The 72089-nt window shown below is 37.3% G+C and overlaps 1 protein-coding gene across 1 annotated transcript; it reads right to left on the bottom strand.

Annotated features, from left to right (window-relative positions):
* Positions 1-16552: 16552 nt before the first annotated feature.
* LOC123308340 (farnesyl pyrophosphate synthase 1-like) lies at positions 16553-39802 on the bottom strand. The gene is made up of 4 exons (XM_044890953.1): positions 39644-39802; positions 31680-31992; positions 24201-24614; positions 16553-16959 (listed from the first exon to the last, which is right to left on the bottom strand). Exons 1-4 carry the CDS (start codon positions 39724-39726, stop codon positions 16612-16614), a joined length of 1158 nt encoding a protein of 385 aa, XP_044746888.1. The 5' UTR covers positions 39727-39802; the 3' UTR covers positions 16553-16611.
* Between the last annotated feature and the right edge of the window lie 32287 nt (positions 39803-72089).

The following is a 72089-nucleotide window of genomic DNA, read 5'->3' as shown; positions in this document are numbered from 1 at the left end:
TTTTTTTTTGGAAATTCGAGAGTGCAAGTGGCCAAGCCAAAGGTAAGACTACACGCCGTTATTTTTTTAATATTGGGACTTCAGTTTTTCCGTCTCTCATACCCGAGTCTGAGTTCCACCCCTACTGTCATTAAAGTACCCTGCAGGTGCGGACGCCCAGGGGGTACCGAAGACACTTGGGGGTGGCTCACCCTTTCCCGAAATTTCCCGTCTTATCTAGCTCACCCCTACTGTCATTAAAGTACCCTGCAGGTGCGGACGCCCAGGGGGTACCGAAGACACTTTGGGGTGACGTACCCGTATTTCTGTGCTGTCTTTTATCCCCTAACCCGGCTGAAGTCCAATATCTGTCCGTCAAGTGTACGTCTCAGGTTCTGGCTGGCGAACAACTCCGTTAACCCCCGTATACCGTTGAGATCGGATCCAATGTTATTCCGTTAGTTTTTGCCCTGTAATTCTCACCGATTTCGAGTCTCTGAATTTTGTAATAGTGCTAGTTGTGTACCCCTTTTTCGAATCGACAAATAAAAGTTGTATACGTTGATTCTGCCTATCATTGTGCGTCGCTAACATCCTAGACACAAGGGAACCCTGTCTCCGGCTAGTAGCTGCCGGGGTAGGTTTGCTATTCTCCCTTAAAGAATAGCTGGCGCTCGAGTCCGCCGAGGAAAACCCCGTTACAAAAATGGCGCAACGAGCAGGGACCGTTCAGAATCTACCAGGAAACAACTGAGGTGAGAGACATTAGCCGGACAGTGAGTGAATTCCCGAAACAGTGAGTAAAACCTCAGAACAGTGAGTAACTATTCCTTGAACGGAAAACTGTGAAAAATAAACTTGAACCGTGTTTTATTCCCTGCCACTCCATATTGAACTGTTATACTGTGAATTGAATTGGACTATATTTTGAAAATTTTCCTACTGTTGAACCCCGTTGAAAATAATTTGTGATTATTCTTTTCGCCGATTACTGTATTGAGTTGTTGAAAACTGAACTGTTATTCCGCCGTTATATCAGTGAAAATTATTTCCGATTTCTAATTGCATTTTTCTGATTTATTGAATTGAACTGTTTTAATTTCACATTGAAGGTGAGTGAATTTCCGGACTCTGAAAAATTGAAAATTTATTGTCGCAATTGGTAAAATTTAATAGGTGTGATTTACCTATCGGTTCAATAGGGAATCACCTATTACCTGTTGAGGACCTATCTACCTGTTTTCTATTTTCTTTTGACCTGTACTGTTGAAGCCTGCCGATTATTTCTGATTTTTCTGAAGACTGAGGGTCAATTGTTGTGATTTATTTTCTGGCTATTGAACTTTGGAAACTTTTTGGAAATTTGACCTGTGCGTTTTGGTGGTGTTCGGGTTTCAGGAGTTTTTTTTCGGACTATACGAGGTGACTTGCGATTGTGTGCGGTGTTTCTCGAATATTTTCGGACTTTGGTGGGACTGATAGAGGTTTTTTCCGAGTAACGTTGGACTTTAAAAAGTTTTTTTTTCTGTGATACATCGGGACTTGGATTGTTTTTGGTGCGCCGGGACTTAGACTCTTTTCTGATACACCGGGACTTAGACTTAATTTCTGTCTGGAGTGCACCGATATCCACTTCGAACTTGAGTGAATAGGTTGGCTAACGATTAACTTATCGGGTTGGACTTAGAACTTAAACGGATTGTGAAAGACATACCGAGTGTGAAATATTGGTGCGTTCTGAATCGGACTTAGTTGAATATAATATGTCGAACATGGATGTGAACCGGTTACTCAGTGATGAACTTACATTCGAATTACAACTGAGGGGACAATCGATACCCGGTACTGTGATGACTAAACGGAGTCTGCTACGACAAGTGCTTCAGTCTAATGAACCTCTACTACCCCCAACATCATTGAATCCCGCCTCCGAGATTGAGATCTGTCAAAATAAACTAACCGATTTGGTGGAATCCCTTCAGAACTTCAATCATAGTAATGCGGCTAACGAATTTTCGCGAATTTACACCAGATTAATACACATTCAAGGCAGGCTGAACTTTATTGTCACCGCAGACACAGCACAGTTACAATTGATTGAACAAATGAAGGCGACTACAGATAAGGCGTTGGAGACACTGGAGGAGCTGCGTAGGAAGAGTAATCCTGAACAGCCGCAGACATCCAACCGAGGTCAGAGGTCTCTTCTGGATGAGGAGGTGCCCAGTTCACCTGGGATGTCACCGATCCAACCGGAGAGGTTATCAAAGGTTGAGACATCACTTATCGACTTAGGAGATGGTGTCGATCCTCCTGCTGTAGTTAATGTCTCACGTACCGGTACACCTGTAAGAAATCCAACATTAGAACGGGTCATGAATGAGACAAGGCAGACATGTAGAGCATTACTACAACAATTACCAGCGATACCTCTCACACAGTCACAGGACTGTGGGACAACAACACCTGAGGATCCGACACAAAGTAGATGGGTTAATTCCACACGAAGGGTGTCTTTTCCACACTTACCTGCACCGTGGATAAGTTCTGACCGGCCAATTATCACAACACCTGCCAGATCGGAACCGGAGTCTCGATCAACAGTACCAACTGTTCCGGTACACAAATGGAACATCTCCTTTGATGGCACTGGTAGTGTGACCGGATTTCTTGAAGAAGTGGAGAGACTGGCTGAATCCCGTAAAGTGTCCCTGGAACAAGTTTTCGAATCAGTGTATGAATTGCTGAGAAAGGATGCAAGGGATTGGTTCATTCCCCGGAGAGGTACTTTCGAGGACTGGGAGGATTTTAGCAACCAGCTAAAAGAAGCATTTCTGCCAGTTAATTACGAGGAGAATCTGTTGGAGGAAATTAAAAGGCGAACACAAGGCCCTGAAGAAAAGTTGCTTCTATATGTTACCCGGATGCAGAACTTGTTCCAGAAACTCACCTATGCAAAACCATCCGAGGTGGAGCAGATCCGGCTTATCCGACAGAGGTTGATCCCGCCCTTACAGCAAGCCTTGGCCTTCCAGGAGACCAAGACTTATGATGAACTTCTCCGTAAGGGAAAAGTTTTTGAACTGGTCCAGTGGCAGATGAGCCAGTACACCCGGCCACCCTCCAAACCAGGTTTCGTGGAAGAACCTCACCTGACGTACAATTCTCGTCAGCTGAACCGATATCAGGCCAGTTTTTCTATGGATACCAGAGAACAGGTTCGCCAAACAGCTGATCACAGGGAATCAGTCCCGCCGACACAAGCCAACCAAACACGACTTTCTCCGCCGAGGGAAAGCCGTCCAGAGCCACCCAAGTCCAGAGAGTCAATAGCCCAGCGACAGGAATCTCACCGTCCGACTTCTGGAGACAGGTCCGAAGGTCGATCCAGACCTGCAACACCGCCACCCCGCCGTCCAGCCGAAAATAGCCCCGCTGACCGGACGGAACCACCTTCAGGGAGGAGAGTGTCCTTCCAGACACAATGTTTCCGATGTGGTGGATATGGCCACATGCGTCGAGAGTGTCGCAGGCCACCGAAAATCTTCTGTTCTCGATGCCAGAGGGAAAACATTCTCTCACGAGAATGTCCGTGTTCGGGAAACTGAAGGGGAGATTGGAGGCGGAGTCGACCACATCTCCCGGAATCCTGACTCCACTGGCACCGACTACCTGTAATGATAACCGTCCGTTAGTAGAGGTCAGAATAGCCGGCAAATACTTCCGAGCACTGATAGATACCGGAGCGACCAGGAGTTTCTGCAGTCAGGCCGTATCCGATCAGTGTGAAAGTAAAGGAATCACAGGACAAACAATGCACAACAGTTTCGCCGTAATAGCGAACGGACAAACCACCGTCACACCGAAACTGTACACCACCACCGTGCAAATTTCCGATTACACACTGCCTGATTTGAAATTCTTACTGGTACCAAACTTACCGGTTGACATTATTCTGGGGATGGATGTTCTGTCGACTTTCAAGTTTTCCGTAAATCTCAGTACCGCCGAGTGCTTTCTGGAAGGCCGTCTGATCTCGAAACCGATCACTCCCGTCGAAACCACCGCAGAAGTTCACACCGCCGAAGAACACCTGTTGGAGTTGACGGAGTCTCAGAGACAGGAACTGGAGGAATTTCTGCAAGAAGAATTAAAGAAGTTTGAAGACCTATATGGTACAACCGACCTGATTGAACATAAGATCAAACTGAAACCGGGCACCGAACCGATCAAACAACGATACCGACCCCTAAACCCGAAAATGCAGGAGATCTTCAATCAGGAAGTAGACCGTATGCTGGCTGAGGGAGTAGTATTGGTCAGGAAGAAAGACGGAAAATACCGTTTTTGCATCGACTTTCGTGCCGTCAACCAAGTGTCTGTAAAAGATGCATACCCGTTGCCGTACATTTCTGGGATTCTGGACAAACTGCGTAAGGCCAAGTACATCTCCACACTGGATCTGAAACAAGGATACTGGCAGATACCGTTAACAAAGGAAAGCCGTCCGATTACTGCCTTCACAGTTCCAGGAAGGGGATTGTTCCAGTTCACCGTTATGCCGTTTGGTCTTCACGCTAGTCCAGCCACATTCCAGAGATTCTTAGACACCGTTATTGGCCCAGAAATGGAACCGGAGGCGTTCGCTTACCTGGACGATATAGTTGTCCTAGGGGAAACTTTCGAGGAGCACCTGGAGAACTTAAGAGAAGTATTCCGGCGGTTGAGAGAAGCCAATCTTCGTCTCAATCCCGAAAAGTGTGACTTTGTGCGAAAATCCCTAAAATACCTAGGACATGTCGTTACTTCCGAAGGAATCCGTACCGACCCGGATAAAGTTTCCTCTATCGTAGCATTCCCAGCGCCGAAAACTATCCGTGAATTGCGCCGTTTTCTGGGAGTTGCTAGCTGGTACCGCCGTTTTATAGAGAACTTTTCCGATGTCGTTGCACCGTTAACTCACCTGTTAAAGAAGAAACCACGTTGGAAGTGGGGTGAGGAACAACAAAAAGCGTTCGACCTCCTGAAACAAAAACTGACCGAATCACCTATACTGGCCTGTCCGGATTTCAATCAACCGTTCGTCCTGCAAACAGACGCCAGTGACGTAGGCCTTGGAGGAGCCCTGACCCAAGTTCTTGATGGGGAGGAAAGGGTGATCGCCTATGTCAGCCGTACCTTGAACACCGCCGAAAGAAATTACTCTGTGTCCGAAAAGGAATGTCTCGCCATTGTTTTCTCAATAGAGAAACTGCGACCATACCTGGAAGGATTTCATTTCACCGTAATTTCCGACCACATGAGTCTGAAATGGCTGAATTCCATCAAGTCACCGTCCGGAAGAATTGCTCGATGGGCCGTTTTCCTTCAGCAATTCGACTTTGAAGTCCAATACCGCAAAGGTGCCCTGAACAAAGTCGCCGACAGTCTGTCCCGAAACCCGTTACCGTCGGTAGATTCCGTATGCCTGGCCGACGTCGAAGTTCGCTGCAGTTGGTACAACAAAAAGCTCCAAGAGGTACAAAGAGACCCAGAAGATTTCCCTGACTTCGCCGTTGAGGATGGGAAACTGTATCGTCACTTCTGGGACTCTTCCGACTTTACTGAAGTTGGATCCGGACAACCATGGAAGCTCTGTGTACCCACCGAACAACGACTGGAGGTCCTGAAAGAAAATCACGATTCGGAATTAGCTGGTCACCTGGGAATCTCCAAAACCATCTCTCGGCTAGCCCGGAATTATTACTGGCCAGGGATGTTCAGAGATGTCGCAAAATACGTAAGAAACTGCCCATCCTGTCAAAGGTACAAAGTACCACAACAGAAGACGCCTGGAAAAATGCAACCACATAGAATGACTGATGCACCGTTCCAAGAGGTCTGTACAGATGTGGTTGGACCACTTCCCCGTTCCAAGAAGGGAAATTCTTACGTAGTGGTGATGCAGGACCGTTTCACGAAGTGGGTTGAATGCCGTCCGTTGCGGAAAGCCACCGCCAAAACCGTTTATTCAGCCCTGTATGAACAAGTTATACTCCGATATGGCTGTCCGAAACTGGTGATATCTGATAATGGGGTACAGTATGACAGTAGACTGTTCAAAAACAGTCTCCGAGAGCTAAACATTGCTCACCGTTTCACCCCTCCGTATACACCACAGTGCAACGCCGTAGAACGAGCCAATCGTACGTTGAAAACTATGATAGGTCAGTTCTGTGAAGCCGACCACCGTACTTGGGATGAGAAGTTAGGTGAACTAACTTTCGCCCTGAACACCGCAAAACAAGAATCTACAGGATTCACACCGGCATTCCTGAACTATGGAAGGGAACTAACAGTCCCAAAGGCAATCTACTCGTCAAACACCCAAGACGATGACACCGAGGAGACAAACAGAAGCCCAGAAGAGACTAGAGTAAATCTTACTCACCGTACAGAACAAATCCGTCATCTTCAAGAGGCCTATGAGTTTGTCAATACCAGGTTGTACCGTGCATTTGAGCAGCAAGCTCACCATTACAACCTCCGTCGAAGAGAAGTTCGTTTCCATGTCGGTGATAGAGTTCTGCGCCGTGCTAATCCGCTGTCGTCCGCCGTGGATAGCTTTGCAGCCAAGTTGGCTCCGAAGTTCTCTGGTCCGTATACTGTTGTGAAAGTGATTTCACCCGTTGTTTATGACCTGAAAGATGACAGTGGTAAGAAAATCACCAATATTCATGTAAAAGATTTAAAACCGTTCCATCCGTCTGATCATTAGTAAGTACACCGTATAGCAACCGAAATAAAAATCAACCGTACCGTTATATTATAGCATGCACCAATAATAAATGGGATACATCCGTTCTGTCTGACTCTATTTCACTCCTCCATTACCGTTAAAAATAATATTCATCACTGTAAATAGGTTAATAATGGGGTACTACCGCTGCTTTCACTGAATAAGTGCCCAGGTGAGTGAAATAGAGCCTTATACTTGTATCTCCTTATTAACTGACAGAATGTACATACCTATATTTCCGCGATTCCACCATAATCGATAGATCTAACCTGGTCTGCCAGCGTTGGAAGATTCTGTTCCGTACAGTTTTGTGTGTTCTGTGCAGCTTTTATTACCACCAAACAGGGCCGTCTGACCGTCATTGGGTAGATAAGTGGTATCCCAGAACACCTACAACAGAAAATTCCGTTAATTCACTGGAAAAACAGGAACCGTAACAGTTAATTCAATTTTTCTGTATTATTTGTGAGACCGATAATAACAAGTGAGATACACCCGTCCTGTCTGTCTCTATTTCACCCCTGTGTCACTGTTAATTACAATAACCGAATAGAAAATAGCAATAGAAGGCTGACACCGCTTACACCGATATTACAAACTGGCCTGAACGGTAAGTGAAATAGAACAGTATATTGGTATCTCCTTATTGAAATTACCGACCGTACTTACCGTTTCTTCCGAAATTCCACCGTACACCCTGTTACCCCTCTGCTCCAGGATATCAGTATACTAAATGCTTTTCTCTCATTTTTATGCAACCTACAACTGCTGCTGACTCCAACACCATTGGGGAATTGCACCACCGTCACATGGGGAGCCAACGACGCTGTCTGGTATTCCAAACTACCCTGGTTCGATGATATTGGTAACTGTTAACCCCCATGACATGTGCCCGGAGCCGGCTTTGCGAAGTCCACCCTAAAATGGTTCAGAAATAACACAACGAATGACAAATCGAAATGGTACTCACTTTGAAGATTCCGTCCTGCACTGTTTCCACTATTTTCCGGCATTTCCTTCACCGATGGAAATGGAAATCGAAGTTTGGAACCACCCGGCGAAGTTTGACAATTCAACTTTGGAGGTTAGCTGATAGAACATAGAGCTTCGACAGCACCATTGAAGCGGACATACGTCAACGCGGACCATAGAGTGGGAGCATTGGCCGAATATACGCCACCTGGAGTAGATTAGGTGAACTTGTTTATTGTAAATCCGATCTCAATCGTCTTGCCGTGAATGGTCAAACCGTTAACCGGACTTAGTAGATTTCACCGTGAAAAATTTAATCCCCTATTTCATCGTGGATTCAATTTTTCAACCGGAGACGAGGGGATGTAATGAGAAAATGGGTTTTCCAACCTATTCCCTCATTTTAGAATAATTATTTTAGTTTTCCTTTTTAAATAATTTTGTTTCGAATTAATTTCCGAGAAATCTTTTCGAATTTCCAATTCAGGATTCCGACATCGTTCGGAATTGTAAACATACCGCACCGTTTTTATTCCGTTTTTATTTCCTAAAAACGATGTCGCACCGTATAAAACGTCCTGAATTGGAAGATAACCGAGTTTTTTTTGTCCGCTAGCACAGATAAGTCGAAATTAAGACGTTTTCATCGACGCAAAATTACCGAATTTCGACTGTCGGGCACATCTGATTTCCGCACGCCCCCTGTGGGTATAAAATCAGATGTTCCCCCGCAGGCCACTTCACTTACGTTTTTCACTTAAGATTAACTTGCGAATTGTTTTCAGTTACTAGATTCGAATTACGCTTAACCGCCTTACCTTCCGCCGCCGAGTTTCACTAGAAGATTTCTTTTTTTTTGAGTTTTGGGTCTCACCGCTACGAATACGAATTTTCTTTAAGTTTTTTTTCTCATTGGGTGATTTTTTTTTTTGGAAATTCGAGAGTGCAAGTGGCCAAGCCAAAGGTAAGACTACACGCCGTTATTTTTTTAATATTGGGACTTCAGTTTTTCCGTCTCTCATACCCGAGTCTGAGTTCCACCCCTACTGTCATTAAAGTACCCTGCAGGTGCGGACGCCCAGGGGGTACCGAAGACACTTGGGAGTGGCTCACCCTTTCCCGAAATTTCCCGTCTTATCTAGCTCACCCCTACTGTCATTAAAGTACCCTGCAGGTGCGGACGCCCAGGGGGTACCGAAGACACTTTGGGGTGACGTACCCGTATTTCTGTGCTGTCTTTTATCCCCTAACCCGGCTGAAGTCCAATATCTGTCCGTCAAGTGTACGTCTCAGGTTCTGGCTGGCGAACAACTCCGTTAACCCCCGTATACCGTTGAGATCGGATCCAATGTTATTCCGTTAGTTTTTGCCCTGTAATTCTCACCGATTTCGAGTCTCTGAATTTTGTAATAGTGCTAGTTGTGTACCCCTTTTTCGAATCGACAAATAAAAGTTGTATACGTTGATTCTGCCTATCATTGTGCGTCGCTAACATCCTAGACACAAGGGAACCCTGTCTCCGGCTAGTAGCTGCCGGGGTAGGTTTGCTATTCTCCCTTAAAGAATAGCTGGCGCTCGAGTCCGCCGAGGAAAACCCCGTTACAAACTTTTTTTTGCTTATGCGCAGACATCTTCAGGCATTTTATTCTCCAAATATTGCAAAAAAAAACTACAAAAATAAACGAATAATAACAAATAATAAATAGGTACTGAACAATAAAAAAAATAACGAATATTTAATCGATTGCAAATGACAACTATCGTTTATGTTTGATTGCGAAAAGTTCTAATAGGGTAACAGCACCGGTTGTGGCCACTTTAAGACATTTTCCAAGTTCAAATCATGATCGTACCCTTATTTAAGCATCGCTTTACAATTAAAAATTTGAAAACACTCCTCATGAATATTGTGATTAGATAGTTGCCAAGCAAAATATATTTTGGCGGCGAATTAAATAATTAAAAAATGAAAAGGAGAGCGAGTGCAATTTATCCAGTTGTGGCCACGTTTTCCACCAGTTGTGGCCACACATTGTTTCAGTTGTGGCCAGTCACAGGTGTGGTTAAACTGGCATAATTTGAATACTCACTCCATTCGAAATTGAACAAACATTCACATAAATAACAAAAATTATATTCGAGATTCATGGAAATATAGATATAAATACTATAAAATAATGATTTCCCTTATACAAAAATGAAAAAGTCATCGAATAAAGGCAAAAATATTAATGTTTCTCGAAAAGTTTAATTTCTTGAACAAAACATGCTCCGCGAGTGTTAGCAGCCTTTGATTCTTTAATTTTCGAGAATAAGTCTTCTTTCTCATACCACAGAAGGTCTGGAGGTTCGGACCTTTTCCAGTTTTTTTCCCTTCTAGACATTGCACAGCAATAGTTTTGGTGATCACTGATATTTAGGGCAGGTTTTATAATCAAACCTAAAGTCACTTTAATTTCAAAGCTTTCTTTAACGTCCAGTTTCATAATCAAATTTAAAGTCGCTTAAAGCTTCCTTTAGTGTCATTTTTAGTAGGGTTAAAGCAAGCTTCAAAATTAAAGGTACTTTAGGTTTGATTATGAAACCGGCCGTAACTCTACCAAAAATGACACTAACGGCCGGTTTCACAATCAAACCTAAAGTCGCTTTAATTTTAAAGCTTCCTTACTAAACCCTACTAAAATGACAGTAAGGGAAGCTTTAAGCTTAAATTGACGTTAAATTCGATTATGAAACTGGACGTAAAGGAACCTTTAAGCTTGAAGTGTCTTTAAATTTGATTATGAAACTGGACGTAAATATTTTTGCATGATACAAAATGTTGTCATAACGAACAATTACGAATGTTCCTATTGAAAAAATGTCAGCACACTTGCTCAACCCCTGCTCTGTAGTACTGAAATAACTTTTTGGATGACATTGTTCCTGAAAAATGGAAAATTAAATTGAGTGTTGCATCTTTATCTGTTCAATAAGATAAAAGTATAATCTATCCTTTATTAACTGGTGGCCACAACTGGGTTTTTACGCTCCACTTCTGGCCACCAAGTGGCTACAAGTCGCGAATCAGACTTTTTCGTGACCCAGTTGTGGCCAGCACAATATCATATAGTTAGAATGAAAAATTTTCAATTTTTTATTTGAAATAGGGAAGAATATGATGCATTTAATAACATAAAATATTTTCTACAAGTAACGCAAAAGTATAACTGAAAAAAATCAATGGAGACTTACCATGTGTTTCTTAATCGCACTTAGAAGCGTCCACCTGGTACAGCGTCTTTTCAAGAACTAAACAGAGGAAGCAACGAATTTCGCCATCTCTTTTGAAAAACGAGCTCGCCAATTGGTCAAGGAATAATCAAGAAGGGAATAGAAGGCAAATTTTATAGGCTAAATCAAATAAAATACGTTTCAGTCCAGAAAATGATTTCGTGTGGTTACAACTGGTACCATGGCCACAATCGGTGCCGTTACCCTACTCCTGATGCTTCAACATTCGAAGCTATTTCATCATTTATGTGCAAACTTGCAAGGCCAGTGAGACGATCCTCCGTCATTGTAGTTCTCAAATAGGTTTTGAGTCTTCGGGCGGCAGAAAAAGTTCGCTCAGCAGTAGCTAGTGGTCACTGGTAAGGTGCAAATGATTTGAAACATCACATTTATGTTGGGAAGATCTGAGGAATATTTCATGGCTTCGGCTGGGTGTTCCGGAAATGTTTTAATTTTTTCTTCACTATCCCACATGTACTTCCAAATACGTAACTCGCCCTCTAAAGCACTAAAACAATCTTCTTTGTATTGTTCAGCACCTTCTAAAACAGATTCTTCGTAGTTTTCAGCGAACTTTCCTTGTTTAGGTAGAAGGATCTGAGGTTTTCCAATTTGATTCATTACTGCTTTTGGAAATCTGGTTATTATTTCATTTATGAAAAAAAGCCAAAAACGGGGGAAAAATTGAAATTCGATAGTATTCTTCAGGCGAATTAGAACATTCGATATGTTTCTTTGGAATTGTCAGTTCTGTGCCCATTTCAGAAGCCAAGAATTGAGATTTTTCAAGAGGCTGTATTCTCATGATCCTTGCCTGCACTCCTTGAAACTTCCCACTTATATTCGAGCCTTAATCATAGGCTTGACCTCTACAGTTTGCTATGTCTAGACCGAAGCTATCTAGATTTTCCAATATTGTATTTGCGATATTTTCGCCAGACAAATCTATGACAGCGACGAATCTGAGGAAATCTTCTTTAATTTCGAAATACTTCTTGTCGAAATATCTGATACAAATAGACAACTGCTCTTTCGTTGACATATCAGTTGTTTCATCTGCAATAATTGTGAAAAATTTGGATAGCTGAATCTTTGAAACTAGCTTTTTCGTCATTATATCCCCACAGCATTGAATGATTTCATTTTGGATAGTTTTGCTGATGTACGACGAGTTTTTTCCACACGATTTTATATGTGTCTTCAAATCCTTATCCCCAGCATCAATTCTAAATTTCAGGAGAGCTCTGAAGTTTCCTACTCGATTTGATGCTTTCTAAGGTTCACCCAGTAGTTCACCATCATCTCGATGACCTCGCAGTGGAATATTTTTTATACCACAAAACATAATGGTTTTAATTATTGGTATTAACTTTTTCTTATTTTCTTCTACCACACTCCGTTGAGCGGAATACATATACATATATGTAAATGTATTTTTGGTTTTTCCCCACACATTATTGAATTGAATTGTTGGATAGCCTTCATGATATTTTGATTTATTGTGGCTAGCAAGAGTATTTTTCTCGCTTTTTTGAAAGTTGTCATAGGTTCAAGGACCAACTTTCCAAGCTTTCCATTGCTTTTTCCACCTTCACCACGACCAAAAAGTAGCTTTGCATAGACCACCATTGAATTTTTTTGCTATAGACAAGCCAAGGATATTCCGTCATCCAACTTGCGATCTTCTTTTATTACCTTTGATATTTAATGGAAACTTGAATTCTGACAATGGAATCCAATGATTTGTAAGCCACTCATAACGATCATGATCACTCATTATTGTAGCATTTTTGTTGAGTAAATGACGAAAATCACGAAAAGGGATTTTTATTTTATCCTCATCTGAATAATTTTCTGAATCAAAAACAGTTTCAGCTTGGAAAATGTCATTTAGAGATTTACTAGTCGTTTCTGCTGAGGTAGACGGTTCTAAAATTGTAGGTAGGACTTGTGTTTTGTACTTCACTGTTAATATTCATCTAAAAAGAGAGCTGTATCAATTCAATTCATTCATTTATTCAAAAAGCTGAAACTGAAAAATATACGTCCAAGTTTAGAGATTCATATTTCGCGGTAGAATTATTTGGGCATTTTTTTAAGATTTTTTTTGGAATCTGAAATTTAAATTTTGAAATCACGTGATTCAGAAGAATTATTAACAGTAACGATGAGCTTCGGTATATGAGGTCCGAGAAATTTTGACGAATTGCCTATTAAAGTCCTTAGTACTAGTACTTGGATACTTATCAAATATTAGTGTACAAATAAGTTTCCGCGGTTTTTTATAAAAAATTAGGAATTTATTGTAAAGGAAAAGTACATTACGTTTCATTCAAAGTATTTTCCATCATTTGCCACTACTTTTCCCCATCTTTCTGGCAACATTCGGATACCCCGTCGAAAAAACTCTTCATCTTTTGACGCTATCCACAAATCTACCCAATTTTTGGTGTCTTCATATGATGTGAAGCGCTGCTCAGACAGACCATGTGCCATCGACCGGAACAGGTGATAATCAGAAGGGGCTAAGTCTGGTGAATACGGCGGGTGGGGTAAAACTTCCCAGTTGAGTGTTTCCAAGTATGTTTTTACCGGCGCCGCAACATGTGGACGAGCATTATCGTGTAAAAGAATAATTTTGTCTTGTCTTGAGTAGTAATGGGCGCGTTTTTCCTTAAGTGCCCGACTCAATCTCATCAATTGTGTTCGGTAGAGAGCTCCAGTAATGGTTTCGCTTAGTTTCAGCAATTCATAATACACGACACCAAGCTGATCCCACCAAATACACAGCATGAGTTTTTTTCCATGAATATTCGGCTTAGCTGTCGATGTTGATGGTTCGCCGGGCTTAACCCATGACTTCTCTTCTTTGGATTATCGTAGTGAATCCATTTTTCGTCACCAGTGACTATACGATACAAAAAACTCTTTTTTTTATTCCTGGCAAGCAGCATTTCACTCATGCATAATCGGCGTTCAACGTCTCTCGGCTTTAGTTCATATGGAACCCAATTTCCTTGTTTTGAATCATTCCTAACGATTTTAAACGAAGTGAAATTGCTTGTTGAGTCACTTGTAGAGTAAGTGCAAGTTCTTTTTGCGTTTGGGACGAATCTTCCTCCGATAGTGCTTCTAATTCCATGTCTTCGTACACTTTCGGCCTTCCACTGCGTTCTTTGTCTTTAACGTCAAACTCACCGTTCTTAAACTTTTGAAACCATTCCTGACAACTTCTCTCACTTAAAGCAGCTTCACCATATGCTTCTAGAAGCAATCGATGCGCCTCAGCTGCAGATTTTTTCACATTAAAGAAGTAAATCAAAAGTTCCCGCAAATGATGCTTATTCGGAATAAAACTTGACATTTTTGCACGAAAAAAATTACGTGATGCTGATACGGAATCACTAGTACTTTAAGGTTATGGTGTTGCCAGATGACTAAACTTGGGATATTACGTTTTACATCTGACAATTTCTCCATAACCTTCTGGTGGGGCCATCTTTTGACAAACCGCGGAAACTTATTTGTACACCAATATAATTTTCAGAATTTCCGTTTTTTCAAGCATCATCAAGTCTCCGAATAAGTTTTAAAGCTTTATTATTCACTTTTTTTTCTCGTTTTCTACTCTGTTTTATTGTTTCAGATATTAGTTCGAAATGGGAAAGAGGATAAAGAAATTTTTATATCGATGGAAGAGACCCTTCAGTATTGAAAGCTTATTCTGTAAACAAATTAGACATCACTGCACTACTCACGGGGAGACAGGGTTTTACCCTAGGCTCTTGTATTATACTTCAAATTGTATGGTACCCCGTTACACTAACCTTTGCTCAAACTCATACATATGCTTTATTGTTTGATAATAATAATAGGTCAACCATGATTACGTCGACATATCTGCGTCGAACTACTGGTTGACTTCCGGAAGGTTGTTTCCTGAGACAGAGGGCTTCATGCTTGCCATCCAGGATCAGGTGATTCCAACAAGAAATTACATGAAATATATCGCAAAGGATGCCTCAGTGGCGGACGATAGCTGTCGTTATGGTTGTGCGACACATGAAACTATCCAGTTCATCACCGGGGGGTGTCAGAAGTTCGCGGGCACGGAGTACAAAAATAGACATGATGCTGTTGCCAAGAATTGGCACTGAAACACCAACTTCTAAGTTCGAAAAAGGTTCCTTATTACATGAAATGAAAGAATATTGGGATTTTTGGACTAATTTTCTTTATTGTTCTTCAATACAACGCCGACGTTTCGAAACGACTTGTTTCTTTTTCAAGGCTAAAAATTTAAAAACATTAAAAGTTTTCATTCGAGATCATTCGTACACACAATTACCTAGTATTCTGAACAATATCGTCGATATAAATGGACGATAACCTAAGAACAGTTCCTTATTACAATTACCATCCGGATGCTGTGTTGGAAAATGAACATCACAAGCTCTACTGGGATCGCACGGTTCTGACAGACCGGAAAATAACCCACAATAGACCAGACCTCATATTGCTCAAGAAGGATGAGGACACAGCACTATTCATCGATGTGGCGATTCCAAATAATAACAATCTTCTAGATAGGCACACTGAAAAAATTTCAAAATACAGAGATCTCGAGGAACAAACCAGAAGACAGTGGAAGCTGAAAGATATCAAGACCATCCTTATTGTAATTTCATCTACAGGCCTGATACCGAAGAAACTACTGGAGAACTTGAGGAAACTTCATTTGGACGAAAATATCTATAGAGTCATGCAGAAGGCGGTACTGCTCGGAACGGCGAGAACTGTACGCAAGTACATGAGGAATGCAGAGGAACACCGTCTGCGCCGACAGGAAGTACGGGTGGAGCAGGAATCCAACCTACAGCAGGGAGGCGAGGAGCGACCCGGACCCGACCACCACCACGAGCCCGAAAACCTGGAAAGGGCTCCAACAGAGCTCAATCCTTTTGATATCTGAGATATCTGGGATAAGTGAATTTTCCTCTGGAGAGGAGTGTGAAAGCCGCAAGGCTAAAGTCATAATAATAATGGTGAATTTATTTTCATAATTCATTGTAAAAGTAAAACAAAGAAGAAAACAGGTCAACAAAGAGGAACACCACATCAAAAAGAAAAGTTAGGAACTACGAGGTAGGTGACGTTAGGCACTCATCCTACTTGACGTGAAACACGAAAAATTGTGGTTGGAAAACAGTACTATACTTGAAAGAAAACAATATTTTGTGCTCCATTTCATGAACAAACGTAGTGTAAAAGAGCGATTCAGGCAAATTTCCTGAAAACCAAAATTCGACTGATATACAGCTGATAAATAAAATTTACGTGAATCCCCAGTCTGGATCAACAATAACGACATCTGATGCTAGTGCCAATCACGAGGAATGTACAAACTTGACTTTACAGATAACCACATGCAGGTAGCGCATTCATGCTCTTCATAATCCGGATACTCGATTTTAGGAACCCAGTTTGGGACACTTACCTGCTTACCCTATACTCTGGTATATTATAGATACCGCACCATTGAGGCGAAAATTTCCATTGTATAATTTTTATTAATTACATAAGTTTTACAATGTGTTAAGAAGAGTTAATCAAAGAGGATTTACACCGATGAGTCCAAAACTCTGAACATAAGCCAGCTTCTCAATCAAAGAACGTGTGAATTCGTCTGGTATTTTCCGGATCTCTTCAGAAGCTTTCTCCAAGTACTTTTCTTCCAATTTATAGTACTCCCCTATAAGGTCGAGTTCATCGTATATTTCTTTAACCTTATCTACACATTTCTGATCTTTTTTTCCATAATTTTCCTTCAGTATTTTTTTCTGAGTTCCAGAAGCCTTTTCCAGGGCCATGGCGATTAGGTAGGTACAATTGTTATCTTGGATATCAGTACTATTTTTTCCAGTTATATGCTGCCCATAAACATCGAGAACATCGTTCTAGAAAATTAAAGATATTCAATAGAAGTAATGATGTATTGAACGAGTTCAAGGTTTCTGACGAAATTTTCGATAGTATAGTATTGTAGGTACTATAGGTGTTAATTATGAGAGCATGAACCATACCCACATAGTTTTTCGGTGATGGAAAAAAAAATGATTAAGTAATGAGATAATATGGTGAGTTTATAAAGAGTAACCAATAATTAGTACTGGCGGGAATATCAGAACCACTCCAATATGAGTTGTTATTTTAGTTGTCATCATCGACTTGAGTTATGCGGTACAGATTTATAATGAATTTGCAAGAACAATCATGTCTCTGGGTTCATGGTCACTCTGTAATCAATGGATTCCAGATTCTTACTGGCCCAGAACCTGAGGAATGGATCATTCCAAAAATTCCTTGGAGGTTTTTAAACTGTACTATCCAAGACTATTTGTATCTCAGTAAAAATAAGTTACACCCCCTCACTGGCTTTTCTACAGGGAGGGCATTGATGCCTTAGGGTTGACAATGGGCTCATTAGAAACTGAGGAGTATTCTGTGCATGCTGAAGAGGAAGAACCTCTTCTCTTCACCTGGTTACAAAATGCCTCGCCATTGCAAGCCTGCGCAAGGAATGTCTTGGACGAGAAAATTATAAGACGAATGAGGACTTATGCCGTATGCACCGTTTCATTGAACAAAATTAATTCTTTAACAGCCGTGTGCACAACACTATTAAAATTATTTTCAATCTATGATAAATTTCATATTTAGTATGTACCGCATTTTGATCCCGGATGAAATATTCTCACTACTAGATTAAATTTATCCGTAAAAATGACAGATTATTTTCGGATTGAAATTTAACACAGATAACAGCTCGTTTTATATTTCCATGGATCAGTATTGCATAATGCAAGGCAAATGAATGAACTCCGAGCCACTTGCTCCAGAAGAGGGAAGAGAGAAACTAGACAATTTAATAGAGCTTGGGAATATTTCACGTGTTCAGTCCTGAAAATAATGCTTCTTCTGCTCAGAATCAAATTAGAAATAATTATTCCTCCAATTTATGAGTTATATAAAGGTTAATTAAAGGTCTTATGTGTATGAACTATATGTTTTATCTTTGAACGTATATGTAGTAACTCAATATATAAACAAATATCGAGAAGTCGTCGAACAAAAGTGAAATTATATATTTACCTAACGAACAGTAACATCTAACATAACCAAAAAGAAAATGTTTTCAACAGTAATGAATAACAGAACATATCATTTGTTAATCAAAAATGGATGACATGTAGCATATAAATTTATATCGAAAAAATTAAGATCACCATAACGTGGTGGAACTTGGCTTCCTCAACCTTCATCTTTAACTTCAACAGTTATTATTTTTTTCATGCTCCCTGTTTACATTTTCGAAATATCTTTTGTGCATTTCTGCAATTTCCAGTTTCCTATCCACAAGTTTCGTGTAAGTTGTACATCGAATCTTCTTCTGTAATTCGTTCCTGCAAAATTTTCAATTATTGAAAATTCCAATAAACTATTATTAATATTACGAGGATGTACTGATATCTAGTTAGCCTAGACCAGTTCCATGCATGAAACAAATATTGCGTCACCATAGCAACGAACAATAAGTCATTAGAAGTGTCAGTGTGAAATTTGAGATCAAAAAAGTAAACCAGAGTTACGCAATAAATTAAAAGAAAGAAGATGTCCACCGAAAATGTGAAAATCGAAAAATTGGATTGTCGAGCCATCATCAATAGGGTTGCCACCCCTTAGCTCTGAGAATCCGGGAGAAAAAAAAACAATATGAATGAAACAACCTCTACTTAACATTAATTGCTTTCCGACATAATTCATATTCTCCGTTGAAGATCTTTATAAGCCAACCAAATTGAGTTAACCACTTGTCTTGATACGACGTTGAATATTTTGTCTTTTTTTGTGGCACTCACTTGCAGAATCAGAATCGACAGTTTCACTAGACATTGCGAGTGTATTCAAATAACTTCATAACACGCACTTGTTCACGAATAGCAGCTAACTGCGAATTGAAATTGATATGAAATAAATGACTGCAAATGAAGGGGAGGGGAAGGATGAGGGCGCGTGCATACACGATGGTATGAGACCAATACTATATGCGCAGTCGTGTGATTTTCGATGCTCTGAACAATTTCGTCCGTGCGCATAACGTTAAATTTTTTCGAGAAAGTTGATATTCCGGGAGAATCATGTGTATTTGAAATTCCACCCTGGAGCCGGGAGATTCGAATTCATAGGGCTAAATTCCGGGAGAATCCCGGAATTCTGGGAGAAGTGGGAACCCTAATCATCAAGTAGCTGTATTTAAAAGGTTTAAGACCAGTGGCGGCTCGTGATCTAGTTCACTAGGGGGCTACTTTTGGAACAATAATAAAAATATGAAATTTTAAAACTTACTTAACATATTGTCTAATATTTTATTTTGTATGGTTTTCGAGGTACCATTATTTCAATGATCTTTCAATATAGAAACGAGTTCAGACATGAAGTCAATTAGTTCTCCAAAAAAGCCACGATTTTCGGAGCTGCCTTTTTTATCGTGGCTCCTTAAGGCTAATTCCAGTTTACCGCAAAATTGGATGCAATTTATATTTTTTTTTTAAACATACCTGTTCTTATCTACTTGCTAGTTGTGCTTAATAATATTATGCCGGTAAGCTGAATCTAATTGAGCAGCGATATTAGTCGTACCCAGAAATGCTAATTCTGTCGAACAATTTACATGTTTGGCAGATGGCTCATGCTTCTTAATTTTTTCATTGAGGTGCTTCAAATCTCTGTATCCTGCCCACACGTTATCACTTCCAGCGGAGTTGAATAATAAGCAAGGAAAGCAAAACAACGCCTTCACAGTATCACAGCCACATATCCACTTGTTTTTCTCATACACTTGTCTTGAGAATCGTCTTGTGTAAGAAGTTTTTTGGAGTTTTATCTGCCTGGGTTAAATTTAAAACGGGAGTCGGTCTACCCAGCAGTTTAATACGGCTTTTTTCCGCCAGCGAAAGCCTCGCGAAATCAGTTTTTAAAATATTTTGAACACTATTGTCCGCCATGATTTCAAAACTTAAACAAACGAACACACGCTAGTTTGTCTATGCGATAGCGGCTAGTACAGTGACTTTATACGAGTATACCGTGGTATAAAGTCACTGCAGACTGAAGCGGGTAGGGGCGACTTTTATCGTAACTTTTTTACTCGTTAAAACCAAAGAGGAATCTTCGTTAAAACTTCGTATCTGACCGACACGAAGAGTTGCGGGTGGAGCCGAATGACTGTCCGAATACTCCGAATGCAAGAATTCGCGACTATAGGATTCATCGCCCATGCAGGGAGGGACTGCTAGATTATGATTGAAATAAACAAAACTGAAGGAGTCGCATGAAAGTTATACATTAATAAATTATATAAATAACCGTGGAATGTATATTTACATTAAACATTGTATGGGAAGGTAAATTACATAAAAGGATTGATTTCTTGTATGGGGGGCTGTAGACCTATAACCCTCACAGACCAGCCGTCACTGGTTAGGAGGTGAGCAGATTCACCCTTGGTGATAAATGTCCTTCGTATGCAACCGTGAAAAATTGGACTGCAAGCTTCAAAAGAGGTAAATTTTCCATTGGAGATGATGACCGATCTGGAGACCAGTTTCTGTGTCAGTCTCCGAAAATATCGATGCAGTTCAAGACATGATTCTATCAGACCGTCGAATTGGGCTAAAACGGATATCTGGAGCACTGAATATTTCATACGAACGCGTTCATCATATAGTTCACGTCAATTTGGACATGAGAACAATTGCTGCAGAATGGATCCCCAAATGTTTGAATATTGACCAAAATCGTGCAAGGCGATCTGTGCTCGATTTGAAAACGATGTAGACTTCTTAAACCGAATTGTTACTATGGATGAGACTCGGTTACATTTCTTTGATCCAGAAACGAAGCAACAATCGATGGAATGGCGACACACTGGTTCTCCAAGACCTAAAAAGTTTCGTGTCCAGAAAACTGGTGGAAAAGTTTTTGCTTCAGTTTTTTGGGATTGCCATGGAGTAATCATGATTGATTTTTTGGATAAGGGTAGAACAATAACCGGAGATAACTATTCGACATTACTCACTACTTCACGGGAAAAAATTGAAGAGAAAAGATGCGGGAAGCTATCCAAAGGTGTTTTGTTTTTGCAGGACGACGCCCCTGCACACAAATCTCATGTTGCCCTGCAAAAAATTCGTGATTTTTGGTTTGAATTTGGAACACCCACCTTATTCACCAGATTTCGCTCCATTCAACTGAAGAAAAATGTTAAAGGTCGTAAATTTTCCTCCAACGAGGAGGTAATAAAAGCTGTGGAGGTTTGGTTTGCAGAGCAAGGAGAAATTTTTTTTAAATGTCTAGAGACGTTGCAGGTTTGCTGTAATTAATGTATCCAATTAAGAGGAGAATATGTTGAGAAATAAAATATTTTGCCAATAAATTTTTGTATTAGGCTAAGAATTTTTCAATATATCCTCGTATTATACTAGTATATGTACGCCGATAGTTTCCGATTGGTCTTAAAATAAAACACCCTTACCATAGAAATTTGTTCCGACTGCACATTTGGTTCATATTCGTGAAACTTTCAGGTTCTCCTGATAAGATATTTGGAGTTTCCATTACTTCTTCGGGAGTTTGAGGAATTTCCTCAAAATTATGGATATCAGTCGTCGTCAACACTTGGTTTTCCTAAAATAAAAGGATGTTTCCAAATGCTTGATGCTCTAAAATTCAAACTCCGTTCATGAAATTACTTACTATTGCCAACGACGATGAAGCATCCGAATCAAAGATGTTATTTAAACCTTGCACAGTTTTCTTATTTAAAACCGATAATAACGAGTCATCGAATGACTCTCTTTTTGAGGGTTTTGGAGGACCTCCTCCTGTTCTTGTTGAGTTTATAGGCTCATCTGCAACCAGCTGTCCAGTTTTTATACCATGTTTTTATAGATTGAGGCTCGTCTTTGGGATGCAGTTGAATGAGGACACATTAAGTTCTGCTGCTATTTGCTCCCAGGCTTTATTCTTTTCGACATTGCAGGAAACCTTTGTTTCCTTATTTTCCATTACGTTCTTATATTTTAAAGCTAAATTCACAATTAAATTTTTTCGTTCACTGTGAAATTTGTTGATCTTGTCCTTCTTCTCGAATTTTATACCGTTGCCATTTTTCAAGATTATTTTATCGAAATTCTCCCGACAATGCAAAACTAACAAAGACCAGATCATTGTTTTAATATGTCATAGCACAAAACAATGATATAAGCCTATTAGATTTCATTTCTAGAGATTTTATGACCCAAGAACACCGAAAATCCCTGAACCATACAACTTGGTCACATATACCTGGGACTTCATTAATCCTACATGAAAAATACTCGGCGCACAGATATTAGAATTAATCCTTCAATGAAATCTGAGATTACTTAATTCGGTATTAGTGGACAAGTCGGTGCACACGGCTATTAGAGGATATCCTTAGGTTTAGTATAGATATCAAACTTCTGTAACTGACTTAAATTTTGGTAGTGTCATATACCAATGAATCATAGAATCAAATCATACAGAGCTCATTGCGGAATAGGTTTTTGTTTTAATGAAATATACACTACTAACCCAATGATGCCATATGGCATCATTGGGCTGGAAAGGGTTAATGATTGCAGCAATTCTGTCGGACAGAATATTTTTCCATCGTATATTTCAGTCCATAAATTCACCTTTAATCGATATTGGGATCTTTCCTTATATTGTGCGGATTCTCGATTCTCGCTTTGAGTACAGACTCATCAGTCCAAAGGATATAATTGAAAAAATCGGGATTTTCTATATGTTTCAGCAACATTCGTTGACAAAATTCTACTCGGGCTTGATAGTCTCTTGGTAGTAGTTGTTGAACTCGCTGAATATGGTAGGGGTGATATTTGTGTTTCTTCAGGATTCTATGGGCACTTGATTTTGATATGCCTGTCATGAGCTCTATCATTCTGGTTGATACTGAACAATTAATTTCGAATTTTTCAAAATGGTGTCATTTTCCACGATCGAAGGCCGGCCACTACTTTTACGACTCCCAGGAACTCTTCCTTCGACAATTGCATTATGGGTCCGGAAAAAACTTCGTAATTGGGATGTCGGCGATTGGGGTACCGTTCTGAATAAAGCCTCGATGCTGCTCTAGCATTAAGACGTACTTGTCCATAAATAAGGTGCATGTCGGCGTATTCTCTTGCAGTATACGAAACATTTTCTGTAGACATTTTACCCAGTAAACTGATACGCATTTACTTACACTAGATGAAAATGAACGTTTCCATAGATACCTTAAGTGCCTTAAGTGTGAATCATTGAATCGCATCACATCATATCGATGTTCGACAGTTCTTTAGGCAAAGAAGAAGAAATAAAAAAACTCAGTCAGTGAATTGGAATCTTAATAACATGTTTTGTTGATTGATTATCTTCATCAGGAAGTCCAAAATGAAAGTATTTATGGAAAAGGTAAAAAAATCAGTTTTTCACAGAAATGCTCCATTTTCGATAAACATTCAAATATCTTTTTTCGTGAAGAAGGTTATCACTTGTATTTTACCTTTTCGGAATCCTCACAAAATGGGCAACGTTTCAACGTAATATGCAGAAAAGGTCTAGTGTCTTTTTTTTATACCACGTCAGATAGAATTCGGTACAAAAAAACTTTTCCTTCAGAACATGAATTTTATTTTATTTTTTCAGAATCCCTGTATAATATTTTGTGGTATTTTTCATTGAATGAATTGAAGTAATCATTCAACAATATTTACAGAAAAAAAACTGATTCGAAAAGTATTTAATTGTAGCTTTCGCAAGAGAGAAAGCATTTTGAGTGAAAAAATTCAACATTTTCATAAAACATTAAATATCTCGAAAACTGTGAGACTTTCATATGAACGATTTTTTCACATCAGGTAGAGCACATTCTGATTAACTTTCCGTTTTTGTTTGAAGTGGTCTTTACGGGACAGCCTGTATATTGAGACATAAGCTGATAACCTCTCCCAAAATTATGTCGCAATAGTTCTGTATCGATATGTATAGGTCTTGAAATTGTTAATTATTAAGAAAAATACAAGCTCGGATTTTTGCAACTTCTACTCACCTGAGCTGAATAGATATTCCCCAAGTAATAGAACACTTTTTTCGCCAAGTCATACATCTGCAATTCCTTATTAGCGAACAGTGTTGCTAGCAGAAAAGGATGATTACCGACGTAATATGCTGTCTTAATCTCTGCAATTTCATCACACCTTTCCACCGTGAAGTCTTCGAAATTTGTGGTTTCTAATTCCAGTGCCAGACCAACTGGTGTTATTGGAGTTAGGAAAAGGTCAAATATTTCGTTGAATCTAGGGTGCTGGTTGAAATACTTCCTGACGATTCCATTCAAGCTAGTGAACACCAACATCATATCATTGGCTGTCGCGCTTCCAGCAATTTTATACCAAGTAGCCTGTTTTCGCCTCATATCGTGATCGTCTATAATATCATCCATAATGGTGTATCCAGTATTGAGCTGTGAATTGGACAAACGTGTATAAAAGACAACCGGATTCAATCAATGCGCTGTCTGACATAGGTTCATTGAATATTGCGTATTCGAATTTGATTAAAAAAATACAATTATAGTTTTTCATGGCATACCACTCTCCATCTCGTGATTTCCTGCTTTATATTCGAAAGGTTGAACCTGCAGATCGCTACGTTAGCGTATTTGTTTGAGACCCCGAAATGAATGAAGTTTTACTTTATTTCCCACCACGATTTCGAATTATTAAAATGAAAAACATCATCCTTTTGCTTCATTCACAAGGTGAGGTGGTGTAATTTTTATTTCAGTTGTAGATTTCATGATTTTTTTGATTGTTGTTAACTATAATACAATGTATTATGTATTGTATTATGTAATGTATTGTGTTGTTCGGTTCAAATTTTGTGTAGTAGATGCTATATATAAATAATCTATGTATATATTTTTTAGCCTGAGTAAGAGAATAGAATTCCCGAAACGTTGCGCTGTTGCATATATTGTAGATAAATGTCTTCCTTTTGACTGCTAAACCTTCACCTGTAAAATAATTCTTTTGTTTCAGAAGAATGAAGTCATCAACTCATTTAATTTACAAAAAAGATCATGCAGAGACATTATTTCTTATGAACATACAGTTTTTAACATTCAGTATAAGCGAATGTACCGGGTTTTTCACTACTAATTGATCACCTCTTCCTTCAATTCTATTACAAAAAGACATACAGTGATTGAGATGTCGCTTCGCTTGCACGTAAATGTTCGAGATACTTTCTCAATCCAAAAACGTAGCGAGAGCACGAATTCTGCAACCTATATTTCTCGACAGAATCCAGACATGGATAATAAACTGCCAATCCGTAACTCAGCAGTAGACAACACTAAGGTTTCGCAGAGATACAAGTGCCATGAAAGAACTCCTCAGTAGAAATGAGACATGCTCCCTGAATCTCAGTTGACAATCGAAAAAGATCCCAAGGTTTCTACATCAGGTGGAGGATGGAATTGTATCTATTTTGATTTCAAACTATGCACTGAGCGTTCTTGGAAAAAAAGGTATATAAAAATATCCTTTCCGCCGACCTCTCAATAATACCACTATTTTACGTACACGAAATTAGCCGTTTATGAACCCTTTTATTGGTTAATTGTCTAAATGCGTTATTGTCTTGGGTAATCGAACATAGAAGTATTCAGCAGCTACCCAAATAATTATTTTATTTGTTTGTCGCATTGATTTTCGTGGTGCCTAGCGGGTGAATTGAGAAGACATGAATTGTGAGAGCCTATTAGACGTTTCTGAAGAACTGGATCTGTTTGAAATCTGAAAATTTGGATTATTATATTGTTCGACATTATCTACTGAGCTGAAATATTCTTGAAGCGTCAGCACTTTCAGTTAAAGAGGCAATGAAAATAAATTTTGCAAAAAAAAATTTTTTCTATTTTTTCGTTTCTGATATGATAGAGTATTCAATTTTAAATATATTTCTGTTCAAATCGTTGCATTCGTCCAAATGGTTTTCATAATATTGGGAAAAAACTGAAAAAAAAAAGATATGCCTATGTTCGATATTCCTATTCTAAATATCTTAAGCACAAACCGTTTTCACATTTTTGAAGTCGAAAAATGTGGAAATATTCTACATCTTCTGAATTACGAAAGACTTGCCACAGAGTGTTCCAAATGCTGTGTCAAAAATGGGGATAAAGATTTGCCCATAACTTTCGTTTTTCAAATTAGAATCCTAATTTTTTATGATTGCGTTGGATTTTGCGAAGAAAAATAATGACAGTGTTCTGATACGTCAATGCTCTAAATATAAATAATTCCTGAGTTATTCAGGATTTTCTGAATTTATGTCGTACGTAGAGTAAAATTAATGAAATCTGTTTCATATCAATAAAATTTATGGTCATAGAAGATAAATTTTCTCAATAATCCACAAGTGATAGACCTCTTTTCTGAATTCATTCATTTGAAAAAAACGCAAAATACAGAATTTGAATGAATGGGACAAACATTTCAGATAAGATTTTCGAAATGATGCCAATTTTGTTCTACACATTTATGTATAGAGTCATTCGGGGCAACTGTGCGCACTTTTGCCTTTCAAGCCATACCCTGTTTCAAACGTTGAAACTAGGAAAATTAAAACATATTCATAAGAATTTTCTAATCCATAAAAAAAACATCAAAAAGCAATCAAACAAAAACGTTTTCTTTCCGCAAAAAAAAATTAATAGTGAAAGCCGGAATGCGTTCACATACTCCGTATTGCAAGTAAGTGTGCGCACCCTCACGGGGTAAGTGAACGCAGTGCTTAGTGAACCACACAATCAAAACAAATTACAAAATAATGTCATCAAAAATTAGAGAAATGCTGTTTATTGCGAATACAGAAGCGAATTTTTGCAAGCACTGCATTATTGTTCGTGCTACCATTCCTGGTGAACACAACACTTGATACATTTCCCCGTTGGTGGCTCTTCATATTTTTCTGAACAAATAGGATAATATTGATCGAGTCTTAAACTAGAAAATCAACAATGTCATAATTTATTCCTCACTGAACAAATGCCCATATAATGAAACTATGCGCACACCCATCCACGCACACTTTCCCCAGTTAGCCAAAATTTGAATTAACGTTCTTATAGAGTTGAGCAGCTAAGAAAACCTTAAATTTTTCATTATATATTCAGATTAATATGCGCATGATCGAATGAAATATTGTTTAACACTGAGGGACTCGGAACGTGGACCTGGCAGAATTTGCAGAGATGCTAAAAATTAACAAGAAAACTAGTGAATTTGATTGATTGCAAATAAAACGTTAATGAAACTTATAAGTATAATAAACTTTCTGGTCGTGCCAAAGGCCTACCACCTTAACAGCTAAAGAAATAGTTGATAAGAGCTTTTTATTCTGTTGTATTCTATTGAAGATTTCAATGCATTAAAAATGGATGATACCGGTTTTTTCGAATATTTTTATTAATGTATTCATTCGAACTATTTGTATAATGTTTGAGGATATTTATTCATTCCCATTCCGTGGGTATATGAAATATTTCTATATTTTCTATCTATCTAATCTAGGATAACTCTACAGTTTGTTCTAGAGTTTATAAGTTTAACAAATAAACTCTCTTATTATTATGACTTTAGCTTGCGGCTTTCACACTCCTCTCCAGAGGAAAATTCACTTATCCCAGATATCTCAGATATCAAAAGGATTAAGCTCTGTTGGAGCCCTTTCCAGGTTTTCGGGCTCGTGGTGGTGGTCGGGTTCGGGTCGCTCCTCGGCTCCCTGCTGTAGGTTGGATTCCTGCTCCACCCGCACCTCCTGTCGGAGAAGACGGTGTTCCTCTGAATTTCCCATGTACTTGCGTACAGTTCTCGCCGTTCCCAGTAGTACCACCTTCTGCATGACTCTATAGATATTTTCGTCCAGCTGAAGTTTCCTCAAGTTCTCCAGTAGTTTTTTCGGTATCAGGCCTGTAGATGAAATTACAATAGGGATGGTCTTGATATCTTTCAGCTTCCACTGTCTTCTGGTTTGTTCCTCGAGATCTCTGTATTTTGAAATTTTTTCAGTGTGCCTATCTAGAGGATTGTTATTATTTGGTATGGCCACATCGATGAATAGTGCTCTGTCCTCATCCTTATTGAGCAATATGAGGTCTGGTCTATTGTGAGTTATTTTCCGGTCTGTCAGAACCGTGCGATCCCAGTAGAGCTTGTGATGTTCATTTTCCAACACAGCATCCGGATGGTAATTATAATAAGGAACCTTTTTCGAACTTAGAAGTTGGTGTTTTAGTGCCAATTCTTGGTGAAGAATCTTGGCAACAGCATCATGTCTATTTTTGTACTGCGTGCCCGCGAACTTCTGACATCCCCCGGTGATGTGCTGGATAGTTTCATGTGTCGCACACCCATAACGACAGCTATCGTCCGCCACTGAGGCATCCTTGGCGATATATTTCATGTAATTTCTTGTTGGAATCACCTGATCCTGGATGGCAAGAATGAAGCCCTCTGTCTCAGGAAACAACCTTCCGGAAGTCAACCAGTAGTTCGACGCAGATATGTCGACGTAATCATGGTTGACCTCGTTGTGGTGCCTTCCATGCAAAGGTTTGCCAATCACTTTTTGTATTTTACTTTCTGCAGAGTTTTCGACGTTTTCCAAGTGATCCTTTAACGGTGTAGAACTATCAGCAACACAAACTACTCGATGGAGTTCTGACGAAGCAGCCTTACTCAGGAAATATTTTGGAAGTCTTTCAATTGCCTGAGACATACGGTTGGACAAATCAACAATTCCTCTACCCCCAAGATGTCGTGGCAGCTCTGTCCGTTCTATTGAGCTTTTGGGGTGATGTTTATTGTGTTCAGTCAGCATCGTCCTTATTTTTCTCTGTAAGGCTGCTAAATCGGTGGTCGTCCAAGAGATTATACCGAATGAATATTATTATTATGACTTTAGCCTTGCGGCTTTCACACTCCTCTCCAGAGGAAAATTCACTTATCCCAGATATCTCAGATATCAAAAGGATTAAGCTCTGTTGGAGCCCTTTCCAGGTTTTCGGGCTCGTGGTGGTGGTTGGGTCCGGGTCGCTCCTCGCCTCCCTGCTGTAGGTTGGATTCCTGCTCCACCCGTACTTCCTGTCGGCGCAGACAGTGTTCCTCTGCATTCCCCATGTACTTGCGTACAGTTCTCGCCGTTCCGAGCACTACCGCCTTCTGCATGACTCTATAGATATTTTCGTCCAACTGAAGTTTCCTCAAGTTCTCCAGTAGTTTCTTCGGTATCAGGCCTGTAGATGAAATTACAATAAGGATGGTCTTGATATCTTTTAGCTTCCACTGTCTTCTGGTTTGTTCCTCGAGATCTCTTTATTTTGAAATTTTTTCAGTGTTCTATCTAGAAGATTGTTATTATTTGGAATTGCCACGTCGATGAATAGTGCTGTGTCCTCATCCTTATTGAGCAATATGAGGTCTGGTCTATTGTGGGTTATTTTCCGGCCTGTGAGAACAGTGCGATCCCAGTAGAGCTTGTGATGTTCGTTTTCCAGCACAGCATCTGGATGGTAATTGTAATAAGGAACCTTTTTCAAACTTAGGAGTTGGTATTTTAGTGCCAATTCTTGGTGAAGAATCTTGGCAACGGCATCGTGTCTATTTTTGTACTCCGTGCCCGCGAACTTCTGACATCCCCCGGTGATGTGATGGATAGTTTCATGTGTCGCACAGCCATAACGACAGCTATCGTCAGCCACTGAGGCATCCTTGGCGATGTACTTCATGTAATTTCTTGTTGGAATCACCTGATCCTGGATGGCGAGCATGAAGCCCTCTGTCTCAGGAAACAACCTTCCGGAAGTCAACCAATAGTTCGACGCAGATATGTTGACGTAATCATGGTTGACCTCATTCTGGTGCCTCCCATGCAAAGGTTTGCCAATCAGTTTCTGCATTTTACTTTCTGCAGAGTGTTCGACGGTTTGCAAGTGATCCTGGTGTAGCTTTAACGGTGTGGAAGTATCAGCAACACAAACTACTCCATGGAGTTCTGACGAAGCTGCCTTGCTCAAGAAATATTTTCGAAGTCCTTCAATTTCCTGGGACATACTGTTGGACAAATCAACAATTCCTCTACCCCCAAGATGACGTGGCAGCTCGGTCCGTTCTATTGAGCTTTTGGGGTGATGTTTATTGTGTTTAGTCAGCATCGTCCTTATTTTTCTCTGTAAAGCTGCTAAATCGGTAGTTGTCCAAGAGATAATACCAAATGAATAGCTCAGCGCCGAGCAAGCGTAGGTGTTAATCGCTTTTATCAGATTCTTGCTGTTAAGACCAGTTCTCATTGTCCTCCTCAATCTCCGGGTGAACTCCTCCGTTATTTCTTTCTTCATCTGGGTCTGATTGATTTTTCTTGCCTGTTTTAGGCCTAGATACTTGTATGTGTCTCCTGCCTTCAATGCTTCAATTTCTGCACCTTCCTTGAGTTTGAACGTACCATCTTCTATTTTCCCTCTCGTTATGTTTAGCAGTCGACATTTTTCTAGTCCAAACTTCATTTTGATGTCTTCCGAGAATCCTTCCACCATTTTCAGCATCAGTTGCATTTGTTTTTTGGTAGATGCGAAGAGTTTCAAATCGTCCATGTAAAGGATTATTATTATGACTTTAGCCTTGCGGCTTTCACACTCCTCTCCAAAGGAAAATTCACTTATCCCAGATATCTCAGATATCAAAAGGATTAAGCTCTGTTGGAGCCCTTTCCAGGTTTTCGGGCTCGTGGTGGTGGTCGGGTTCGGGTCGCTTCTCGGCTCCCTGCTGTAGGTTGGATTCCTGCTCCACCCGCACTTCCTGTCGGAGCAGACGGTGTTCCTCTGCATTCCCCATGTACTTGCGTACATTTCTCGCCGTTCCGAGCAGTACCGCCTACTGCGTGACTTTATAAATATTTTCGTCCAACTGAAGTTTTCTCAAGTTCTCTAGTAGTTTCTTCGGTATCAGGCCTGTAGATGAAATGACAATAGGGATGGTCTTTATATCTTTCAGCTTCCACTGTCTTCTGGTTTGTTCCTCGAGATCTCTGTATTTTGAAATTTTTTCAGTGTGTCTATCTAGAAGATTGTTATTATTTGGAATTGCCACGTCGATGAACAGTGCTGTGTCCTCATCCTTATTGAGCAATATGAGGTCTGGTCTATTGTGGGTTATTTTCCGGTCAGTGAGAACAGTGCGATCCCAGTAGAGCTTGTGATGTTCGTTTTCCAGCACAGTTTTCCAGCACACATTATTCTTATTATTATCTATCTATCCAAGATGTCTGAATAACACGGTGTGTGAAATTCAACTTTTTTTTATGCGCGACTGTTTTTTCATATTCTGTGTTTGTTTTTTTTAACATTTAAAATTTTTTCTGCTTGCACTTTAGGTCTACATGTTTATTATATTCGTGATTCAAAAAAACTGAATTCATATAAAAAACTTTTTCAATAATAAGTATAATAATAGTAGCTTCATCTTACCAATTCCAAACACCAACACAATTTGTGGACTTCCTTCATATTTTCTTGCGAATATGTACCATGGTGTTGCTCGATGGTCTTGTAAGTATAAATAAGTACATGTTGTCGAAGATGTTTTCCTGTCGGACACATATATTCCAGAAGTCTTTTCATCCTCTGGTTCACTGGCGGGTATCCCAACAGGATTTCTTTAGAAGTCACATCTTCGATGAATTTGGGAAGAAACGACATGTAATCTTGTACATCCTTCTGTGGTAAAAACTTCATTTCATGGGGATTTCGGATTTCTTTAATGGGCATGGTCGAAAGACATCTGTAATGTGATATGGAGAGGAGTTAAGAAAGGAAGGTGGAACCTTGAACCAATTTCATTTAGTCAGAATATCAAATTCGGATAGGCTTGTATAGGCTAGGCAAAATTCGATGGGATTAAATGACAGCTCTGTAACCGTAAGAGCTAGGGAAAACTGGATGGCACGTTTCCGATCTCGATTTTCAAAATATTGTAACTGGCCAAAACCGCATCCCTCCATCTTCTTTTGTTTTCAAGTTACAAGTGAAAACTCATTCTTCGGCTCTTCGTACTGCTGCCTCTATTTCGTAAAGTATCAGTGATATCGAAAACAAATTTTATATTCTACATACACTTCTTCATGTAGAATACAGAGGCGTAGTCAAAGATTTTTTCAGTCCGCCACTTCAGTGATATAGTGTTAACTTTCATTTTTTTGAATAAAAACCTTATGTTATTTTTACATATTCCAGTCCCATATTTCTTTCTGATTCAGAATATATAAGTCGCGTCTCTAATTGTTCTTCCAATAAAAAAATTCAAAAACTAGTTCGGTCAAGGTGGCAGTTCATTTTCATTGATAACATGATAATGAACTTTATGCTACTATATTGCGTCAGGTTATGAGAGATTCTGGTAGTCACTTTCATTCCGGATATTTCAGAAAATGCTCGGGAAATGAGAAAATTATGAGAATTTCCATGACTACTTCATATTTACTATTTAACCTATATTATTATATATTGGCACTAGTGTGAAGGTTAAGATATTATCTATTAGTGAAAAAGGTTTCTTGCTGAAAGAGCAATAGGCACTGTTTAGAATATTTTCATGAAATTTTAGGATTCAGGCTATGATGTGTATTTGTATTCACTAAATTTCAGAAACACAACAAGCCGTACCTAATGGTACTGCCTCACCAGCAAAACTTTTAATGTAAAGAAATCTCCGTTGTCTTACACCCAGTTCCACATTGAGCTGGAGACCATCAGTTGTACTATATACTAAAGTAACACAAAGAATAGCAAAAAGGCAAGAGAGAGTGAAACACTATCATGATATGAAAGTAAAGTACCCGAAGATGAGATTGGGAAAACATTTTATTCAAACATAAGCCCAAGTCAAATTGGATACCTGCCATAATCACTCAAGAAATAATTCCTGGACGTAGTTTTAAAATTAAAATACCAGAAGGTGTGATTTTTCAAAGAAATAGAGAACATTTGCTAAAGCTAAGTAACTATACCCCCAATAGTGTTTCACCCCCATCAGGTTCAATAGATCAAAATGAACCAGATAATTTTTATAACAGATCACGTAGAAATATTGTAAAATCAAAAAAATATAATGATTATGAAAGTTATTAAAAGGGGAGATGTGATAGTGAAGTTCAGTTACCGGAAAGATCGAGTAGGCAAGGGTAGCCGATGTGATCGGCGCTGTGTACAGTCAGATAAGAGTTAGCGTAACGTTAAGAATAAGATTAGGTTAAGTTGTCGATTGTCGAATGTGAAGAATATTCTCAAATAAGTATTAAAAACTAAAAAGTCAAATCAAACAATCTTAAAAACATCACTTCTTCTCTTTATTCTTCCTTTTAGTATACCCACGGACACTTAGGCCATTCAGACAAATTTTCAGTACGACCGAATGAGCCTAATAAGCCTTATTTTTACAGTGCCACAGCCTACATCGATTTAAGTAAGGCCTTCGACTCGGTGAATCGGAGAGCGCTATAGAAAACCATGGGACGCCTTGGAATACTCTGAAATTTTTTAGCAGTGTGTGAAAGCCTTCATACCAACAACACCGCTAGAATACAGCATAATAGCTCTACCGACCATTTCTTAACCAATTCTGGAATGAAACAAGGCTGCGTGCAAGCGCCTTTTCTGTTCAATATTTTCGCCATAGCTGTTGATATGATGACATGAGTATGCCTGTAAGAGAATATCGACAGAACCAAAATCCTGGTAAGTCCGCCAGAAAGCCTTCAAACAGATATCAGCCTGGAGAATGAAACTCTAGAATATGTCGAGCAGTTCAAATACTTGGGCAGCTTCATAAATAGGGATGGGCGAAAAATATCGAAATATCGATATTTTTTCAGAAAATTATCGATAAATACCGTCGATATTTTAAATTTCGATACTATCGACTATCGCTATTTTTTCGGAGTATCAAATTCGATATTTTTGTGTGAAGGACGTTGATCTGATGTGTATTGTGTGTATAATGGCGGCGAGTTGTTTAATTGAAATTCACTATAAATCTATAGATCAACTAGCTGACCCGGCAAACGTTGTTTTGCCATATAAATCATTTCCATGTTGTATCATAAAAAAATAGAAATTAAAAATTTTGTCTAAAAAATAAAATAAAAATTTAGGGGTGGACTACCCCTAACATTTAGGGGGATGAAAAATAGATGTTGGCCGATTCTCATAGATACCGGATAAGCACAAAAAATCTCATCAAAATCGGTCAAGCCGTTTCGGAGGAGTATGGCAACGAAAACTGTGACACGAGAATTTTATATATTAGATGTGGTCAATTTAAGTCTCTGCTTAGATCATTTTTTAGCTTGATCACAATTGTCACATTAGTTCTAAACGAAAAAATATGAGTGTGTACCCATGCACGATCTAAAATTGGACCTTTTCATGCTTACTGCTTACTCGGGAATACAGCTAAGTCAGCGATTTCGATTTTAGTCAATTACAAGTTGGTAGTTAGTTGAATGTAGTTGAATTGCATATGGTTGTACAACCAGTGGCGGCTCTGCCATGAGAGCACATGAGCACGTGAACCCCCAAACGAAGTAACGTAAAATCAGATTTCCTCTCTTAACTAACCAATAAATTACCGTTCTTGTTACAATATTATTTTGTTCCTAGTATTTATTTATGAATAATACGAACATGACCCAGCGATGAACACTTAAAATTCTACCCTTGCCGTCTACATACGTCGGTCGCACGTGCGAACGAGTAGGAGGGGTTTACGACGAATTGCTAGACAATTTTTACGAGCGGGCGGAGGGGGATGTACGCCGATTTAACTGAAACAGGAGCACAACTTCGCTGTGCACAATCGGGGAAATCTACAGAGATCATGTTCGGACTATTTATCCGTAAACGACACGCGACGTAATTCATTAGATGAAGAAGGAATTATACGTTCATTGTCTGCATTATGAATGCAACAAAATTTACTGTGGAATATTCAAAATAAAATTTTAATTCATTGAGTTATGAAGAAATACTCCAAGTTAAAAATAATGGTAGACCAAAACATGAACGCCATTACTTTTTTGCGCAGACCAATTTGAGCAGTATGAAAACCGTTTTCCAATGCAGCATTTAGATGTAACAGTGGACGCATATCAATTTTTTGATAAAATTAGGTTGAAAACCGAATTAGAGCTAATTTACAGAAGACCTGTTTTCAGAAATCTTAGCGGTGCTCTCAATTTGTTGAAACTTATCATTTAAAATAACCTAAAACTGATATTTTCTGCCATATTTTTTCCCTTCTCCAAATACTTGTGACAATTCCGATGACGACAGCTGAAGCAGAGAAAGAAGTTTTTCAGCATTGAACAGAATTGAGACCTTTTTAAGAAGTTCGATGAATGGAGAAAGACACTAGCGATGCTATCTATAGAAAAAAAATTTATTGAAAATTTATTAAATTTTAACGATGTGGTTATCGATAAGTTCGCTGCAGAGAAGGAAAGAAGAATGGCTTCCATTTTAAAACACTGTACAGAATGGTGAACAATTATGTAAATTCATGAACCTTTCTCATTCAATAAAATCAATGGCTTTTTTCAATTTTGTGAACCCCTGCCTCTTAGGCCCACGAGCCGCCACTGTGTACAACCACGTACGTTTTTCATACAGTTCATTCAGAATACTTTGATAAAACTCACGTTTGGTGAAACTACCGATATATCGAAATATCGATATTTTTTTTTCGATATATATATATATATATATATATATATATATATATATATATATATATATATATATATATATATATATATATATATATATATATATATATATATATATATATATATATATATCTGTGGCGGCGTAGTTGTACCCATGGTAGAGGAATACTTCATCTCACCATGATGGTACCAAGGGTAGCCAAACGATGGCATCACTGCGCACGACGGTTGCGATCACAGGGTAGATTATACGTCTATTGCGGTGCAGCATACGCCAAACGATGGCGCCACCGGCGACGCAACACTCTATACCCTCGACGTAACCGGCGTTTATAGCAGGCACAAACTACGCTGCTTCGGCGATTGTCGTAGGTAGCTGCTAGGGTTCATTAACCTACCTCGAGTCCGACCCTAGCAGTGGGACGAAACAATCACCCCAAGAGCACGCCATTCTTCAAATGGCGTGAACTCACCCCAGCACATACCGCCAAAGTGGTGACCCCGACGTGATGAGGGAGGGCCGTCTTAACGACGTATCCCAGAAGGCCAGACCGGTTGAGACAATAGCTCGCTCACAATGCACGCTCCCATCACTGGTATTTCTGACGCTACTATAGACGCCCTTTCCCATCTTCGTAAACGGCGGTACCCTGCCTACCGTATCGCATCGCTTCCCCAGTCAGCGCCGCTGGTGGGGGAGTGTTGTGTCGGCGTAGTTGTACCCATGGTAGAGGAATACTTCATCTCACCATGATGGTACCAAGGGTAGCCAAACGATGGCATCACTGCGCACGACGGTTGCGATCACAGGGTAGATTATACGTCTATTGCGGTGCAGCTTACGCCAAACGATGGCGCCACCGGCGACGCAACACTCTATACCCTCGACGTAACCGGCGTTTATAGCAGGCACAAACTACGCTGCTTCGGCGATTGTCGTAGGTAGCTGCTAGGGTTCCTTAACCTACCTGATGAGTCCGACCCTAGCAGTGGGACGAAACAATCACCCCAAGAGCACGCCATTCTTCAAATGGCGTGAACTCACCCCAGCACATACCGACAAATATCGATACTATTGAAAAATATCGATATTTTTTTCACCCTTGCCCATCCATATTCATAAATACTAGGGCTAACCTAGACACGGAAATACACAGCCGTATCAATTCGGCATCACGGGCATTCTGGAAGCTGAAGGGCAGAGTGTTTCAAAATCACGACCTCAATCTGAAGATCAAGACAGCTCTTTACAAGGCAGAAGTCCTCCCAACGCTTCTTTACGGAAGCGAAAGCTGGACGCCCTACAGGCGACATATGAAACGGCTTGAACAAACGCAACAATGTCATCTAAGACAGATAATGCACATCAGATGGTTCCACAAAGTTTCGAATGCAGAAGTCTTGCAGCGCGCGAGTTGTACAACAGTTGAGACTCTGGTAACGAGAGCCCGACTCAGATGGAGCGGCCACATTCTGAGGATGCAAGACACAAGACTCCCCAAAATAGCTCTATATGGCGAATTCACTCAGGGAGTCCGGAAACCAGGAGGCTAGTATAAGCGGTTTAAGGATATACTGCACCAATCCCTAAAATTAGTTTACGCCAATCATAACTAGGAACAACTAGCGTTAGATAGGTCACAGTGGAGTTCTTTGGTACACAGTTATAGTGGAGACTCGACAAGGATACAGCGGCGGCCAGATCTGGTTGGTGACTATCCATGCCCGGAGTGTGGTAAGACCTGTAGGACACGGCTGGGTCTCTGCAGTCACAGGAGGACACACAATCGCAATTAGCCCTGAAAAATTATAAGTCTGTTCGCGCCTTTTTTTTGGTTCCCTTTCTGGTCTTTTTGTAGATTGATTCCCGGTAACGGGATACAGTAATGAATGAATTGCAACATTATATAAAGAGGGACTCTACCTAAACAATTCCAAATACTTATTCTATCTGGTAATATATTGCCCTCGAACACAACTACGAAGGTTTTTGATGGAATATGTAGTGGAGAACCATTTTCAGCTGTTGTTCTTCTATTCAATCTTTTGGCTGTGATTATATTAATTTTTGAACAAGACTTCTCAATATCCTTTTCGGTAACATCAAAATCTATATAATTAATTACCCCTCTACTGGTTACTAATTTATAAGGAACAAAACATTCTATTTCCTCGTTTTTCAAATACATATTCGCATCAGAGAAATTCATTTGCTGCAGGTCCTGAACTCAAGTACTCAATGTCCTTTTTTGTAATATTTTCAATACCATTCAAGCCCAAATTGAATCATTTTTTTCATGGGATGCAGTTTTCCTGAATTCATATCATCTTTAGATTCTGCTATTACAAGAAATGGATCCTTATTAGTTATAGGATATTTCAAAACAATTTTTGGTTTGGTTTTAGAATTCTGAGAGTCTATATTTATATTATGAAAGAATCATGGTTTCCTATACACTTAAATATTTCCACATCAGATGCTTTTTTAGGTTATATATTTTTATTTATTCTTGATAACTCAATCTACAAGCCCATCTAGAAATGAGTCTCAGCAATCTGGGCTCAGCACAATGAGATGTCAATAATTCTTGAAGCGACATAACTTGCGGAATTTCCATGATTCCTGATTACCATTACTTACAAAATCTCACGCCATACTCATGAGAACAAAAAATTTTCTGGATAGATTCAGGAGTAATTTTTTAATATCAACTAAACTCACGGAATTAATCTCATACAATAAAGAAAAACATTTTTTATATATGAATAATAAGGATTGAAGATATATATTTTGAAATCAGTGCAAAATCACTTTTCATCAGTCTTTGTCGCTATCTTCTTCGATGACAGGTGACACGTTGTCTTCATCAAATAGTTTGCTCAATGTGTCAGAATTTTGGTCGAATATCTTCGGACTGAGAAATTCGCACGATCACTGATTCCAACGACACCGCTCTCCCTCCGTACCGTTTATTACTTTTTGAAAGATTCGCATTTCAAAACATAAATTTGCCACCAGACACCCTGTATTCAATATGTAGAAATGAAGCAATTACAAAAACTTTCTACTGCCAGTGCCTACTGGGATGTCGATCATTCTTGGATTTACTATAGATGTGGGGTTTATGAAAGAAACTTTTTTGACGTAAAATCGAAGTTGAAATTATTTTATTCATTAATTATCGAAAACCTCTACATGCAAATTTCAAGCTCAAAATTGTGATTAGTTTTACTTGAACCACTAATAGGCCATCCTGTATAATCGAAAAAAGTGAGCTTTCAAGCAAACATTTTTATAAAGGCTATTTAAAAGAAGTAATGTCAATTAAAAATATGGATTGAGATAAATTGTCAAATATTTGTAGAGAAACTCGTGCTGGAATCAGAATTGGATCGTACGTTAAGAGTCCGTTATTCGAGATAAAATAAACATTTTGTTCTTTCAAATTTTCCTTTCAAAATTTGATATGAATCACCCTGAGGTTCCTACATGGAATTTTAATCTGAAGTGAATTTCGACTATTTTGAATGCGCCCAATAGACGAAAACTACGAGATTTCAATGCTCAGGTGTCTCAGGAATGACTTAAGGACATACCTATTGTGATGAAACTTTCACTTGAAAAGAGAAAAAGTATTTCGGTCATTATGATTTCGTTAATAATTTCATGATCATAATTTCGCTAAGCAAATGGGTGAAATATTCACTTACGCTGCAGCTCCTGAATAAACATTCTTTTTGGAATGTATCAAACTCTTTACACAGTGAGAGGACGCTCTTAAACCTTTCAACATGATTGTTTTCAAAAAGGATCAGCAAAAGCAAACGTAATGAGGATTAATGCAAAATACCTTCAAATATCCATCAAATCGTAATAACACATATTCCGAAGTGGTCAAATGTTCAATAAAAAATGTTATTGATATTCTTGTACATTTGGAATCAACTTGTGAAGGTTAATATAGGATTGCATTAAAATGATTTCCATTTATTTACATCTTTATTCCAATACATTGGCGTACTAGAAAATAATGGGGGATTCCAAAAGTTATACTTTTTACACAAAGTAGAACACTTCAAAATTCAAATATCACCAAAAATCTACTGTAGCTGCATAAGTACCTGAGCGCGTCGAATTGGAATGTTTATCACAGATTGTCAACTAGTGCTTTTTTAAAGGTTTTTCTATTGTTAAAACTAGTGCTGCAAGGTGCAGTTTTTATAATCTATTGGTGTTAGCTTAAACCAAATTGCACCCACACTGGCACGAGCCCTTAGATCTCATGTCGAAAAATGCGAACATACAGGATGTTTCTGTGGTAAATGAACATACGGTAACCTGAGCTAGAGCTACCCCAGGCGAGTCCAAAAAACCCATATTAGATAGGTCTAATCAAATCCATAACCGAGGTACAGGGTGCTTCATGTATTCAACTAAAATTTTAATTTCTCATAACTTTTGAACCAACCAGTATAGTCAGTTGATATTTGGAATATATGATTTACTAACACAGGTCGATAGATTCATATTTAATTTCCCAAAAAATTCCGGGTCGGTAATTGAAAATGATGGCACTTCTTCCAAGCTGGAATTCAACACCCTGTAAATTAAAATTTTGGAATTTGATTGAGAAATTTGAAGAGAGCAGTAAGTTTTCAATGAGATTCAGTAGATTTCATTATCCCGCACGTCATTTCGCTCAAAGGAAACTCCAGGGAAATATCAAATTGAATATTGGAATTCCTCTAATCTTCAGAAAAATCGTACCTACATTGTAATCAAATTGGTTTTTTGTCCCACTTATTGCATATTCATATTTCATAATATTCTGAGGAATCATTTCAATTTATTACCGGAAAAACATGATTGATTAAGTAAAATTTATTCGGAGACAACAACGATGAATAAATAAATGAAGAAACATATAGTCCGGGAGGCCGGGGCTTTTTTTCAAGGAATTTCATCCCGGCTGAATTTAATACTGTAGGTTGTAGTCACATTGCAAATGACGAAACCGACCGTCAGCTTCAATACCATCGGTGGGTGCGGGCGTGGGAGGCGGCGGAACTTGGGAAAAAATGCAAAATTTCAAGTGATTTTATCCCGGCTGAAATTTTTCATATGTAATATTAATGTTAATTAGAAACAAAACAGTGAAGTGAGGGTGGAAAATATGTCAGTCGAGCTCGTGAACTGGGGAAAAAAATTTGAAAATCAAGTTATTTCATCCCGAATGAAAACAGCTTCATATTATTTCTTACATACATATATGGAAATACCAAAATGATCGTCAGCTGCATGTCTAGCAGTGGAAAGACCGTCAGTCAGAGCGCGCTCATGCATTTATACGGCGCGCGGAATTTTCAATGATCTGACTGATGACTTTTTTCTCATTAGTTAATCAGCCTACGGATATTTTAACATTTATATTTATTGAAAATATGATTCACCCATGATACATGTAGGTAAAGCAGCAACATCATATGTATTGTTTACATTCAAATCTTAACTTATATGTACCATGCGCATATACATTCCGTACTGTCCACGAATATAGGGGCCGTATCAGTACCACACAGCGTCATTCTAGATTAAGAAGTCTATTCATTCACATCACTCATGTAACCAAATCCAACGAATAATGATATAAGGTTATTCAGTGTTTTTTTATTCAACTCAATTCACAAGTAGATCGAACATGGTCGCTTCGAGCCCGATATGAACCAAGCGATATCAAACTCAAACAACAACTCAGGTCCTTCGAATCAAACAAATCATACATCATTCAAGAAACCATTTCCAGTGCGAATTAGTGTTTCCAAATCAGCTGATCCAGTTCTGTGAACCTGCAGACAACACGGTACCCATCAACAAGACAGCAGCGTTCCCATGGACAAATTAGAAATAATCCTTCAGCAATTTTCAAAGAACCATGTCACAATTTCCAGGTAAACCATCAAGAATTGCCTATCAGTATTTTGGATGTTTCAACCGAAAATTCGGAGAAAACACTTAAATTGATCATTACAAATTGTATTAGTGGAGGGCATAGGAGATAACCTCGGAGATACCTATTTCTGGAAAATTTCTCAAATTGATTTCTAATTCCTGCTTGCATTTTTTATCGAAGAATGAGATTTCAATTCCCCAATTGCAAACGTTTCTAAAAAAAAACAACACTTCATTGAAGGCGGTGATACGTCGAGAATGTCCGAGAGACCAAAGAGATTTTAACAGGAAACAAGTAGTGATAATACTTTTAAATTTATTAATTGAATAGAGTGCTTTCTGACAAAGATTTTTAAATTTTCGATTTGCTGTTAGATACTTAATGTTTACTTAAGAACATACCCTGAAAATTATTGTGCGTTCGTCTTGTTAACTTTATTGCAGTAGGATCGATTATTTCTGCCCTCGATCATTGTGATGAAATTTTTGATAAATAAAATTTAATTTTACGAAATATTGAATGGGAAAAAATAAGAAAAATTATATGAATACGGAGGTTTCCAAATTCGGAAGCCTTTATTGTACAAAATTTTCTATGAGAACACTGTCAGACTCTCGAAAACGAGACTCTCGAAGGTATCACTAGGAATTGAGTCATTTTGTGGAAGTTTCCCAAATCGCTCAATCACTTCATCTGACAGAAATAAGTACTATATTTTTTGTAAGCAAAATTGGCTTATCCAGAAATCCCCATTGACATATGATTTGTCTGTCAATTCTGAAAAAATTCCGGTTGGTGGTTCTTTAGGGGGTCACGATGGGGTTTATACATGGTGGCTAACATAAAAGAGTCCGGTCCATTGGCGTACCCAGGACCGGGGGCGTGGCCCGGTTTTTAATTCAACTATGGATTTTCATCAATTGAATCATGATATTGATAGGAAGGGTAAAGTTAAGAGTAATTCAAAAACACGAGCTATTATTATATCAATTTATTTGCTAATGCATACATGGCTAGTACGTACATCAATAATTCAAATGCAAAATCTCTTCTCTTAAACGAAAGGATAACCGGATAGACAATTTGAAATCTATTCCATATGAGAATTACACACCTAATAAAAAATCATTGATTTGAAACAATTCGAAAAAACTATTCAAACAGTTACGAAAATATATATTGAAACATTCTTCAAGATATGAAAATAGCACAATAAAAATATGACTGATAAGTAAGAAATTACAGATTTTTACAATTGAACAAGCAGCCATGAAAGAATCAATGAGTTATAACAGACATTTTGACTTGTAACAAATAATATTGAATGAATGTTTTTTTTGAACACATTTGAAGAATTCACCACGAGTCTTCATACATCATTTCTGAGCTTTTATACTCACAGGTACCCTAATTTACAATTCCAATATTGTTCTAGCTGAAGGAATATCAACATCCTCGACCAATTCGTCTTTTTTTAAAGCCAAACCTTAAGCCCATGTATTTGATGATGAGCAAATCCACTTGAAGCTGTAAAAATATTTCAATATAATATTTGGAGAAGTAGAAGTTAATTTCATATTCTGTTACTGGATAATCGATTACAGTAAATTATTAATCTACAGAGACTAAAGTAGCAATTTTAATCCCCAGGCAAAAAGTTCATATGTAGCAGAGAGAACAACTGTGGTCCAATGGTCTATATACTATATAACAACTAGGTATTATTTTATGTACCAGGATTGAGGAAACTAAAAATAAAGTAATCCAATATCCAAAAAGCAATGATAAAGATGGCACTCTAGCGGTACTTATTACAGTTTCAAAATGTGGGAAGGAATTCTGAATAAAAAATTTATAACAATTATACAGCAAACTGTGAAATTCTCCCATATTTTCATGCAGAATCACCCCCTAGGTTATCACACTTATTCGGTAAGAACACTCTGTACATCTACATACTTATCTACCCAATACGCAAATTGAAAATTGAAAATAGTGGCTCACGAGATATATACAATAAGAATATAAACAATATAAGTAGTAGAACATTCCTAAAATAAAAAAAAAATATCTACCTGTCTTGATCTCAATTCCGCATTGTCATGATATATCATGAAATGTTGAAATGGAATATTCGCTGAATAACACTGGATTTCAATCAAACTTTCCAAGTGTTCCATTATATAAGTCTGAATAGCATAGTATTCTTCGTCTGTGTACATTATGAGAAATTCACTGGTGAAACTAATATTTCAAAAGTTAAACACTTAGTTGAAGCGGCTCTAAGCGTAGAAACTGAGTGAAGATATTCTCATGGCCTTTCGGCTTTTATAAAATTGCTAGAGCTTCAAACTACTCGATATTTCTCGTTAATGAAAAAGTAATGCGAAATTCTTGGAAGGAATCCTCTAAGTGATTTTCAAAATTCGTTTAGTTGAACGAAATTCCATAACAATAGGGACATGGACAAATTAGAAATAATCCTTCAGCAATTTTCAAAGAACCATGTCACAATTTCCAGGTAAACCATCAAGAATTGCCTATCAGTATTTTGGATGTTTCAACCGAAAATTCGGAGAAAACACTTAAATTGATCATTACAAATTGTATTAGTGGAGGGCATAGGAGATAACCTCGGAGATACCTATTTCTGGAAAATTTCTCAAATTGATTTCTAATTCCTGCTTGCATTTTTTATCGAAGAATGAGATTTCAATTCCCCAATTGCAAACGTTTCTAAAAAAAAACAACACTTCATTGAAGGCGGTGATACGTCGAGAATGTCCGAGAGACCAAAGAGATTTTAACAGGAAACAAGTAGTGATAATACTTTTAAATTTATTAACTGAATAAAGTGCTTTCTGACAAAGATTTTTAAATTTTCGATTTGCTGTTAGATACTTAATGTTTACTTAAGAACATACCCTGAAAATTATTGTGCGTTCGTCTTGTTAACTTTATTGCAGTAGGATCGATTATTTCTGCCCTCGATCATTGTGATGAAATTTTTGATAAAAAAAATTTAATTTTACGAAATATTGAATTGGAAAAAATAAGAAAAATTATATGAATACGGAGGTTTGCAAATTCGGAAGCCTTTATTGTACAAAATTTTCTATGAGAACACTGTCAGACTCTCGAAGGTATCACTAGGAATTGAGTCATTTTGTGGAAGTTTCCCCAATCGCTCAATCACTTCATCTGACAGAAATAAGTACTATATTTTTTGTAAGCAAAATTGGCTTATCCAGAAATCCCCATTGACATATGATTTGTCTGTCAATTCTGAAAAAATTCCGGTTGGTGGTTCTTTAGGGGGTCACGATGGGGTTTATACATGGTGGCTAACATAAAAGAGTCCGGTCCATTGGCGTACCCAGGACCGGGGGCGTGGCCCGGTTTTTAATTCAACTATGGATTTTCATCAATTGAATCATGATATTGATAGGAAGGGTAAAGTTAAGAGTAATTCGAAAACACGAGCTATTATTATATCAATTTATTTGCTAATGCATACATGGCTAGTACGTACATCAATAATTCAAATGCAAAATCTCTTCTCTTAAACGAAAGGATAACCGGATATACAATTTGAAAACTATTCCATATGAGAATTACACACCCAATAAAAAATCATTGATTTGAAACAATTCGAAAAAACTATTCAAACAGTTACGAAAATATATATTGAAACATTCTTCAAGATATGAAAATAGCACAATAAAAATATGACTGATAAGTAAGAAATTACAGATTTTTACAATTGAACAAGCAGCCATGAAAGAATCAATGAGTTATAACAGACATTTTGACTTGTAACAAATAATATTGAATGAATGTTTTTTTTGAACACATTTGAAGAATTCACCACGAGTCTTCATACATCATTTCTGAGCTTTTATACTCGCAGGTACCCTAATTTACAATTCCAATATTGTTCTAGCTGAAGGAATATCAACATCCTCGACCAATTCGTCTTTTTTTAAAGCCAAACCTTAAGCCCATGTATTTGATGATGAGCAAATCCACTTGAAGCTGTAAAAATATTTCAATATAATATTTGGAGAAGTAGAAGTTAATTTCATATTCTGTTACTGGATAATCGATTACAGTAAATTATTAATCTACAGAGACTAAAGTAGCAATTTTAATCCCCAGGCAAAAAGTTCATATGTAGCAGAGAGAACAACTGTGGTCCAATGGTCCATATACTATATAACAACTAGGTATTATTTTATGTACCAGGATTGAGGAAACTAAAAATAAAGTAATCCAATATCCAAAAAGCAATGATAAAGATGGCACTCTAGCGGTACTTATTACAGTTTCAAAATGTGGGAAGGAATTCTGAATAAAAAATTTATAACAATTATACAGCAAACTGTGAAATTCTCCCATATTTTCATGCAGAATCACCCCCTAGGTTATCACACTTATTCAGTAAGAACACTCTGTACATCTACATACTTATCTACCCAATACGCAAATTGAAAATAGTGGCTCACGAGATATATACAATAAGAATATAAACAATATAAGTAGTAGAACATTCCTAAAATAAAAAAAAAATATCTACCTGTCTTGATCTCAATTCCGCATTGTCATGATATATCATGAAATGGAATATTCGCTGAATAACACTGGATTTCAATCAAACTTTCCAAATGTTCCATTATATAAGTCTGAATAGCATAGTATAATTCGAATGCTATTCTAAAGCCTTTATTGTACAAAATTTTCTATGAGAACACTGTCAGACTCTCGAAAACGAGACTCTCGAAGGTATCACTAGGAATTGAGTCATTTTGTGGAAGTTTCCCCAATCGCTCAATCACTTCATCTGACAGAAATAAGTACTATATTTTTTGTAAGCAAAATTGGCTTATCCAGAAATCCCCATTGACATATGATTTGTCTGTCAATTCTGAAAAAATTTCGGTTGGTCGTTTTTTAGGGGGTCACGATGGGGTTTATACATGGTGGCTAACATAAAAGAGTCCGGTCCATTGGCGTACCCAGGACCGGGGGCGTGGCCCGGTTTTTAATTCAACTATGGATTTTCATCAATTGAATCATGATATTGATAGGAAGGGTAAAGTTAAGAGTAATTCAAAAACACGAGCTATTATTATATCAATTTATTTGCTAATGCATACATGGCTAGTACGTACATCAATAATTCAAATGCAAAATCTCTTCTCTTAAACGAAAGAATAACCGGATAGACAATTTGAAAACTATTCCATATGAGAATTACACACCCAATAAAAAATCATTGATTTGAAACAATTCGAAAAAACTATTCAAACAGTTACAAAATATATATCGAAACATTCTTCAAGATATGAAAGTAGCACAATAAAAATATGACTGATAAGTAAGAAATTACAGATTTTTACAATTGAACTAGCAGCCATGAAAGAATCAATGAGTTATAACAGACATTTTGACTTGTAACAAATAATATTGAATGAACGTTTTTTTTGAACACATTTGAAGAATTCACCACGAGTCTTCATACATCATTTCTGAGCTTTTATACTCACAAGTACCCTAATTTACAATTCCAATATTGTTCTAGCTGAAGGAATATCAACATCCTCGACCAATTCGTCTTTTTTTAGTGCCAAACCTTAAGCCCATGTATTTGATAATGAGCAAATCCACTTGAAGCTGTAAAAATATTTCAATATAATATTTGGAGAAGTAGAAGTTAATTTCAAATTCTGTTACTGGATAATCGATTACAGTAAATTATTAATCTACAGAGACTAAAGTAGCAATTGTAATCCCCAGGCAAAAAGTTCATATGTAGCAGAGAGAACAACTGTGGTCCAATGGTCTATATACTATATAACAACTAGGTATTATTTTATGTACCAGGATTGAGGAAACTAAATATAAAGTAATCCAATATCCAAAAAGCAATGATAAAGATGGCACTCTAGCGGTACTTATTACAGTTTCTGAATAAAAAATTTATAACAATTATACAGCAAACTGTGAAATTCTCCCATATTTTCATGCAGAATCACCCCCTAGGTTATCACACTTATTCAGTAAGAACACTCTGTACATCTACATACTTATCTACCCAATACGCAAATTGAAAATTGAAAATAGTGGCTCACGAGATATATACAATAAGAATGTAAACAATATAAGTAGAACATTCCTAAAATAAAAAAAAAATATTTACCTGTCTTGATCTCAATTCCGCATTGTCATGATATATCATGAAATGTTGAAATGGAATATTCGCTGAATAACACTGGATTTCAATCAAACTTTCCAAATGTTCCATTATATAAGTCTGAATAGCATAGTATTCTTCGTCTGTGTACATTATGAGAAATTCACTGGTGAAACTAATATTTCAAAAGTTAAACACACTTAGTTGAAGCGGCTCTAAGCGTAGAAACTGAGTGAAGATATTCTCATGGCCTTTCGGCTTTTAGAAAATTGCTAGAGCTTCAAACTACCTGATATTTCTCGTTAATGAAAAAGTAATGCGAAATTCTTGGAAGGAATCCTCTAAGTGATTTTCAAAATTCGTTTAGTTGAACGAAATTCCATAACAATAGGGACATGGACAAATTAGAAATAATCCTTCAGCAATTTTCAAAGAACCATGTCACAATTTCCAGGTAAACCATCAAGAATTGCCTATCAGTATTTTGGATTTTTCTACCGAAAATTCGGAGAAAACACTTAAATTGATCATTACAAATTGTATTAGTGAAGGGCATAGGAGATAACCTCGGAGATACCTATTTCTGGAAAATTTCTCAAATTGATTTCTAATTCCTGCTTGCATTTTTTATCGAAGAATGAGATTTGAATTCCCCAATTGCAAACGTTTCTAAAAAAACAACACTTCATTGAAGGCGGTGATACGTCGAGAATGTCCGAGAGACCAAAGAGATTTTAACAGGAAACAAGTAGTGATAATACTTTTCATTACTACATTACTATTCATTCACATCACTCATGTAACCAAATCCAACGAATAATGATATAAGGTTATTCAGTGTTTTTTTATTCAACTCAATCCACAAGTAGATCGAGTGAAAAATATCACAAGATCGAGCATCATATAACATACTTAATTATAGTATAGAGTAGTATAGTATAGTATATATAGTATATATACATGTCAAAGCAACAACAACAACAAAAAATATTTCAGGAGCAATTTATCTTTTTACAAAATTCTCTAAATTCTTCCAAGTTATAAGGTTCACACTGAAGTATGTAGCTGTAGCTGTGAATCCTTCTCCGAAAAAGGTCAAACTGATCGATGCCTTGCAAATTCCTTGGTAAGCCATTAAATAATTTCATCGCTGCATAATGGACAGTTTTCTCCCTTAAAGTTGAGATGTGTATGGGATTAAAGTAGGGCTCAGTTCTTCTTGTTATTACCATTCTTACAGTCCTCAAAGTAATACTGGTGCTTGTGGAGAAATAGAAGTAGTCTATACAGGGTGATTCCGGAGGAGACCGTCAGATTTTAGGTGAAGTATACACTAGTTAAGACAGTTTTGAAACAATGTTTGGTTTATGGTTGGGGGCCTTTAATGAGAGTCTACAGGGTGATTTGTCCGATTCGACCGATTTTTCTTTTATTCATAACTTTGGTGTGGTTTGATCAATCTTGATGAAATTTTCAGTGTAGAACAATATGATTGTCTTCTTTCAATAATTCCAACACTTCCTCAAAAATACAGGGTGGGAATTATGATAAGTTCAGATTAAGTTTGCAGGTTGAAAAAACACCCTGTACATTCCGTTTTCAAAAATGTTCTACATGCTTCAGATTCTATCATAAGTTTACATTACTGGAGCGTTTTAAATTTTTTTGGCACACATCCAGTTTTCCTAGAAAAATTTTTCAAGGATGAACAATATCGTTATTTCGCTCCAAGGCATTGAGAATATTCTGAACTGAAATGTAAACCAGTGTCGTCCAATGATACAAAGCTCTTCCTGAGTCCTGAAGTAGTTCTTTCAAATTCGAAATTCATATTTAATCACTCATATTCTGATGTATGAAATCATTTAATCCAGAAAATATCTTTATACCTACCTACTTAAACCAAAAAATCTACAACTTATACAGAATAAACATTTGAAACATATCATGAACGGCAAAACTAAGGATTAACACAAAATTTACATAGAATGTTCGAAATGATTTCCCCTTTTTTGAATACATATTCGAGACCTTTTTATTAAATTTCCAATTGACCTTCTAATGGGGGATTGATTTCGCTTCAAGATATTACATTCCTCGAAAATCCTTTCAACTAGGTGTTCTCTACTTCTAATTTCAACCTTATAAACTCTTGTTTTCAGATATCCCCACACAAAATAGTCTAAAGGGTTCAAATCAGGCGATCTTTGTGGCCAAGCAATAGGGCCTCCACGACCAATCCACCTGTTCGGATAATTTACATCCAGGTGATTTCTCACATTCAATGCAAAGTGAGGTGGTGTTCCGTCATGCTGCGGATATTTACATTTTCCAATAAATTTGGTAAAATATTTTCCAAAAAATCTAGGTAAATTTCACTATTTAATCTTTCCGGAAAAATGTGAGGGCCAACTAAATTTCCGTCTATTGTTCCAAGCCAAATATTGGCAGAAAATCTGTGTTGTGTATTATGACTCTTCTTCAAATGCGGGTTGTCTCTTGCCCATTCTTGGGAATTGTGGATATTAAAAATTCCATTCTTAGTGAACATAGCCTTGTCGCTGAATAAAATACGAAAAATAGTTCGTTGGTGACTAATAACCCAGCGACAAAATTGTAATCGTTGGGGAAGTGTGCCGAAAATCACCTGAATAATGACTCAATTTTATGTTAATCCATAATTTTGCCTTTCATATGTTTCGAATGTTTATTCTGTATTTGTAGTAGTAGTATGTAGATTTTTTTGGTTCACGTACGTATAAAGAAATTTTTTGAATTAAATGATTTTATACATCTGAATATGAGCGATCAAAAATGAATTTCGAATTTGGAAAATTTATTTTAGGACTCAGGAAGAGCTTTGTATTATTGGACGATGCAGCTTTACCATCTAGTTCAGAATATTCTCAATGCATTGGAGCGAAAAAACGATATTGTTCATCTTTGAAAAATTTTTCTAGGAAAAATGGACGTGTGCCAAAAAAATTAAAAACGCTCCAGTAATGTAAACTTATGATAGAATCTGAAGCATGTAGAACATTTTTGAAAACTGAATGTACAGGGTGTTTTTTCAACCTGCATACTTAATCTGAACTTATCATAATTCCCACCCTGTATTTTTGAACAAGTGTTAGAATTATTGAAAGAAGATAATCATATTGTTCTACACTGAAAATTTCATCATGATTGATCAAGCCATACCAAAGTTATGAATAAAAGAAAAATCGGTCGAATCGGACAAATCACCCTGTAGACTCTCAATGAATGCCCCGAACCATAAACCCAACATTGTTCCGAAACTATATTGACTAGTGTATACTTCACCTAAAATCTGACGGTCTCCTCCGGAATCACCCTGTATATGTAGAGACCATAGACTGTCAGAATGTTGTTTTTTCTAAAGTGACCCCGTGACGATAAATAAATCGATCAAATAAATCGGTAGGCACAGAAAAATGTGCTTAGCTCCAAAGGTGGGCTATGTATGCCGATCGAAAGAAATGTTGGTTCAGTTCAGCCTTACAGGGCGGGAATAACAATCCGTCAATTTTTTCTTCCAAGTTAAGTGGATTGCAATCATCTCTGCCGTATGCTCTATTGAATGTTAACACACGATCAGTGTTAATATCATCAAATTCTGTAAATCCATATATTCTACAAACAAAGCATTCTAAGTATGTGAACAATTGATCGAGGTTACAATTGGGAATTTGTGAAATGTCACTCACTGCTTGGATGTACGTTGGAGACTTCCGGAGAATTTCAAAATGCTGAGTTGAAATTGCATCCACTAAAGGCATGAAATCCTAGCAATACAGAGCACAAATTTGGACCCAATGATGCAAACAATTTGGTGACATCAATGAATGTCTGATTATTGCCGGTCCAACATGCATCGAGATTTGGACGTACTTCTCGATGACATTCATATTTCCCAACATAATGATCAATATATCTGTATCAGAACATCGCATTGTTACATGAACATTAGATTTCAAGTGACAGCCATGAAAAACCATATACAGGGTGATTTCTAATTGAATGTCAATATTTATGGGCTGATTTTTTAGCCCATTTCAAGAAAAAACTTCATATGCACATGTCCCAAACGTCTTACCTTTTGAGATACAGGATGGTAAAGTTTTCCAAAATGAATCATTTATTATCAATATCTACAATACCACTTCAAATATTTCAATGAAATTTGTCATACATGTGTACTATGAAACAATAGGCATTTTTTAATGTATCATTTTCTTTATTTCCCCCAGTGGCGTTCGTACGTAATTTGACCTACCTTTTTTGACAGACATTGATGGATGGTACGCCACAGATTTTTAATGAAATAAAAATCATTGATGAAAGAAAATAACGGGAACTTGGACGCAATTTATTCTCTAGAATTCAACTACATAGCCAATAAAAATCATTTTTGACATTCTCAATCATTTCTTACCAAAATTGATCACTTGACTTTTTTTAATCCGATTCACGGTTTCCGCTTAAAAAAATAAAAACCGATCTCTGCATGATCATAACAATATCCTTTACATACATATGACAATATCACCATGCAGGGACTTACGTAAATTTAATTTTTTTAGTTGAAACCCGTGAGTCGGACTAAAAAAATTCAAGAGATCAAATTTGCTCTAAATAATACCACCCTTTATCTCAAAAGGTAAGATGTTTAGGACATAATAATATGTTCATATGAAGTTTTCTTCTTAAAATGGGCCCATAAATCACCCCATAAATATTGACATTCAATTAGGAAACACCCTGTATGTGTCTGCTTCTTCGTGACCTGGACACGTTAACAATGGATCCGATGATCGTTGAACTTTACCTTGTTCAACTTCATATTTATGGCATTCCATATAGTTTACGAAAACTGTTTTATTCCCAATCCACGATGCCATGTGATCATTTAACCAATCGTCTAAATTCAACGAGCGCTTCTGTGAAATAAGTGCGGAGGGTGCGGGCGTGGGAGGCGGCGGAACTTGGAAAAAAATGCAAAATTTCAAGTGATTTTATCAGGGCTGAAATTTTCTATATGTAATATTGATGGTAATTAGAAACATAATAGTGAAGTCAGCCGATCGGCGGATGGTGGAAAATACATCAGTCGAGCGCGTGAACGGGAAAAAAATTTGAAAATTAAGTGATTTCGTCCCGAATGAAAACATCTACATATATGGAAATATAAAAATGACCGTCAGCTGCATGTCTAGCGGGGGAAAGACCGTCAGTCAGAGCAAAAATGTGTGAGCGCGCTCCTGCATTTATATGGCCCGCGGAATTTTCAATGATCTGACTGACGGTGTTTCCCCCGCTAGACACGCAGCTGACGGTCATTTTTATATTTCCATATCTGTAAGAAATCATATGGAGGTGTTTTCATTCGGGATGAAATCACTTGATTTTCAAATTTTTTTCCCAAGTTCACGCGCTCGACTGACGTATTTTCCAACATCCGCCGATAAGCTGACTTCACTATTATGTGTATAATTAACATCAATATTACATATGAAAAATTTCAGCCGGGATAAAATCACTTGAAATTTTGCATTCTTTCCCAAGTTGCGCCGCCTCCCATGCCCGCACCCACCACTACTTAACCAGCTGACGGTCAGTTTCGTCATTTGCAATGTGACTACAACATACAGTATTAAATTCAGCCGGGATGAAATTCCTTGAAAAAAAAAAGCCCCTGCCTCCCGGACTAATAAAAACTTAACGTAAATTAAATAAGCTGCTCGAAAGTACCACCGTTTGGCGGATTACACATTCTTGCCCTTTTCAAATTATGTCTGATCCTTTTTTTTATCACGTCGTGATTATTGCGTAATTCATTGTAGGCGACTTAGATACGTTGCATGAGAATCTCGTCATTTCCTATTCCATATGAGTCTCGATATGAGTATACTGAACTTTTTAAATAACCCCAAATAAAATAATCTAGCGGGCAAGCACGCGGTTCACCTCTACCTATCCACATATATGGAAAGTTTTGATCCAAAATATATCTGACCATTACTCTGAAATGGGGTGGAGCTCCATCATTCTGAAAATGCATTCCTGCAATATTCGTACCTTCGAGTAATACAGGAAGATGATTTTGAAGGAAATCTACGTAAATTTCAGCCGTGAGCCGTCTTGGTAGGACGTGTGGTCCAATTAATCGATTTTTATAAACGCCACACCAATAACAGAACAGATTGTCTTAGAACGATTTGTAAAAAAAATAAGCAAAGAAAACATTTCTCACTTCGCTTTCCCTAGAGTTTACTTTTTACTTTTTTACTTTGAGCAAAATGACATGCGGGACAATGAAATCTACTGAATCTCATTGAAAACTTTGTGCTCTTTTCAAATATCTCCATCAAATCAAAAAATTTTGATATATAGGGTGTTGAATCCCAGCTTGGAAGATGTCCCATATTTTTCAATTATGGACCTGGAATTTTTTAGAAATTTAAACTTTGATATTCCAAATATCAACCGTAGCCGGTTGATATACTGGTTGGTTCAAAAGTTATGAGAAATTGAAATTTTAGGTGAATACACGAATCACCCTGTATCTCAATTATGGAATTGAATAGACCTATCATATATGGGTTTTTTTGGACTCGCCTAGATTAGCTCTAGCTCAGGTTACTGTATGTTCATTGGTAAATGAACAAACACCCTGTAGATTATAGTTTGATGCTAGTATGATAATCAGAATGCTAATGACTGAACTATCGATTTAAACAATTAACTGTTGATCCATCAATCGAACAATGATTCCCTAATCAAGCTTTGTGAAACGGAACAAACTAGAACTTAACAGAAATAATACAATGCCCAAATTGGTTACAAATCATCTATGTATGTATATTCATGATTGAACAATAAACCAAACAAAAATTGAAAATTAAAATCAGTCATATAAAAATGAAATCTACTCGGTAAGTATGTGTTTAAAATCGGGGGTATTATGATTTTGTAAAAAGAGTAGTGGACTGTATTACTAGATAATTGAGTTAGAGATGGTATTATAAAAACATTTATTTTGTATATCGTTCACAATCATAAAATGAATAAGTCAGCTGCATGAAGCTAATACAGTAATAAAAACAAAATCAACATCTAAAGACTCAGAGAGACATTATTCAACTAAAAACAGAGGTAATCCAGAGTAGTTACTTAAGGTCAGACTTAGACTTTGAGAAAGTTCGATAAATTCAAAATCAATACAACGTTTACAGTGACAGAGCAATCAGTGTTAATTTATTGCAAGAGCCTTTTTATTTCATCAGAAATGAGAAGACTCAGTTGTAATAAAGAGAAGGGAAAACTAAATTTTCTAGGTCTGGTCATCGGGAGATCAATGCATGGAATGTCAGTCGAGCAATAATTATAATTTCAATATGAGAACAAGAATATTATAATCAATATGATAAGTGCAAGAATATTATAATTATTATAATTGATATAAATAACGTTGGTCTTAAAGAGTGCAAAAGTTCATCAATGAATACAACATCTACAGAGAAGACTGGTTACAAGTAAGCACGATTAGAACGTCCATCTGAAAAATGTGAGAAACAATTGACAAATTATGACAAGTACTAATGAGGGAAACCACTAATCAGTAGTTCAAAATCGAGGGTGTTATGATTTTGTAATTAAAGAGTAGTGGACTGTATGAAAAGTTGGAGATGGTAAACAAACATTTATTGAATATCGTTCACAATCATAAAATGAATATGTCACCTGCATAAAGCTAATACAGTAAGAGCAAACTAATATTAACAACATCTATAGACTCAGAGAGACATTAATTCAACTAAAAACAAGAGATGGTCCAGAGCAGTTTAAATGAGAAGTCACTTGATGTCAGACTTAGACGTTGAGGAGTTCGATAAATTCAATATTAACACAACGGTTACACAGTGATAGAGCAATTAATTGAAAATTGATTGCGAGAGCCTCTTTATTCCATCAGAAAACGCGAAGGTTAGAATACTGAATTTTAAAGAAAAGAAGCGAGAGTACAGAGAAATAGACCAGAGGTGAAACTGCAATGTTAAAGTCTGATCATCAACGAGAAATCGATACATTATATGAGTTGATTAATAAGTATAATGTAAATATGAGCAGAACAAGAGTCGCACAAGTTAAATGAGAAGCACAAAATTAATGAATTTGAGAAGCACTAGAATATTAAAAATAATATGAAAATGGCAATAAATTCTAATTAAATGAGAAGCTCAATAATAATTTATTAAATGAAAAGAGCAATCATAATTGATCTGAGAAGAACGTAGTATAATTCATATACATTGAGTTGGTCTTGAAGAGTGCAAAAATTTATCATTGAATTCAACATTTACAGAGACGAACTGCTTACAAGTAAGCACGATTAGAACGTTCATCAGAAAAACAGAAGAAACAATTGATAAATTAAGAGAAGTCAAGAGAGTACTGAGTTAAATCACTAATCGTTGATTTTTGAGATGTGCTGAAGGCTGAGAAAACTAACATGTATGTTGAGTCCGATGAATGAATATGGAAAAGAATCAATGAGAGTACAAATTATAAGGAGTAGATCATACCAAATGAGTGTACACGAGTACTCGAGCCGACTTTCCAGGGTGGAGTCTAGGTCGAGAGTGTATCGAGCAATATCAATGATCGTTTAACCATAGTGGAGGTGGAGGTTACTCCTTAGAATGGCGATGGACGTACCCTGGTTTGTTAGGAACAAACAAATCTACAAGGACTTGGAATGGGAACCAGTTACAGAATTTATGAAGAGAAAGGCGGAAAGGATATTCGACAAAGCCAAACAACATCCAAATGAGGAACTACGAAGATTGGTCGACTACGATCCAACGGAAGAAGCTAGAAGGTCAAGAACCTACCACCGAAGACCCAGAGATCAGTTAAGGATTTAAATGTAACCAAACAAAAAAAAGTGGAGGTGTTCACATCCTGTTCTGAGGAAAACCACTACATCCAGGGTCCACCCTGGAGAATACGAGGATTCATTCATCTGAAACTCAACAACAGTAATTAGTTACATGTACATAGAGGTGATCATAAGAGTTGTCTTAAAAATGATTAAACTGAATTCTAATAAGAAGGAATATCATAAGAAGACAGTAAATCAGTAATCATTATTATTGAGAAGGACTTGAGAAGTTTCAATCCTGGTGCTACATACCCATTTTCATGTGAGAAGATCTAGAGAAGTCTGAAAATCTATATAAATTATGAAATATAATAAAATATATATTGCTGAGAAGGCAATTGATCGATTTGTCTTGAGTGGACGTTTCAGTTGAGCGGTGCTAGCAAGGATTATGAATCTATTTCAAGATTCTGAAATATCTTGCACGTGAACTCATTCCATCAGAATGAAATTATCATGAAAATGGTGAAATTAATAATTTTGAGAAAACTGAGTGTACTTTACCTTATGAGAAGAACAATTTAGCACCAGGATTGAGCGAGAAGACTTGAAAAATGAGATTAACTAAAAGAGGTGAACTTAAAGGAGGTGATACAAATCAAAAATTATAAGAGTGAGAAGTGAATTCTACGGTGCTAACAAAGAATCGGGGTACCACCGGAGCTGGTCAGGAGCGTAGACTAAAGAGAGGTCGGAGGGGGGCTTCGCTCAATTTTTAACATCAGTAGTTTAGAACAGAAGGCTTGAGAATTAACCTGTATTTCAAACACGATGAATAAAATTTATTCATATTTAATATGAGAATATATCATGAGAGTACAAAATATAATGAGTAGATCATACCAGTTGAGAGTATATACTATTAGCAGAGCAGACTTTCTAGGGTGTAACCAGAACGAGAGACTGTCAATAAGTATTATGGCTTACCACTGACCGCTGAAACATATTTGAGAAGTTCACATTGTTTTCTGAAGGAAAACTACTAATTCCAGTCTAATCCCTGGAGAACATGACACAAACAAGTAGGTTGTAAAAATACAACCTACTTCAGGCAATAATGTTATTGATAGCTCATCTAAAATTGATCGTAATGTATCTAATTGCACTTCATTAGTACCAACAATATGTATAACACTTTGTTCGATCAGGTCTAGAAGCTTGAATAATTTTTTGCTTGGATAAATGAGCCCACAATATGCATCCCGCAGCTGATGAGCTCATAATCGGCATGTTCTTGCTCTGTAATGTCGGCTTTCAAAGTGGACATACATTGTTCACATTTAATTGATTTCCCCATTTTTCTAACCATTTATCCCGCAATATATGCCTCCACTTCTCTACTTGACCGGACAACATTGTAATCATGGATTAGTGGAGCTTGGATATAATTTCTAGAATGAGCTTCACTTATACCGTCCACCAAATTATCCAGCTGACCTAACCATTCATTTTTTGGTTTCTGTGCTAAACTTAGCGAATCTAAGCAGCCTGTAGCTGGTCTCATTAGAGAGAAACACGACACCAGCCTAAAAACTTGTCCAAATAATTTTGGATCTGGGTGGTCGTTAGATCTAAGCATTTCGCATCATGGAAAAAAACGCTAGGAAAAAATATTTAATTAATATCTGCAAACAATCATATATTAAAATAAATTAACACTTTAACGATACTTCCTACGCCAAGAAAGAAGATTATTATGATTTTTTTAAAATACGCATAGGTTTTTTCGTCTTATAACTTTCATCACTGAGTATTAAACCTCATCTATACTCGATGCACACATCAAAGACGCATTTTACTCCATTACATTACAGTGATATAATGCAATCGTCAAAGATTATAGTTGGGTTACTCTATAATCTATAATTGAGTCAAATACGCTTAGAAGTTGAAAATAAAGCAGAAATGGAAGCCCTGGCTGTTGTCCTTGGTTAAGACAACATTACCAGACATACAACTGCTGTGATTCTTTTCAGGAGATAGGCACTGATTTTTCTATATTTTTTTTTGATGGTCGTCAGATTGTTAAGACTGACTGTATCATTAAAGGCCTTATGCCAAAGAAAAAAATTAATAATATAATATTTCTACCCCAATGGGATCTTGTGATAAACGAGACGTCATCAAATAAATGTCATTGCATTCACTATGTAAATAATCCATAAGTTCCAAAGCTCCTCTTAGGGTAACTTTAAGACCTGTCCGAGTGCTTGAACTGATAGGCGTAACAATGTTATCAGAAGTTTCTAAGAGTTCCCATTCTTCCAAGAAAAATAAGAAGTTATTTATAGCCTGTTGATAGAATATAAACAAGAAAAAATTATAATTCAAAAATATTACTAGTTGAGTAAATATACAGAATAATAACAAAACACTGATGGAGAATTTTCATGAGAAGTTTTAAAAAACATCCCAGTATTAAACTAAAAAACGGAATCATTTGATAGTAACATTGATAGTAAAAATCACATAACTGAGTCTTTTAGTTTTGGTGGATTTTCATCAAGAAATGTATGTATTTAAAGAGTACTTTATATTGTATGATCATCTGAGGGAGTTATTAATTTGAATTGAAACTTTTTTTGCGGCCGAAATAGGATATTTATATCCTCGTCATTGCGTTACAGTCTAGCTTTCGGAAAATGACTTTTTTCTATTCAGGGCTACTAAAACAATACAAAACAATGCTGTACGACTTTATTTTCCATTGTTTCGTTCGTTTTAGTATTTAGTAGCCCCGAATAAGAAAAAGTCATTTTTCGAAAGCTAGGCTGTAATGCAATTAAGAGGATTCAAGAAATACCTATTTTGACTCCAAAACGCGACGAATTTTCAACGTTAACAGACGTTATATCAATTAAAACTTATTGGTAAATTATACATATTTTGTTTTCATCACCTCTCTTTCAGGACATGGTTCTGATTGTGATCATTTTAAAGATTGCAGTGGTATTCTTGACATCATTGCTCTGATTAATTCATCAATCAGTCGAATAAAACATTGGGAAAGCAGAGAATCTCTCAAACTGATTTGATTCTTCGCTAAAAGTTCCATTGCTTCTACAATAGGCTCTGATAAGTACTAACAAAGTTTCCAAAAACAATTATTTTACAATTTCAATGCCGACAATGTAAAAACTAACTTCGAAGGCTAAGGCAACTTTCATCTTCTGATAGCCAACAGGCTGAAAGTGAGAAGGTCTGAGTTTATGGGCTATTTTCAAATTTGGAGTGTCATATGCTTCAATGTTCAGTACATCTTGCCAGTGACGTTTTCTCACTACTCCATATGGAGTCTAAAATATGTAAAAATATTAAGTAAATGTTTTGATATAGCATTTTCAAGTAGACAAAAATTAGTTCACCTGAAACCATGAGCGCTGAATAACTCCATTTCGAACGTTTTTAATCAAATGGCAGAAGTCGGAGAACATGAAAACTTTTCGATTAGGGTTGCATGGATGCTCGCATAATCCACGATCGGCAGAAATTCCAAATATGTTCCAGACTCCACGGTTCGTTTGTGCACCATCACTGGTTACAGCATCCACATTAAAATTTGCATTCTCCATTAGAATAATGCAGTATCAATTGATGCAGAATTGAGCTGAAGTAGCGTTCTTAGAAATAAAGCAAGTCAAGGCTTGCACCCATCGACCATGAAATGGGACATACATAAACACCAATGCATGATCCCCAGCAACATTTTTTTGGTGGGCAGGAGTATGTGGCCCTAAATCTACGAAACCAGTAAATTGCATTCTCTGTTTATCGAAGGAAATTGCTGCTGCAAGCTGCATTTCATCTATAAGTAAAATTCCACGGCGATCTTCCATATTCATAGCTGATTTTCATTAGCTATTTTTCTTAAGCAATCAAATAGAGCTTTGTGAAAAACAAACACCGAGGCACTTATCTTTTGTATATATTTATTGACATTTGGATGTTGTTTGGCTTTGTCGAATATCCTTTCCGCCTTTCTCTTCATAAATTCTGTAACTGGTTCTCATTCCAAATGCTTGTAGATTTGTTTGTTCCAAACAAACCAGGGTACATCCATCGCCATTCTAGGGAGTTTATTTATTTTCATTTTATTTATTTATTTATTAGAAATAAGGAATACATCGGATACATTTGAAGTGGTTTTTCCATGTTAGTCCTCTGTCAAGCTTCACTCCTAGGTATGTTGCTTCATTTTCCCATTCAACCTCTTCTCCATCAACTTCAAGGTTTTCTTCCATTGATTTGGATTTTCCATTTGATGCACTATTTGAGTAATTCATCTGTGGCTTCCTGCAGTCTCTGGTGTATGATCTCTGGGCGTCGATGTCTGAACGCTATTCCTGTGTCATCTGCGTACAAGGTGAGCATATTTCTAGCATTCTTCGGGAAATCATGAACTTATATTACGTGAAGCAGAGGTCCAAGTACTGATCCTTGAGGCACTCCCGCTTCCAATATTCTGGTTTGAGAGGTTGCTCCATCTATCTTCACATAAAAGTTTCTGTTCCTCAGATAGTTCCTTATAATCTCGCACAGCTTGGTCGCATATCCTGCTTTTTTCATCTTGTAGATTAGGCCTTCGTGCCATACTCTATCAAAAGTTCTCTCGATATCCATCAGAACTAATGCTGTGGCCTGTTTGGTCTGCATTCCTTCGGTGACGCACTCTATGAGCCGTAGCAATTGGAGTTTAGTCGAATGTGGAATTATCTTCAACATTTCTGTTTCCTCATTCGGCCTTTTAGCGACTCTCGACGATTTTTCCTAGTGCTGATAGTAAGCTTTTCTAGGCAATTTCTCCAACATATAATTCGTTATCCTATCTTGTCTTGGCGCATTCCTGTTTTTCAATTTCATTATGATCTCTTTGAGTTCTGTTGGTGAAGCCGGTTTTCGAATTGGTGATCGATATTCCTTCTTGCCAGTATAGCAACGTCATCTGTGCTGTTAGGTCTATCATTTATGTAGATATCGTAATTGGGAAATGCTATCCGAACGTTGGGTTAAGTCTTGTTAGTTCAAACAGACTGCAACTGATTTGGATACCTGGACACTCTGGCTTCAGTGGCAACGATGTATCGGATGCTCTGGCCAGAGAAGGCGCGACATCAACGCTTATTGGCCCGGAACCCAGTATAGGAATTCCTAATTCCTTAATCAGGGACCGAAACAACAGCTGGATAAGGCAAAAGGTCCTGGAGCACTGGCGCAACCGTCCTGGATTGCGTCACTCGCATAGGGCTATTTCAGTGCCTCCCAGCCCATACACCAGTCGCTGGCTAGAATTTTCTAGAACTAATCTGAGATCCATAATAGCGGTTTTTACAGGACACTGCAGACTCAGAGCCCACCTCAAAAAACTCAGCATCGTCAATGACCCACTATGCAGACTCTGCTTAGAGGAAGACGAAACAATTGAGCATTTCCTTTGTGACTGCCCGGCGGCAGACAGGGTCAGACTCGGAGTTTTCGGCTATCCGAAGATGATCCTAGAGGAACTCAAGAATCACTCCCCCTCCGACATCATCTCCTTTTTGGGTAGGATGGGACTAGAGGGGGAGATTTAGCTCTTTGAGCATGCTTGTGTGCCACAATAGACCGTTGGTCGCGGTGGCAGGTTTGGGTTAGTCCGTCCAACACATCCAGCAATCAGTAAGATCAGTAAGTCTTGTTTCTTGAAGAGCTATGACATACGGTCTCTTCTCTTCAATCAGTTCTTCGAATTCTGGTCTGCGGGCTCTCAATCCTTCGACGTTCCAAGAAACAATTATAAGATTTTTTTATCGTCGTATCAGCCATTATATTTAATGGCTTATTAAGAATATTTTCTTAATAAGTTGCTGCATCTTTTTATCAATCTCTTTTCTGCATCATCGTGCTCAAGAGGTTTTTCGTGAACTTATCTAGTTCCTCGGTGATTCCAGAAATTCCTTTCCTGGTTTCGGCTTTTCTTACGGTTTTTGCCTTTTCGTCTTTTTCTCTGGTTTCTTCGTCTCTTCGACTGCTTTGGTTGCAGTTTCCTGGGGTTTCTTCACTTCCGAAGAGATTGGGGCTGGTTTCGGAGTATTTTGTGTTGGCCTCGAGCTGGTTTGGTTCGATTTTGGGGATCTCTTGGTCTTTTTAGTGACCAATTTCCATTCGCTACATCCCCTGTAGCTGGCTGGATGTCCTTGCTCTCCACAGAGAACACAAGAAGAATTTCGCTACTCGTTCTTCCTGGTGAGCGTGCACTCCTTAGTACTGTGATTTGCCGAGCATTTCACGCACCTCCATGGAAAAGTGCACTTACTTTGGGCATGTCCATATCGCTGACAGCGATAACATTGTCCAGGCTCGGTCGTCCTTCTCTTAGGTTCAACAACACAGTTCATGTTGTAGAGCCTTCTCACCTCGAAGATACCCTTATTCTGTGTTTTAACCAGCAATAAGGGCATCGGCCTCTTTGTTATATTTGAGGTCATCCTTATGACCTCAGCATCGACGATCCCTTGATCCTGGAGGTCGTCAAGGATCGTCGGGATATCTGCATCCAGCGGTAGATATCTCACTACCGCGTAGTATCCTATCTAGGAATACTATCCAAAAAACAGTTTGAAAAAATTCCTTCATTTGGAGTCTTGCTGTAAAACGAGTGGCGAAGGGTGTATTTCTCTTGAATTTTCGAAAATCTCCAATATCTCGAAAACCAGGGCACTTTTACTAAACGTAAAATATATTTTTCTACAAGCGTGCGCGTTCAATCTTTTTCCCGCACGCATTCCAAGTTGCAAAGAGTCACTTTTCCAAAACGTGCGGGAAAAACGCCTGCTATTTCTTTCCCGCACGCATTTGCGTGCGGGAATGGATTAGCAGCTTCTTGAAAATCATTCGAGTAGGCATCACTATTTTCATTCGTCATTTCATCAATATCTTTTGCCGGAAATTCTTCAAAATTTCCACCATTTGCAAAAAGCCGTTCTTTCTGCTGAACGGCAACAAGCTACTATTATCCTTTTCGTTAAGGTCAGGTCACATTTATTCCAATGGATAATATTGAAAATCTTCTTTTCCACACTCCAAAAAGACTCCTTATGGTATTTCTTTTTCTGATGTGAGATTGTTGTACAAAGTTTCTTCCTCACTTTGTGGATTACTCAATGGGGTAATAATAAAAGGTTTGGCCGCATAGCCTCGATCAGCAAGAAGTTCGTGCGTTGAAGTCTCATTTTCACTGCAGACTTTTCAAAGATGTGGTTATAGTGTGCAGAGCCAGGCCAGTTCAATGAAACTGTAATTTTGGAGAATCTAAACCTTCTGGAGAATTCTTCATAATTCTATCTAGGAAAGTGATCAATTCTTTGCCTTAAATGATTCCCTCGTTCAGAATATGTATATTCCAAGAGCTCAAGATCAGGACCTCGAAAATATCATCCATATTGAAATTCAATGATATATCCCACAAATATTTAGAATAGTCAATCGTAACTTTGTGGCAATAAGGTGAGTGAATAAAATTAGAGACAGTTGTCATAATTTATGCTATCCGCAAAATAGAAACTGTTGAATAGACGCATTCAGCGTTTCATTGGTCCTTCGAGCTGAAGAACAGTCCTGTGGTAATGTCCAACGAAGAAGGAAATCAAGAAGTCGTCGACAAATGGCTGGAATAAAAATATTGGATCTTAACTTTGCTTGGCCTACTAATTTCGGATCGAAAAACAAACAGGCTGACTTGACCGACAAGGAAAATGTTGCAGTAGAAATAAGAACATATATGGATGAAACCGAGAGAAGAAAACAAAAAAGTCTGAAAAGTGTGTCTCAAAAAAGTAATGCTTTTATTAAATTGCAACAATTGAATATTGATGCAGAAAAAAGAAGATTATTACTGGAAAATAAAATCAAGGAAATAGAAATTGAAAACTAAGAGAAAAACATCTTATGGAATTAAAAATTTTAGAACTAAATCGAAAATTGGAAGAAAATAAAATATTGAATGAAGAGGCTGTAAGCCATCAAGACAATATGTCCGTAATTTCTGATACTGATGAGCAAATAAACAGAATTTCCTTACCAGATAGAAACGCCAAAATTAGGTATTGGGTCGGTGAACTGATTATACACCGATGATTATAAAACAAATACCTACCTCTCGTTATTATTCTCTTTCTGTCCACATCTGGAACATCCACTTCATATTTGGTAACACCGACCGAAAATAGCATTTTGTTCTCCATTTTGGCGGCAAACGAGATGTTGCCGAGATGGTTGACAGATCCATTGACGTAAATGGAGCCACTGTCATTTTAACAGTCGTCTCCCCTTCTTCTCCTTCGCTCTGGAAGTTGTCCCCTCCCCGAACCTCGGATTCAGATCCTTCATAAGGAGACTCTATGTCGGTTCCAAAAAAGTCTTGGTCAGAAATATGTTCTCCAAAGGCTTGTGAGGTCTCTTTGGCAAAGCTATATGAGGAGGTTTCAGACTCTCCAAGAACGGTCGAAGCTGTGTTGATGTCCCAGTTTTATCCACAACCAGATTGCCTATCTACCATTGCAGTGATGGGCCCAGTAGCAATAGAGTTGTCAATTGGAGAAACAATACCTTCTCGGTGTAGGATTGCCACTATTGCAAGAACTCTGGTATTAGTATCGACCCCAGAACTCAGTTTTTCTGCAGAGTAACTCTGACGGTAGTTGACAATTGATTTGACAGATCCCCATCGTTCTCTATCAGTATCATCATTGACGAAAGTATCTACTGATTCAGATGATTATATTGCTTTAACACCGAATCATTTCATCTGTGCAAATTCCTGTATAGATGAATTCGCATTTATTGGGGAGACACCTGACTTATGAAAAGAATGGAGGAAGGAGAGCACAAAGAATTGCGAATGACTTCTGGAAAAGGTGGTCAAAAGAATATTTACCAAAATATTCAATAAACCAATCGTTGGCACAAAGACGTTAATAATATGAAAATTGGAGATATAGTGACAATTATTGATGACAATTTACCTCGAAATTCATGGAAGCTAGGCAGAATAGCAGAAATTTTTCCAGGACTGGATGGAAGAGTCAGAGTTGTAAAAGTTAAAACTAAAGACGGATTTTTGAAACGGCCTGTGTCAAAATTAGGAAAAGTTACAGAACATTATGACTGACCGTAGTTTTTTTCCTTATACTTAAAGTGCGTTTAATATCTGATGTTGTTAGATTTGTGTCGAAGGGGAAGAATGTTACGTCGTGACCCATATTTTGACTGATAAAAATATTAAGTTACTTTATGTTCGACTGTATGATAAACACTTTATTTATGAATTCGTTTAAGAGTCCATTATTGACTACTTTATTGGACACTGTCAAGTAAATATACTAGATGCAAACAACACTTTATTCAAGGAAGAAGAATTGAACTTCGACCTAAAAACAAAATCATGAATTGCTTTTCTAAACATTAGTGTGGTAGTGAATATTAAAAACACATTCTTTGTTATTACAGAAATGCATGTCTGGGAAAGTCGAGCTCGAAGTGGAAGCACAGTTTTCGATCTGCAATACTCTTGATGATAGAATCAACTACTTCCTGGCCCAATATTATGGGGGCAACACATGTTTTAGTACTTTTCGGTTCATCTATGTAGTCCATAGCGAAGAACTTTTGTGAGCTTTCAACTAACGGTATAGCCGTTGTTCACTGCTATCTGTTTAATAGTGAGTAGCTCTCTAGTGAACAAGGCTAAACAATACGGGATGCTTTTCCATTTCTAGTAATAAAACCACGTGTTTCTCTTTCCGCCATTTTGTTTCTTTCAGATTGCTTGGACATTGACAGAAAAGTACCCTTTTCTATTGCGGAACACTTCTGCATCCACTCCCCCTGGAAAGTTTTTTTATTTTCGCCCTAATAAAAGTTAAAATTTGTTAAAAATTTAGCTGGATATTGTATTTTAATATGAGTACAATCAATAGCTCCAATTACATTTGGGAATGATGCTTTTTGGTAGAATTCTGTTTATTTCTTTGAATCTCCTCATTTGTTTGCGGAAATCTTACATATTGGGGTAGCAGACTCGCAATTGCTTCAGACGCTCGTTTAATAACACGAGAGACTGTTTAAACATGCATACCAGCAAAATCTGCAATCGAGAGTAGGTGTTCTCTAGTTGCATAAAAACGAAGCGTTATCATTAATTGGTTTATTGGTGATACAATGAAAATTCTAAAGAAATATTTGAGTTTTTTCTTGGATAATAGTTTATTGCATAGGCACTTACCGATCCGAAGTAAACTCTAGTCGGTTTTCTATCAATTCAAGTAAATGAAAGACAGTCTGCTTCGTTAATCGAAATCTTTGAAAGAAAGACAGCTCATTCAATTTATTGAAATATGAATGTCTTTCATATATACGTCTAAGAAATCCTTGTTTCACAATTTCAACTACCTCCAGGTCGTCATGTAACGCGTCTATTTCGAATTGTATTAAATCCACAACAGCACAATCCACAAATAGCACAACACTGCAGAGAAGAGGATCACATGATGAGGTTCGAATACTCGAACATGAGAATAATTATAACAGGAGACTCTTCCTAGAAATGTTTCATATAAAGAAAAACATCAATAACAGTATGAATTTTAAATCGGACATAAATAAATTAAGTAACATATACCCATTCGTTATTCACTATAAAGACACCACATCGCAAACATGAAGAATTACCACAGACATACAAACAAACTATTAACATAGAACAAAAGCAGCGTCCTTTCACCTTGCTACATAAAAAGAAACACACGTGTGTATTACAATTTCGAGACATAATTGAAAGAAAAAACGACCTAATAAGAGTTGATTTTATTATTGAAAGAGAATTACATGGCAGTATTGTTCGTCAGTATATTTGAGACATCTTCAACATTTCAGTATGTACATTATATTGCCTGTTTCATGTTTTTTTGTGTGTCATCAATGTCCAAAGTACCATATGTTCTTGTAGACTTCTGAAGAAGGCTGGCATGCCCAGCCGAAACGTGGAGGAAGAAAATGAATGAAGATATAACATCTGTCTTTGAAATTTACCCGTTATTACTCCTTACACCCTCAACATAAACAACAACATTAAATCCATTCTCAAAATTATAACTTGACTTTATTAGAAAACCACAGTAGTTCTGCAGCCAGTTTATGAATTCAACATATTATTTTTGGTTAGAATCCCGTCCTTAAATACCTAAGTGGTCATTACAGGAGCCCTTAAATTTAAGGCTAGCTTTAGTCATTTAAATGTCACTTAGGCCCAGTTTCACAATATATGGTTAACCCAAACTTATGTAGTGACCAGTGGTTAAATCAAAAATTCTGTTTCACAAAATGTGGTTTATCGTTTGACCTAAAGTTAACTTGTGGTTGACTCAACCCCGAAAAATTTCATGAATTAACTAAGAGTTACCTGGACATAGTAGGACATAATAGGTTGCTATTAGAAAAACAGTCCCAATTGTTCGACTTTGAGCTCTGTCATAATTATATAACTTCATGTAAGTTATACATTCTCTTCAAAAAAAAAAAAAAACATTGAAAAACTGATAACATTCAAATGAATCGAATAAGAGGAAAATATTTTGGTAATGATGAAAGATAATGAGATACAAAACTGACCTTGACATGAAGAATGCAGTTTTTTATGCCTGGTGAAGAAATTAATCAAAATTCTTCCCTGCAGACTTTTCTTGATGAAAACAAAATTTTGATAGAACAACCTCAAATCTTCAAAGGCTGAATCACTTGATCCAGGAAAAATATTTACTATATGCTTCTAAAAAGCTTTTCAACAGCAGTGTTGAAGTAAAAACTGAATCAACTGCTTTCCACTTAATTCAAGTCATGTTAGTGGAAGCGAATTCATTCAGTTTCTAATTGAAATATGAATTTTTATCAAGTCACCACCACATTAATTCAAAATAAGAGAACTTGATATTATCCTTAAGCCGGGTCCGGACTATGTAACAAAACATTTTATATGTATACAACAAATGTGTTATACAACTTTGTTATATAACTTGTTATAAAATAGCAGAGACATCCAGACTATGTAACGAAATAAAACTAAACAAAAGTGCTCATCTCGAAGCAGTGGCATCTGTAGTCCTCAAACGTAGAGGATGTCATTTTGGCAGCACAAGCTTGCGTGATTTTATGTAGACGACGGGTGAAATCTAAAAGGAGATTTTGGGTACGGCTATCGTTGAGAGCTAGAGGAACATATAGTGGAACAACTCTTTTGAAGGATCTAGCAATGGATGACATAGACCCATTGACAGGGGACATTAAATGTGATGGTAGTTTTGAAAATTTCCTAAGGATGACAAGTTCTGATTTCGAATACCTGATGGCTGGCTGGCTCTGCAGTAAATGTTTAAAACACAAGTGTGGACAAGTTGCGGCGTGTTATATAACAAAGTTATATTACTTTCTTTGATCTTTACCGACACCCAATGGATAACATAAAATTTTCTATATAGCAAGAAAAATGTTGTATAACATTGTGTTATATAACTTTTTCACTTGAATTTCTGTAACAAGTTATATAACTACACTATATAACATGTTTTGTTACATAGACTGGATCCGGCTTTAGATATTTCAATGGGTTACTGTATAGCAAACAAATTGTGAAATTCAAGCATAGCATTTATGTTGAACTTTGTTCTACAGACAAATTTTTACATTTATTTATTACAGATGCTATTGGGATTTTGAATTCATAAATCAATGTAAGATGAAAGTAACAACAAAACTGTTCATTCGTAATAAAATATTTTTCAATTTTTGATTTTTTGTTGCTACTTTCTTATTCTTACTTTGATTTATGAATCGAACACCCCAGTGACACCTGATGGTCATAAATAACTGTAAAAATTTATCTGAAGATTCAGTGGAACAGAGTGCAAATTCAATGTTATGCTTGAACTTCGCTATGTCTATTAATTCCACAACTATTTGTTTACTATACAGCAACTCATTGAAGTATGAATTATGTATGATTTCTAGATTTTCCACATAATTAAAAAGTTTTTGAGAAGCATAAAGTAAACCTTTTTCAGTATCAATTGATTCTCCCTGTTTAAAATAAGTGAATACCTGATGTTGTCCTGTCAGAAGCTTTTGTTTGTCAAGAAGAGTATTACTGCAGATCTCACAGGGATGGAGTTTAAGAAATTTCCGTGCCATATATCCACCGACATAGAAGACTGCATTTTTTCAATATCTTTCAGTTCCAAAATAGTATTCTCTCCTTCGTTTTCATAAACAGTTATATGACTCAATTCTTTTAATTTCTCTAAAGAGACTGTGAAGTCCTCCTCACATTTAGAATTAGAACATAACTTTGTTATTGAAGTTATATAATTATGTCGAAGACCATTTTCAAATTGTTTGGGGCTTGGGTTCTGGCAGCATCCGTGTTGTTGCCTAACAATGGCAAAAAAAATTTCAAGTGGATTTTGATTCAAGTGACGAGTGAGCAGTTTGGGATATCGTATATATTCCTCAGATCATCGGCTAGCTGGAGTATACTATTGATCGTAATAATAAAGCCATTGATACATGGTGGTATAGATCTCTTGGATAAGAATTTGGAGTTTTCTAAATTGTCCCTAAGATTAATGAGAAAGTCTTTGTGAGGTGAATTCTCACACATAACATATCTCATTTTCAACTGGTCCTCCTCTAATTTATCACTATTTAGGCAGTCAAATGCTTTGTCCATGTCACTAATGAACTGTGAAGTGAACATGGACTCTGCTGGAAGTTGCCGCAATTGCATGAGTACATCCATTGTGACACTCACTGATTCACTCAGAATTTGTGCTGCATACTCTCATCGCATTAAATGTGGTAACCTTCAAATGCTTGTTAGTTATTTTTGGCAATAGCCTTACACGTAAAGAATTTGTTGGTGTGCATACCTGTTTTACATAATTCCATGATACTGGTTTACCTGAATAATCTAGATCATACTTAGCCAAATTATTTCTGATGCTCTTGAGGAGGTAAGGTGTATCATAGATAAAATAAATTTTTTCATCATTTCTAAAAAAAAGAATAGTTCTGTTGAAATTTCCAATTTCTTGGCCACGCTCTGATTCACTGGACTCTTGTCACAAATAATGGCTTTGACCTTGAGTCTAGATCGTTGAGCTGCATCGATAAAGTCTAAGATAATGGAATATAAGAATTCATTTGTTGCTGTATGACCTAAAAAACAATATCCCAACACGTATTTGCAATTATATGCTACTCCTCTTGCCATACACACCAGAGCTGAAGTTGCTTTGTCATTCCTTCTAATTGTTTCTGAGTCAACAACTCCAACTATTTTTCCACTTGACTGGTCGACGTGCAATTCTTCACTCAAAGCAATTTCATCAAACATGAGGGAACAAATTTCTTTTTTCTGCTCAGAATTTTGTGAGAAATGTAACTTCAAAGACTCTATCATCGCTGGACTTATTCCAGGAGAAAGTTTCAATTTTGACTGCCAGTTTTTCAATGTCCTCGGAGTTGGCAAATTCAGGGTTTTTGATATTGCCTTATAACCTTTAGGTGAGGCATAATACCATAGGAGACACATCTCTCGCAAACTATCATCATATCGTCGGTTGTACTTCTTCACAAAACTTGCTCTTAGCTCATTGGCGAAAAGAGCATGTGCCTCTTTGGAAAGATAATTTTTTGATTCATTAATCAATCTATTTATCGTGACCTTATTGCTGCATATAGGAGGCTTACTTTGACAGAAACAAACGGGGACTTTGTTTTTGTATATTTTGCATCGCAGGGAGTTGACTGTCTCATTCAGCTTCTTAATCTTGCTATCTCTTCGAAGGAAAGATTTGGTTATATTTTTCATAGAAGGATTTCGTTTGGGCACATTTGAACACGAAAAAATATCTGAAAAAGAAGAAATACTGGTACTCTTATATATATGATGAAGAAATTGATTCAATATAAGGTACTGTAAAGTAGTAAAGTATTGCGCTCAACTATTTGTATCACAAATAT

Source organism: Coccinella septempunctata, chromosome 2 (assembly GCF_907165205.1).
Source record: "Coccinella septempunctata chromosome 2, icCocSept1.1, whole genome shotgun sequence".
Taxonomy (NCBI): domain Eukaryota; kingdom Metazoa; phylum Arthropoda; class Insecta; order Coleoptera; family Coccinellidae; genus Coccinella; species Coccinella septempunctata.
This window is presented reverse-complemented; position numbering and strand designations above follow the sequence as displayed.

Excerpts from the sequence above, each read along its gene's own strand:
- LOC123308340 (XM_044890953.1), bottom strand. The coding sequence starts at position 39,726 with ATGTTGAAAGGTTTAAGAGCGTCCTCTCACTGTGTAAAGAGTTTGATA. Across the intron at positions 24,615-31,679 it reads TGTGTTGGTGTTTGGAATTG|CTCAATACTGGATACACCAT; the intron begins GTAAGATGAAGC and ends TCCAATTCACAG. Across the intron at positions 16,960-24,200 it reads GGAATATCTATTCAGCTCAG|AACGATGTTCTCGATGTTTA; the intron begins GTGAGTAGAAGT and ends TTAATTTTCTAG.